The following is a 72089-nucleotide window of genomic DNA, read 5'->3' on the forward strand; positions in this document are numbered from 1 at the left end:
GTTCTATGCATGTTTGTAAGATGTGTTTTTGGGGCTCTCTGACAGGTGGATAGGCCTAGTTACAAAGGAAACTCTGGCAAAATTTTTAAATATTTGGGGAGTTAGTTAAATTTGGGGTTGCTTGTGTGGTGTATCAAAAGATGAGTTGTATAAGATGCTAATAGTGAGCCTTGACCCTCATTCGAGGATGAATGATTTTAAGTGGGGGAGGATGTAAGGCCCCGTAAAAGTTTTCCTAAAAACCCGGATTTCTGTGATGCCAAAGTAGGCGTAGAGGTTAATAATAGTAGAAATTCTTAATGGCGAGCTTGCTCGCGGCGGTTCGGACTTTTTGGATTGAACAGTGTGCTGGGAGTTGATGGAAAATGTTGGGCAGAAGTACGCATTTTTGCGACCCATTCTACAGCTGCAGAACCACTCTGTGGACCGCAGACCAGTGGCAGAGTGGAGCAGATTTCTGGGGCATTTTTGATGCCCAATTTCGCGACCACTATGCGATCGCATAACCGTTTCATGGGCCACATTCTTGTCACATATCCCGCCTTGGGATTATTCAGAGGGAGGTTCTGTGGTGCACTATGCGACCGCACAACCGTTCTGTGGTGCATTATGCGATCGCAGAACAGGTCTGCAGGCCGCATAGTGACCGCAGACCAGGTCCGTTTGTTTTCCAGTTCTGGCATCCATTTTCGCAGTCGTTTCGCGGACCGCATAACCACTGTGCGGTCGCATATGCGACCGTAGAACCCGTTCCAGAGCTTCAATTTTTAAGTTTTTAAACCCGACCCTATTTCGTTAAAACACATCCTATGGACCATTTTGATCATATTTTCTGATATTTTAGAGTGAGAGAGAGGGTCCTAGAGGGATAAGTGATCTTCATCACATTTCTCTTCAATTCTCACTTAAAATATTGAAGATTATCAAGAGAGGCACCTAGGTCTTCTTCCTAAGAGGTAAGATTCTATTACCCAAACTCTTAATTTCAAAATGTAACTAGAATGGGCCATTAGTAAGGTAATTCATGGGGATGGGAGTGCTTACCTTGCATGCATGTATCCTTGTAGTATGTGGGAAGATTGTGAGCTAAACATGATAGAGAATGGGTTGGGAAAAGATGGAATCTTCCAGAAAAGGGGCTTAAAACATTGATGGACACCTAGTGTTTGATAATATGCTCAAATGAGCTAAAAGCATGTTCATCTTCCTAATTTTGGTTCAATTTTGTTATATTGCTAAAATAGATTGAAGTGGCTAATATTCCGAAACATCTTAGAGTTTTAAGAAGCTCAATTGAGGTATGTTGGATAACCCCCCCCCCCCCACCACCCACCATTTTTTTCTTAGAATCGAATTTCACGGTGTTTATGTAATTGGAGTAAGCCCTTGATCATTATAGAATTGGTGATTTCTAATGTGTTTGTGTCGAAGGATGTAAGTTCAATATTTATTCTAAATGCTTCATCATGTTATCTTGTTATTGAGGATGTGTTGAAAAATGTGGATTATGTGTTAGAAATGTTAAGATTTCATGTCAAGATCGAAATAAAGGTTGTTATGCCCAATTGTATGAAAAGCCTATATGTGCCTAAGATTCCCAAATTTCTCATATGTGAATTTAATGTCTTGAATGGGAAGCCTTATTATTGTTGATAATGATAATGATATTGAATGTGGAAAAGGGGTCTGGAATTCTAAAATACGGCAAAGTGCCAAGAATGACTTTGTAATCGTGATCAGTAGTGCCGATGAATTGAAAGATATTAAAGAAGTATGATGTGAGATGGTTGACTGAAAATGGTAACGTCTTGGGTGCGACAGCCTAGCTGATCGACCCGTGAACGGACGCCATGCCGCACACATAGTGGTACTGTGCTGGAAATGATAACTGAAATTGTGGTTGATGTCTCAAATGAGACGACCTAGCCGATCGGGTCGAGATCGGATTCCGTGTAAGAATATGGAGGCACTGTGAATTATGAAATATCGGCACTAAATATCACCCAACCTAATAACGTGGAAGTTGACTTGAAAACTTATGTGACCTTTAAATTGATGTTTTAATATTATTTGAAAGCTCTTATTGAATTTTTGACTTTTCCTCTTCTATTATTATTCATTCTATTGAGTTGGTGTTTAGCTATATACTAGTGCTATTCGACGGTACTAACGTCCTTTTTGTCAGGAGTGCTGCATCTTTAAATAGGTGCAGGTGGTTACATAGCAGACAGTGTTGATCACAGATAGTGCTGCATCCTCTTCTCGGCGGACTCGGAGCGTGACAAGTTGTGACTCCCAGTTCTAAAAAGAGAAAGACTTCTAAGAAGAAGTCCCCAAAAAAGTCTGTTGCAATAGAGGACTCTACCCTGTCAAAAAGAACCAGGTCTGTCAGTAAATCAAGAAAAATGCAAATTGTGGAGGAAGATAGTGAAGAAGAGGAGATTGATGAGGAAAAAGACAAAGTGATAAAGTTCCAGAAGTGAACAATTTTGAAGGGAAGGCTCCTTAGTGATTTAGAAGAGGAAGGTATGATTTTGTTGCTGGAGAAGTTGGAGATCTAAGGCTGGAAGGACATGGTCCTTCAGCTAGAAGGAAGGTTGGCCAGGGCTGAGGTTGTGGAATATTTTGCTAATTATGAGATTGTGCATGGAAGGGTTAACAATGAAGTAAAAGAAGTGAAGGTGAGCTTTGATGATAAGGAGTTAGGGGATATCCTAAGAGTACCTGCTGAGGGGTACAATTATTACACCAAGTTGAAGTGGCCTAGTCTAGAAGGTCTTCCTACCTCACAGACCATTACCAGGAAGTTTGCTAATAGGGATGTGGAGCAAGAGCACTGGGCTGTTTATAAGAGTGAAATGATACCTGCCCCACAAAGTGGTTCTGCCCAGGTAGGAGAGAAGGCATATTTCTACCTTTATGGACTAGGTCCTTGACATGTACCCCCTATTCTAGGTCCATCACAAAGAAAATGAAAACCATGATTTGGATAGTGGGAAGAAAATCATTTGGTCGGGGTTCATAATCCAGCTCCTTAATAAGTTAGTTTGTGGCACTAAAGCTCATTCAATCCCCTATGGATTTATCCTCGTTGTTGTGCTTGAATACCATAAGGTCTCCCTCAAGAAATGAGATGTTTACACAAGTAAAGATTACTTTGGGGCTGGCACTTTGACTGATGGTGACTATAAAGTCCATACGATTCCCAAAGAACCTGGTTCATCCAAGAGGGTGCCCAAGAACAGAAAAGTGAGAGCATTGGAATAGGAGAGTAGACTAAGGATGCTGAGATTGAAAGGTTGAAGAAGAGGCTGGCTGAAGTGGAAACTGAGAGGGACTCTCTCAGGTCTGAGCTTGCAAAGGAGTAAGAGAAGAATGAGGGCATTCTTCAAGACATGTTGAAACTACTTCAAGCCAGAAACTAAGAACATGATCCTTCCTAGTCTTGAACCCTTCCTAACCTAGTTTGTAACCAGTGATGGTTCACTGATTTTGTTTCTTTTTATGCTTGTGAAAGAATCTTATCAATGAAATTCATTATTTCTGCTCTAATTGTTTGTTGATATTTCTTAGATGGTTAATATCCTTAGATTAATAAGAAAAAATTTAATACATGATTGCATTTGAAGTGGCCTCAATGGCCATTAGTAAGATCTGCTAAAATCTGGTTACTTAACTTAATTATGCAACTTTTTGATGATGCCAAAAAGGGAAAGATAGGTTGTGTTTTTGCTTTGGAATGTGATGTTTATAACCTAATGAGCCTAGTCCTTGATGGTTTGTGACTTTAAATGGAAAGTATTCTAACAATTGTGTTGATGTTGAGCTGATGTGAAACAGGTTCTATGCTTCTGAAAAGCACAGAGTTTGTCATCATCAAAAGGGGAGAATTAGTTGACCTGAGTGGTTTCGATTTTGATGATTAACAAAGGAACACATGCATAAACCAGGTCCATGGACAATGTACACAGGTCCCTATCAGATTTAAGTAAAAGGCATGCACGTGCAAGGGATAAGTATAAGTAATTATATCTGATATTCCCTGAACGAAAATAATGCATAATTCATAAGGAGCGTGACTCCTTACTTGAAGAGAACTCTATCCTAGTTAAGAAAAGAGTTAAAGATTGAAGTTAACTAGAATCTTCCACCAAGGAAGAGTAAAGCATTAGAACTCTAATTAATCCTTATTCTACTAACTCTAATATCCCAGATGTGTTCTCTTTTACAGGTGATGCACAAACACTGAAGTTAAGCAAGAATTGAGAGAAAACTAGCTAGGCATTTTGCAAGCAATTCCTGTGTGTTTCAAGTGTGTGAACCTGAAGCTACATGAACCAGATAGAAGAACCAGTTCCATGTGTCTATCATTTATTCTAGTTCAATTATAGTAGGGCTTTTGAGTTGTACCTTTCATCTTTCTTAGAAGAAAATTATATTAGGTACTTGTGTTGTGTTGTTCAAGTTAGAGTTAAGTTGAAACTGTTACAACAGCCTGTGGCTAGTTGCTACAAGGGTTAGAGGTAATTCTTAGATTTACAAGGGTTTGTAAACATTGTTGTTTTGGCTCAGAGTTGTAGTGAAGTTTTGGGGAAAATCCTACTCGAAAGTAGGTCGTGATTTTTTCACCTTTTGAGCATAGTATATTTCACGTAAAAATACATGTGTTCTTTACTTTTTGCTTTATCTATTCCACAATAGTAATGTAAGGAACGCATAGAAGAACCAGGTTTTTCTAAAATCCAGTGCACATAAATATTAGACACCACACAAATCCTCCCCCTCTTGTATGATATTGAAGTATAAAATATCAGTTTAGAAAGAAAAAAAAGTTGATTTTATTGTGTCCAAATAAGACAATTAAGAAAATGCTTCACAAATATATGAGTAATTTAGAGAAAATCTTAAAAATTGAATGGTGACTTATTGGGCTGATGGTTATTTTGCAATCTAATGATACATCATTATTTTCACACCAGGCTATTGCTATAAAGAAAGCTCTTTGTAATACTCCTCATTACAAAACAAAAGGAAGTAATTAATAATAATAATAATAATAATAATAATAATAATAATAATAATAATAATAATAATAATAATAATAATAATAATAACTAATAAACAAAAAAAGGGGGGGAGCAAATTAATAAAACAAAACAAATGAAAAAAAAAAGATAAGTAAAGAAAAAGGGTTGAAGCCCATCTGCCAAAAGAAAAGAAAGGGGGAAAAGGGGGTTGGCTGCTACGTCGAAGAAGAAGCTTTAGGAACGCCGAAAAACAAATTTTCAAAAGGAGAAGAAGAAGAAGAAAAAGGCTGGAACCAAACCTTGAGAAATTTTAAATACGCACTGGTTCTTACGGGTAATACTCGAATTTCTCATCTGGGTTCTTTTCTTATGGTAATTCTTTTTGTCTCAGTTCATATATTTGAAGGGTTTCACAAAGTATAAGAAATTTAATACCAATAAGAGTTATTTCTAGGCAAATTATGCAATTGGAAGTTGGTTAATGTTACTGTAGGATAAATTCACTTGAAAAAAGAAGGGTATTGATGTATTTGTACTTAAACTAATTTCATTATATATGATCTTTGATAGGTGTAAATTAAGTTAGGGTGCAAGGATTAAATTTTGGTGTTTAACTGTATTACAATGACAATATCGAATTAGGGTTTGAATGTGGTAAGTCTAGTATTTAGTACAAAAGATAAGTACCAATTAAGAAGGAATATTATGGACAGTAACGTTATTTCAGTTTCAATTTATGCACACGATTAAGGAAATTGAGCAGTACAGGGAATAAACCATATAAATACCTTTTTATTTAAAAGATTTTGGACTAATTTAAATTACTCATAGCATGGGTAAATATAATTCGGCAAATTGATGATAAAATATAAAACTCGGAGGATTGGGTATTCTAAATTGGTGATGGATTTAGCCAAAATGAGGCAATTAATATGAGATCGATATTATGTAATTATAGATTAATTGGATGAAGTTGTACGAATTGCTCGAGGTGAAGCATTTGGTATTTCGGCACGAATACTGTGAGTAGTAATCTTACCACAATTTGTGTTTTCATAACTTGCATGATTTACACTTAATTTTTAATATGAATATGTTACCGATTATTTTGAGTTGCATGTGGGACAAGTCTTTTACTCGATATGATACATAAATAATTATTTGAGATGATTACCATTGTTTTAAATATTCTTTTTTCATTAGATATGTTTATCGTTACTTGAATTTATTGTTATCGAAATAAAATTACATGATTTGATAAGAACCGAAATGCCCTATATTGTTTCAAAATACTTTCCTATGAGTATATACGGATACAAAGACAAGTATAAATGGGAGTAGACTTTGAAGGATTCCGTAGCTAACGGCGGGTTCGTTAGACCTGGTGCACCTTGTAATTATCGATTACCGTTATAGCCCTCGCTAGTGGAAAGGTAGAACTAGCATACCGTAATCGATTTCCCTCGAGTAGGGACTACCGTTATATTTGACTTCTTGCGAAGAAGTCCACAGTTATACCGATTACATGATCTATTTATTGAAACCTCCCAAATGTGAATATTGATATTATACAGTGGTTACCGAACCTATTATTGATTTGTTAATTGTATTATACTACAAGAAAAGCATGATGAGATTGAAAATTATTTATTGTTTCTGAAAAGGGCATTTGTATGTTATTTTCTATTTGGGATACTAGCATGTTTTCTGACTTGTCCCCAATAAAAACAGTTGTGGTTAAGTGTTATTACTCACTAAGCTAGCGACTCATTTCCTGCTAATTTTTTTTATAGAGACAGTAGTTGACGCGGGCGAGGATTTCGTTAATTAGGGCGCACAGGTTGACATTTCTTGGTGAGCCTCACTTGTTCGCGTGGTCGGAGATTTTATTTATTGTTATGGTCTTTCTTTGAACTCTTAGAGTCACTCCATTGTCAATATTTTATGTCATGAGTATTCTTTTGTTATTATAGTCTTATGTTGAGTATCGTTCTTTATTATCAAATTCGGAGAGTGGGTTGATTAGTAATGCTGGAGACTTATTTTGGTTAATTGATAAGTTGTCGATTGTTTGGTTTGATATTAGGATAGTTGGTTGTTGATTTTGAGACAGGAAAAATTTTTGGATAGTCCAAAAATAGGGGAAACTCTGCCCAATTTTCTGTAAAATACTGATGAGGCTTACTTGGGAGAACTTTCTCCTAAGCACCGGTCACGATCCTATATTGGGTCGTGACAAAGTTGGTATCAGAGCTTAGGCTTTAAGTCCCGAGTCATGGAGCAATGTTTAGTAGAGTCTTGTTCATGGGTATGTAGGCGCCCATACTTATGATCTAGAGGCTACTGAACATCTAGGAATATTTTCCCTTCTTTCGTCCTTTGATCGTGCGTTGAGATAACTTAAGATTGATTTTGGAGTATTTCTTTCACAGATTGCTAGGACACGCACACCCTCATCTGCTGGACGTGATGCTGGACGTGGTACTACCCGGGGTGGCGGTCAAGTTGGGGTTCATCAAACTAAAAGACAGACTGCTCCTCAACCTGAAGTTGGGAACATGGGTCAATCCCAAGCTGCTATGCCAGATCAAGTGCAAGGCTAGGGAGCTCAGGACGCTCCACCACCAGTGCCAACTGTTGTACCTATTGTTACCTTACCTGCAGACGCAGTGGCAAGGTTAATGAATGTGTTAGAGGCATTGGTTCCTACTCAGGGTGGAAGTTCAGCTCCTCGGGCTACTTTACAGACACATGCACCTATACAGACTCAGACTTTCGGGAATAAGGAAGCATCCCTACAAGAGTTCCTAAAATTGAAATCACCAAAATTCACAAGTTCTAATAATTCGGCAGATCCTCAAAGTTTCTTGGATGGGACACTCAAGGTATTACGTGCTCTAGGATGTTTAATGAGAGAGCTGTAGATCTCGCAGCATACAAACTAGAGAATATGGCTAACACATGTTATGAAACTATATTACTAGGAAGGCCAGCAGGAGCAGCACCACTGACCTGGGACGAATTCACTAAATTGTTCATGAATCATTTTCTTCCGGACAGCCTGATATAAAAATATGCTAGAGACTTTGAGAGATTGGTTCATACTCTAGATATGGATGTGTCAACATATAACACCAAGTTTTGTAAGCTGGCTAGATATGCCCCTTACTTAGTGCCTACCGAAGAAGCTCGAGTTCAGAGGTTTGTTGATGGATTGGTTGGTCGTCTATACACTACAGTAGCCCCACAGATGAAAACTTTATCCTACTCTGATACAGTCGACCTTGCTAGAAAGATTGAAACCAAGGGACGTGAGAAGCATGCAGCTAGTTATTTACGTAAGAAGGTCAAGATATGAGGGTCTTTCAGTGGCGGTTTTAGTGAAAATCGAAGAGCAGGAAATCAGGGACAACAACAACAGGGTTCTCAGACAGGGACACACTTGTCTTCACAGACCACATACATACCACATTACAGACAGGGTACTAGGGGACCGTTAGCATCTGGACATCATAATTCTGGGAAGATATATGCCACTACTCCAGTCTACCAGACCTGTGGTAGATCGCATTTGGGCCAGTGTCGTGTTCTAACTGGAGAGTGCTTTCGGTGTGGCCAGTTGGGACATCACTTGAGGGATTGCCCTCAGCCTCCGAGAAATTTCAACCAGGCTTCTATTCAGTCAGCTGCACCTACTCAGACTACTCGTAATACTTCAGGTGCTACAGGTACAGGAAATAGAGGTCGAGGTGCTGGAGACCGTGCTACTGTGAATCAAGGACAAGGGAATGCTGGTAGAGGTCAGGCGAGAGTTTTTGCATTTACTAGACAGGATGCTCAGGCTTCGAATGTTGTGGTTATAGGTATTCTTTCTGTCTGTTCATTTGATGCACTTGCGTTGATTGATCCGGGATCTACTCACTCCTATGTGTCCTCGTACTTTGCTTTGAGGTTTAGTAGACAGCCTGAGCTATTGAATGATCCTTTTTCTAGTTGATACTCATGTTTGAGAGTCTCTATTAGCTGAATACGTGTATCATGCTTGTCAGATTCGGGTTGAGGGTAGAGATACTCTAGCTGATCTTATTGTACTTGATATGATTGACTTTGACATGCTGATGGGAATGGATTGGTTATCTTCTTGCTATGATATCGTCAATTCTCATGCAAAGATAGACAAGTTTGAGATACCAAACGAACCTAGTTTTGTTCTAAAAGGGGGTCAGGTTCCAGAGACTTGCAAAGTTGTATCTTTTATGAAGGCTCAACAACTTCTGAAGAAAGGTTGCTTGGGTCTCTTAGCTATTGTAAATGACACAAGAAAGGAAACAATTAGTATAGAAGATGTTCCAGTAGTGAGAGAAGTTTCTGATGTATTTCCTGAGGATTTACCAGGATTGCCTCCAGTACGAGAAATAGATTTTGGTATTGATTTTTCACCTGACACACAACCCATATCAATACTGCCATATCGGATGGCACCAGTAGAGATGAAGGAGCTAAAACAACAACTACAGGATTTGTTAGATAAGGGTTTTATCATACCGAGTATATCTCCATGGGGTGCACCAGTACTGTTCGTAAAGAAGAAAGACGGATCCCTGAGAATGTGCATTGACTACAGGCAGTTGAACAAGATAACAATATGCAATAAATATCCTTTGCCTCGTATAGATGACATGTTTGATCAGTTACAAGGAGCTGCCCACTTTTCAAAGATTGACCTTTGTTCTGGTTATCATCAGCTTAGAATCAAAGATGAAGATATTTCTAAGACTGCATTCAGAACTCGATACGGGCACTATAAGTTCTTTGTGTTGCCTTTCGGACTGACTAATGCTCCAGCTGCATTCATGGATTTAATGAATAGGGTGTTCAAGCCGTTGTTGGATAGATTTGTAATAGTATGTATTGATGATATCCTGGTATATTCTCGTAGCCAAGGAGAACACGAGGATCATCTCAGGACTGTGTTGCAGACATTGCGAGAACATCGGCTTTATGCTAAGTTCTCGAAGTGTGAATTTTGGCTAGACTCAGTATCATTTTTGGGGTATGTGGTATCCAAAGATGGAATTATGGTAGATCTTAAGAAGATCGAAGGTGTGCAGAAATGGCCCAGACCTACTTCTCCTACAGAGATTCGCAGCTTTTTAGGCTTAGCAGGCTATTACAGGCGTTTTGTGCAGGATTTCTCCATAATAGCAGCACCACTGACTAAGTTAACACAGAAAAATGTAAAGTTTCAGTGGACGGAGGAATGTGAGCATAACTTTCAAAAACTCAAAACATGTTTGACAACTGCACCAATATTAGCCTTACCATCAGATTCTGGAGGATATACAATATTCTGTAATGCCTCGAGGGTTGGATTAGGATATGTTCTCATGCAAAATGGTCATGTTATAGCTTATGCTTCAAGAAAATTGAAAAAGCACGAGCAAAACTATCCTACACATGATTTGAAGATGGCTGCATGGTATTTGCTCTAAAATTGTGGAGGCATTACCTATATGGCAAAACTTGTGAGATTTATACTAACCATAAAAGTCCGAAGTATATCTTTCAGCAGAGTGATCTGAATCTTCGGCAACGCCGGTGGATGGAACTACTCAAAGACTATGACTGTTCTGTTTTGTATCATCCTGGAAAAGCCAATGTGGTGGCAGATGCATTGAGCAGAAAATCTATGGGGAGTTTGGCACATATAGCTCCTGCAAAGAGACTTTTGGCCAAAGATATTCAGAGACTAGAAGATACAGGTATCAGATTTAGTGTCGGAAATTCAGAGGCATTGTTGGCTTGTGCTCAGTCTAAGTCTTCATTAGTTGAGCGCATTAATGCCACCCAATATGAGGATGAGCGATTATGCAAATACAGAGATGAGGCCTTAGCTGGTAAAAGCAAGGATATGATTGTTAAAAGTAATGGTGTGCTTCGAATGGGGGACAGGCTATGTGTAGCAGACGTAGATGAGTTGAGACATTCTATTCTTGAAGAAGCCCACAACTCTAAATACACCATACATCCTAGATCCACAAAAATGTACCAAGACCTAAAGCAATTATATTGAAGGGAATGTATGAAGAAAGATGTTGCTAACTTTGTTTCTAGTTGTTTGACTTGTCAGCAGGTCAAGGCTGAGCATCAGCGACCCGCAGGACTACTACAACAAATTGAGATTCCAGAGTGGAAATAGGAAAGAATTACTATGGATTTTGTCACTGGGACACCACGAACCCTTAGAGGTTATGACTCTGTATGGGTGATTGTAGATCGACTGACGAAATCAGCACACTTTTTGCCAGTGAAGACTACATATGATGGAGTGAGGTATGCACAGATATTTATGAACGAAATTGTCCGACTTCACGGAGTTCTAATATCCATCATCTCTGATAGGGGATCACAATTTACCTCACACTTTTGGAAATCTTTTCAAGAAGCATTGGGTACACGAGTAGATCTTAGCACTGCATTTCATCCACAGACAGACGGGCAGTCTGAACGTACTATACAGATCTTGGAGGATATCTTGAGAGCTTGCATTCTTGAGTTTGGAGGTAGTTGGGACGCTTATCTACCTTTAGATGAATTTGCTTACAACAATAGCTTCCAGTCCAGTATTCAAATAGCACTGTACGAAGCATTGTATGGTAGAAGATGTCGTTCTCCTATCAGAAGGTTTGAAGTTGGTGAGACTAACTTATTGGGACCCGATCTAGAATAAGAAGCTATGGACAAGGTTTAGTTGATCAGACAGAGATTACTTACAGCTCAAAGTAGACAAAAGTCTTATGCTGATAAGAGAAGAAGAGATTTAGTGTTCACAATTGGGGACAAAGTGTTTCCTGCGAGTCTCCTCTATGAAAGGTGTGATGCGGTTTGGGAAAAGAGGCATGTTGAGCCCCAGGTTTATAGGACTGTATGAGATACGAGACCGAGCGGGAGTTGTGGCTTATCCTCTGGCACTTCCTCCTGAGTTGTCATTTATTCATCCAGTATTTCATGTCTCAATGCTAAGAAAATGTATATCAGACTCATCCCAGGTGATTGGAGCACCGACTATACCGCTCGATGAGAAGTTATCTTACGAGGAGGAGCCGATGGCTATTGTTGATAGACAAGTAAGAAAACTACGGTCAAAAGAAATATTGTTTGTGAAAGTCTTATGGAGAAATCACTCTGTTGAAGAAGCAACATGGAAAATAGAAGATATTATGCGAGTCAAGTATCCTCATTTATTTCAGTCTACAGGTACGTACCTGAGCTAAATTCGGGGACCGAATTTCATAAGGTGGGAAAAATATAATACTCCTCATTACAAAAAAAGGAAGTAATTAATAATAATAATAATAATAATAATAATAATAATAATAATAACAATAATAATAATAATAATAATAATAATAATAATAATAATAATAATAATAATAATAATAATAATAATAATAATAATAATAATAATAATAATAATAATATTAATAAACAAAACAAATAAAAAAAAAGATAAGTAAACTAAAAGGGTCGAAGCCCATCTGCCAAAAGAAAAGAAATGGGAAAAAGGGGGTTGGCTGCTACGTCGAATCAGAAGCTTCAGGAACGTCGAAAAACAAAATTTCAAAAGAAGAAGAAGAAGAAGAAGGAGGAGGAGGCTGGAACCAAACTTTGAGAAATTTTAAATACGCACCGGTTCTTACGGGTAATACTCGAATTTCTCATTTGGGTTCTTTTCTTATGGTAATTCTTTTTTTTTCAGTTCATATATTTGAAGGGTTTCACAAGGTATAAGAAATTTAATACCAATAAGAGTTATTCTAGGCAAATTATACAATTGGAAGTTGGTCAATGTTACTGTAGGATAAATTCACTTGGAAAAAGAAGGGCATTGATGTATTTGTACTTAAACTAATTTCATTATATATGATCTTTGATAGGTGTAAATTAAGTTAGGGTGCAAGGATTAAGTTTTGGTGTTTAACTGTATTGCAATAACAATATCAAATTTGGGTTTGAATGTGGCAAGTCTAGTATTTAGTACAAAAGATAAGTACCAATTAAGAAGGAATATTATGGACAGTAAGGTTATTTCAGTTTCAATTTATGCACACGATTAAGAAAATTGAGCAGTACAGAGAATAAACCATATAAATACCTTTTTATTTAAAAAATTTTGAACTAATTTAAATTACTCATAGCATGGGTAAATATAATTCGGTAAATTGATGATAAAATATAAAATTCGGAGGATTGGGTATTCTAAATTAGTGATGGATTAAGCATAAATGAGGCAATTAACATGAGATCGATATTATGTAATTATAGATTGATTGGAGGAAGTTGTACGAATTGCTCGAGGTGAAGCATTTGGTATTTCGGCACGAATACTGTGAGTAGTAATCTTACCACAATTTGTGTTTTCATAACTTGCATGATTTACACTTGATTTTTAATATGAATATGTTATCGATTATTTTGAGTTGCACGTGGGACAAGTCTTTTACTCGATATGATACCGAAATAATTATTTGAGATGATTACCGTTGTTTTAAATATTCTTTTTGTCACTAGATATGTTTTACCGTTACTTGAATTTACCTCTTATCGAAATGAAATTACATAATTTGATAAGAACCGAAATGCCCTATATTGTTTTAAAATATTTTTCTATGAGAATATACGGATACAAAGACAAGTATAAATGGGAGTAAACTTTGAAGGATCCCGTAGCTAACGGCGAGTTCGTTAGACCTGGTGCACCTTGTAATTACCGTTACAGCTCTCGCTAGTGGGAAGGTAGAACTAGCATACCGTTACCGATTTCCCTCGAGTAGGGACTACCGTTATATTTGACTTCTTGCGAAGAAGTCCACAGTTATACCGATTACATGATCCGTTCATTGAAACCTCCCAAATGTGAATATTGATATTATACAGTGGTTACCGAACTTATTACTGATTTGTTAATTGTATTATACTACAAGAAAAGCATGATGAGACTGAAAATTATTTATTGTTTCTGAAAAGGGCATTTTTATGTTATTTTCTGTTTGAGATACTAGCATGTTTTCTGACTTATCCCCAATAAAAACGGTTGTGGTTAAGTGTTATTACTCACTGAGATAACGACTCATTTCCCGCTAATGTTTTTTACAGAGACAGCAGTTGACACGGTCGAGGATTTCGTTAATTAGAGCTCACAGGTTGACAGTTCTTGGTGAGCCTCTCACTTGTTCGCGTGGGCGGAGATTTTATTTATTGTTATGGTCTTTCTTTGAACTCTTAGAGTCTCTCCATAGTCAATATTTTGTGTCATGAGTATTCTTTTGTTATTATAGTCTTATGTTGAGTATCGTTCTTTATTATCAAAGTTGGAGATAAATTAGTATTTCTGGTTGTTAGTGGGTTGATTAGTAATTCTGGAGACTTGTTTTGATTAATTGATAAGTTGTCGATTGTTTGGTTTGATATTAGGATGGTTGGTTGTTGATTTTGAGACAGGAAAAATTTTTGGATAGTCCAAAAACAGGAGAAACTCTGCCCAATTTTCTGTAAAATACCGATAAAGCTTACTTGGGAGCACTTGCTCCTAAGTGTCGGTCACGATCCTAAATTAGGTTGTGACACTCTTGAACAAGCAATTTGGATTGGTCGTGAAGTGCAGATATGATTCAAAAGAAAGCAGCTGCGTCATGAGATGTTGATTTGATTTGTCTAAGAAATTTGGAGGTTAGCATTACCCCTTTGAATGTAAACTTTTTATATGTTCCTATTTAAGTTCATATCTCTAGGAAAAAAGAAAAACAAAAGTTCATATCACATTGCTAGTTTGTTATGTTTTCTACTTCGCCCAAGCTGGATTGTAAATAAGCCTATAAAATTCTTTAGAGACAATATTTTCTTTTTCCAGTTATAATGTAGTTTGTTTTCAAAGGTAAGAACATTCTTTCCACACCTTTAAGCTTTTAAACTTCAAGGTAATAGCGTAGAGTGACATTTTTTAAGTTTTGAAAATCCCTCTAACTTTATACTTTCCGATTTAGATGTCCTTATAGTCATAGAAATTTCATGGTATATTTAATACCACAAGTTCTAAATATACTCTGATATGTGCTAACAGCCCTTTTTCAAAACTAACTTTATATCCAATCAAACACCGTCATATAAAATGCAATGCAAAGAATATGTGAATAATGAGATAAAAATGCAATCACCACCTGAAGTATTAAGATAATGTTGATAGATGGAGAATCATATGCTTTTTGGCTTAAATAATATAGTTTTCTTTTCTTTTCTATTGCTATCTGATGATTTAACATGAGCATTTGTGTAAAGTTTGGCACTTTACAAAAAGGAAAAGCAAGACAATTACAGCATCCAATCACCAAATATTCACTTTATGCAAACTATGCATGAGTAATAAAATTAAAAAGTAAAGCAGAAAAAAGCGACATAAAATAGGAGATGTACTTAAAAAGTAGTAGTAAGAATAAGTTCCAGCGACATAAAATAGGAGATGTACTTAAAAAGTAGTAGTAAGAATAAGTTCCAGCGACATAAAATAGGAGATGCCATGCAAAGCTGGCTGTAGTTACAAGTTTCCAATTACCATAAGTAGGAAACAAATATTTTCGATTGAGAATTTTACATTGTATAGCCGTCCATCCAAAAAGCATATATGTAATATATGTATAATTGGTGCATCATTTATGTTATATTAAGTAGCCAGTGTAAATATAATTAAATATATAACATTTTTGTCTACAAGATACTTCTTTTATCCCAATTAATTTAGTGATACACTTTCCTTGAGATGTGTAGCTAGAGTTTAATGGTTTAGATCTTCGTCGTTCTGTCGGATCTTAGATAGGAAATTTGGCAGTTGATATCGACATTATCATTAGTTTATAATACTCAATTTTATGAAACAATATCTGATTTGCTAATACTATTAATCTTTAAAATATTTTCAAGAGTACTTTTTATTAAGTATACCTCAAATTAGGAAAATATCTTTTTTAAATAAACCATCTTCTAAGAAAATATTTTGCTTAAAATTGACTTTATCATGCCAAACACAACGTATTATTTCTTGTAATAGGCAGTGATAAACTTACAAATAATTTTCGGAAAGATTAATGATGAGCTTTAAAACCCGAGTTAAACTATTAATATAATACCCTGTTTCAAATATAATGACCCGATTATTTTTTAGAAATAAAACAATTTATATTTGTGAATAATATTTCCAAACTACTTTTAAATGTCTTAACTATAATATTTCTTGGTTTACGCTTGTTTCATGTAATTTTATTTCAAACAAGTAAAAAGAATTATATAGATACAAAAATATAAATTATTTATCTATCAAAATTTACGATTTTAATTTATTATTCTTTTACATGAAAATCTCAACAGTATCGCTGATCATCATCAATATCTCAGCAGATTTCTGACGGATTTTCGATTGATTTAGTGCTCGGAAAAATGATGGTCGTAAAATATTTGTGACTGAATCGATCGAACACTTCAGACCATTTTGGTCGCAATAGGAAATTGTGCAATTGAACGGATAAAATTGAAGTTTACGATTGTTTTGGTCGGTACTTTTGTGAGCGATTCTGTCGAACAATTAATAATAAAACAATAATTTAATAAATAATGTTCCGACCGATTTGGTTGGTACTTTAAATAAATATTTGTTATTTTATTTAATATTTTCGACCGTATCCGTCGGAACTTGAAAAATTAATAATATAATTAATTAAATATTTCAACCACTTCAGTCACAAAACTGAGAATTTTTAGGTCCAGTTTTCAACCACAGTGGTCGAAAATCAGTCGTAAATTTAGGTAAAATACAACAGAATTCTGATGTATTTTAAGCCACAACCCCTCCCAAATTAAACAACCAATAAACAGCAGCCAATAACACAAATTCCCAATCAATAGAACCAAAAACATCAAGTATCATATTATTTTAAACATAACAAAAACATTTAACAAGTGTAAATCCTATTAAACCACATCAAAATGTAAAGTTTTCAATCAAAATGACATGCAACCACGTCTAAAACGAACAAAGTTTTGCGACAACCAGTCAAGTCTAAATATCCTACTAGACATTCCAAATTACTACCGATACTCATCGGTTTCAGACTCCTCATTGTTAGATTCTTCCATTGTACGTTGGTTTTCATGCTTTTCCATGAATGTTCGCATCATACTTATTATTTATTGAGCATTGTTCCATTATTGAGACAATTCATTGATTTGAGTTCGCATATTCTCAATTTCTTCGGGGTGAAATAGAAGGACCACTAAATAATGTGGCTGGACGACTAGACGACGGATACACTCCAAGTCCGTAGACTCTACCTTTATTTATTTTCATGAGAAATTCAAAACAAATATAGTTAAATGAGCAAGAGAAGAAACATACAACTTGTGCATAATAATATTAAAATGAATATAACTAAAAAATTATATACCTTTATTTACTCCACCGACTATCTGTGTCCATATCGAAATCATATATTCGGGCATCGGTTGAGAATCAGGCTGAGTTTGTTGGCATTCCTCCATTCCCGGGATATTCGAAACTTATTATTTTGGTTCTACAACCCATTGTGGCGTAACAGGACTCTAACCAATCCATGTCCATGATTACATCAAAGCCTACCATCTCCAATTCTACTAAGTCTGCTACAATAAGGCGATGATACACTTTGACTAGACATCCCCTATAGATACATTAGGCTATAACTGATTCTCCAACTTGAGTGGACACTTCAAAGGTTTCACACAATTTTTCTAGTTCTATCGCAAATTTCTTAGCAATATATGGGGTTACATAAGATAGGATGGATCACGGATCCATAAAAGCGTAAACATAAAAGGTGAAAAATGTTAGCATACCTGTGACAATATCTCCACGAGCCTCTGTATCCTGACGGACTGCCAGCGCATACAAGCGGTTCCGACCACATCCCATATTATCGGACTTTCCTGCACCACGCCCTTGTTGGGCCTGAGAGTTCTGAGGGGCTACTGAATTAGTGGACTGACCTACATTGCCTTCATTATTCTACCTTGCTGATGGACAATCCCTCAAGAAGTGGCCCTGCTGACCGCACCCAAAGCAACTATTTGTTCCTGAATGACACACCCCTGGGTGCCTTTTACCACACGTGTTGCAAAAACCAGGGACTATGTAGTCCACCCTAGCATGTGACTGTGAGCCTACTACTCTGAAATCCTAGTTTTTCTTGTTAAACTTGGACCTCTGAACTAGTGCACTAGTTGACGATGGAGCAGGTCCTAATTTTGATTTCCTGAAGAACTAGCGATTGTCACCTGCTTGAGATCCCCCATGGCTGAAATTTCCTGGAGACTTAGCTCTCTTGCTGAATTCTCTATCCTTCTCTCTCTATAGCAGATCTTCTTCCTTCAACCTGTCTTCGTTTCCTTGAACAAAGGCAACCATCTTAGTATTGGTCATGTCATTGTTCTGTGCAGCTATATTAGCATCAACAAACAAATCATCTGAAAGCCCCAACACAAACCTTCTAACCCCTAGCCCTCATATCACGTACTATTTCCAGAGCATACTCTGCCAGAGAGATATACTTGAGGTAGTACTCATTCACACTCATCTCATTCTGTTTGAGTCTCTAAAACTCTAAAGCATTAACTTCCAAGACCTTAATGGGTAGAAAATGCTCGAGAAACGCATCTACAAACTCTTTCCAAGTCGCAGGAGTCGCATCTTCCCCTCTGGACTCTTCCCATGTTTCATATCAAGTGTTAGCAACATCCTTCAGCTAGTATGCAGCAAGCTCTGCTGCCTCAATATCTATAGCATGCATCACTCAAAATATCTTTTGAACATCATCAATGAAGTTTTGCGGATCCTCATCCTTTTTGGACCCTGTGAAAATTGGAGGTTTCATGTTGAAGAATTACCTGGACCTGGAAATACTTGTTTCATCAACAGCACTTGCTCCCTGCCTTTGAGCCTGAGTAGCAACAATCTGGGTGAGCAATTGGATAGTTCCCCTAACATTCATGTCTGAAGCACTGGGCACTAAGCCCGATGCAACTCCCTGGGCCGGAGTGTCCTCCTCCTGAGTACCATTAGCCGTAGCCCCCTGGCTAGTAGTTGAGGCCCTCTTAGTGTACTTTTGTTTTGCAAGCATTTTTTTGAAATACGCAATTTGCACGAGTTAGAAGGATTCCTGAAAGCATAGCTCTAACTGCACGATCTAAAGTATGAAAGAAATGAAACAATCCTAGATGTCTTGGTGGTCGACTATTTAAATGTATGGCGCGCACACACATATAAAAGTGACCCCACTGGATACGACTTCATAGACTCCCTATGACTCTTGAACCTGGCTCTGATACCAAGCTTTTTCACGCCCCGAACTATGGCCTGGGCGTAACACGGCACTCGGTGCCTAACTGCATGTGACCGCGCGAACCAACTGGATGGCTGGATCAACATGTGGTATAATTGTAAGCTGAATATAAACAAGCAACTTGCTGATCTAATAAAGAGTCTGACTGAAATATCATAAATGCGAAAAATACTAAAAGGTCTGCAAGGATAAATGAGTAACCGACAAGGCTAACACATAAAAACCTACTAATATCTGATTGACTGGGCTATAGTCTACGAAACCTCTAAAGAATACTGAAATGCTAATTGTTTACAGGGACAAGGTCACCGGTATACCTTATTAACTGAAATATTATAAAGACTGAAAAAAAGAGGGATAGTGCCCCGAAAGATTAGGGCTCACCAATAGCTGATACGAGATGTCCTAGCAAGCAGAGTCATCAAACTATAAATTGTTACCTGCATCGCGAGATGCAGGCCCTAAGCAAAAAAGGGACGTCAGTATATTTGAATTGTACTGGTATGTAAAACAACTAAAAGAAAGAACTGTAAATATTGAAACTGAAACTAAACTGATAACTGAGAATTGATAAGGAAGTAAGGATATGAATACTCCCTCTTTTGAATGATGAACCACCTGTTTATATGAATATTAAACCGCGGCCTCATGCCCAATATATATATGTGCACAAACTGCGGCATCGGGCCTAAGTATACGTATACATAACTACGGCCTCAGGCCCAAAAAGGTATAAAACATCAACTGCGGCATCAAGCCCAAAGATGCACAAAGCATAAACTGCATCCTCAGGCCCAAATATAGGTGTTCAACATTCAGGGATTTAAAATCAGTAAATGAGAATGATACTGCAATGCATGATACTGAAATACTGAATCATATTGAGTTACATGATACAAGAATGATTGGGACATATATTCATAATAAACTGATTTGTCATAACTGAGGCTTATAAGATATTGAATGAATTATGAACTATGCCATCTAGAGAATAGAAGTTCTACAATCATTCATGGAACTGAGGCATAATTGCTTTCTGAGGAATTCGTAATAGTCATAAAGAATGAGACGTAGGGAGAATCATAAACATTCCCAAACGTAGAGAGTTAGCCTCACATATCTTAACTTCCTGCTCTTGAGCATAATACAAAGTTTGTCATCCCTTTCAACTTTAATCTATAGCAATACAAGTCAAAGGAAATCCATATTAGCAATAATACTCATATTTTGGTCACTTAGGCATTCTATCAAATACTTGGTGGGTATAAAGCTTCATAACCCTTATTAATGATATTTCTACACCCAACAACCCATTCTCTTGATTCTAGATGAATTCTAAAATCTCAAATGGTTATAATCAGCATCATTCTTCATCACCCATAAGATAAACAACACCTTTAACCAATAATCAACAATCAACAACCCAAACCTATAACCGTTCATGATTTTCTGTCAAACCCATGAACTCTTATATCATAAACTAGAGTCTATAATAATTAATCTAATACTATAATCAAGTAGAGGGTGAAGATATTACCTTTTTGACGTTCAATCCTCTTGAATTCGAGTTCTATAGTTTCTTTTCTCAACAATGATGTCCCAATCGAATATATAATGATTTGAAGAGTTTACCCATGTTAATAAGGTATTGAATAATTGAAATTAACTTAGAATCACCGTTAGAACTCACCTTGGATGGTGGAGGTACCTTGGGGAGGTTAGGTTCTTGAGAGCTTCCCTTTCTAGAGCAAGTTTTTGTGTTTTGGGGTGTGGGGGACGAAGTAGGGCTTTTAAAATGACCCCCCGTGTGTGCTCCAGCACACCTGAAGGCCCAACCACGCACATGAACGTGCATCAGGGTAGTAACAGTGCCACAAGTGCATGGCCACGCATGGGACCATCCGAGCACGCACCTGGGAGCGCATACTGCGCATTGTTCAGTAAAATACACATAACGTTTTGCACAAATATCCGTTTGAGTTCCCTAATATATCATTGGAAATCTATTTCAAAGGGCTAGAACTTTTGTGTTTTGAGTTTTCCCAAATTCCTTACAAATATTCACGAAATTCTGCTGGACGATAAACCTTTCGTAAACTTAGTCGATTTTATCTAATCTTATACACCTCACTCTCCTTCTTGATTCTAAAACAACTGTTTCCACCCATACTCATCCTGATAGAACTTCACATGTCTAAAATATAATAATACTACTCATTTAACACGTTCACACCTAAGCCGAATTTACGGAGTGCTACACTGGTACAGATGAACCCTGAACTAATGGAGCACGAGATGAACTCTGAGCTAGGAAGGCACTGAGAGATGACTGACCCGGACGAGCACTGTATGGACCATGGCTAGATGATGAATCGGACGATCCATTTGAGCGGGCATATAAGGACGACCCCTGCTATGGTGGGACTGCCCTCCAGAAGAAGCACCGCTGAAACAACCCGAACCATGAGACCTCTTGTCCTCTCTTTCCTCACGCTCCTGACTACGGACGTGCTATAGCCTCCTAGAAATATCAACCACCTCGTCGAACCTAGCAACTGATGCAATCTCCAGAGTCATGATGAAGCACAGTCCATAGTTGAGGCCATCAATGAACCTCATAATCCTCTCCCTCTCTATGGGAACCGACCAAATCGTGTGACGAGATAACTCTAAATATCTCATCTCATACTGGGTCATGGACATACCCTCCTGGAGTAGCTGCTCAAACTACCTACGCAACTCCTCCATGTGGGTCTGTGGAACAAACTTCTCTAAGAAGAGAACTAAGAACTCACGCCACGTAAGTGGTGCAGCGCCGGCTGGCCAGCTCAACTCACAGTCCTCCAATCATCTGAAGGCTACCCCCGACAGTTGAAAAGTAGTAAATGAGACTCCACTGGTCTCTAGAATACCCGTCGTACAAAGGATCCGCTGGTTTCGGTCTATCAAATCCTAAGCATCTTCCGATCAACCCTACTGAATGATGTAGGCCTGAGCCTCCTAAACCGCTCTAGCCTGTTATGCTCCTCGTCACTCATAGGTGTACCAACCGAGGCTTAAGCCGTTGCAATCGGCTGGGCTGGTAGTATCTCCGATGTCTGAAGCCCTTGAACTACTTTCTCTGGAGAACGGGTAGCAGGAGTCTGAGCACCTCCTCCGGTCTGAGAAGTGGCTGGTGCGACCGGAACTGAAACCGCCTAAGCAAGGCTAGTGCATACAGTCAATATCTAGGCTAGAGCCTCATGAAGGCTTGGAATTACAATGGGCACAACTGGTGTCTATCATAGTACTAGGTAAGCCAAAAATCATAATATAACTAACTTGTAAGTCAAACCAACTTGTCATGACCCAAATCTCAACATGTCGTGATGGCGTCTATCATAGTACTAGGTAAGCCAAAAATCATAATATAACTACGCATTTTAATTTAAAAGCATGATATATCGAATTTAACAATGAAAATTTCATAAATAATCGAAAGGAATAGCTGCGACTCTGTCACGCCCCAAACTCGGGGAGCGAGACTGGCACTCAACCGAGAGAACCCGACCGAGCAAGCCTATTAGATTTCCTTCTACCCAAACTCATCCATGAATAAAGAGGAGATGTACTCCATTAATCAATCACTGAAAAGATTTTATTAACAACTTCCTTTTTCATTCCAATTAGCATCTTAATTCATAATTTCAAAAATATTACTAGTTTATAGAATTAATGAAAAACATGATTTCCAAATACCAACATTTCTAGTTCAATTCCCAATATCAACCACAATCCACAACCTGTCTACGGAGCCTCTAAATATGACACAAGAACAGTATGGAAGTGCCGACAACAAGGCCCCTGCTATACCTCAAGACACAAAGTGTAAAATCAAGTGACATCGGGCCCGGAATAGAATAGGGCTAACCAAAACCTGCTGAATAGGGAGTAACTGCTAACGAGGACCAAAGTTGCACCGCTGATGAATCACCGGCATCCATTAAAGATGCAACGCCCCCGGCAAAAGGGACGTTAGTATTGTTACGCAGCGCCTTCCTGAAGTTCCTTGGAAGGGCGACGTAAGGCTAAGCAACCGATGTCAGTGTGGTTGCTATGCGCCAACTGAGGTCCTCGCCATATGCTAGACTAGATTGTCAGTGCGGTACGGGAAAACCAATGTCGTGAGCAATTGAGCAGCGGAAAATGAGCAATTGATGATGAAAGCTGATGATTGTATTGATGATGATGAAAGCTATTACAAGATGCAATGCAGTGTCAGGGTGGGAGAGACACCAGTACAGAGAATTGTTTGAATGCTTGAATGTTTGAATGCTTTGGTCCCCCTTAATAATGCTTAAAAAAAAAACCAAAGTTACATGAGTTGACCTAAGAAAGTTGTAGAAGCACACTTAAAATGAATGAAGTAAAACTACTCTATAATTACAATGAAAAGGACTTAGTCTTCTATGGAAGCAAGTCCGATGGCAGCAACTTTGTCTTGAGCATCAGGGTCTGTGCGCGCATTGCTGTGGGCGCACGCGACACTATTTGGATCTGCCAGCGGTGGGGCGCTGGTGCTTGGCATTATCGATGCGCGCGGCACTGATGGCATTTGCCAGCCGCTGGGCGCTGGAACTGATTATCGGTGGGGCGACAGAGGCACATGCTCGCTTGTCACTTGGAGATGCCGAGACCACAGGGCCGACCGTGGCGCTAGGCGTTGGGAGGCTTACCGGGACGCCACGGGGCTCGTCCAAGAAGTCATGGGTCGATGATGGAAAGCATCCCATGGAAGTACTTATGGAATAGTACTAGTGTGTAAAGCTAACTGTCTTCTTTCAAAATAGAATACCAATGAAAGAAGGGGAAATCCATAGAAACAACAAGTCACAATCAATGATATTCAAATACCAAGTTAAACTATGAAGATAACACTGGGAAAGGATAATCAAATTATGATGATAATATTATTTTTGGTTAGGAAATATTTAGCACTGATATATCACTGTTCACAATACCAATGTTCACAATATCAGTGTTCACAATACCGATGGTCACAATACCAATGTTCACAATACCGATGGTCACAATACCAATGTTCAAAATACTGATGTTCACAATACTAATGTTCACAATACCGATGTTCATAATACCAATGCCACCGTACTTTTAGCACGGAGCCAACGGACCCTTGCTCGCATGGTTGAACCCAAGCCATGCTCACAAGTCGGCACATGATGCACCTAAGATAGGTGCATCAAGTATCCAACCGGCATGGAGGTCTCCTTCCAATATTTTGGCAGTCGGCGGGGTAGGCCGTCCCACACATCGAGCCTTCAGCGCCAATTTGGTGCCCAACGCTAGCCCGAAGGCATCGTGTCATCCATAGAGTTCCCTAACTCCTATGGATACCTAGGACACTCCTTTGAGTCATCCAGGTAGGCCCTTGAGATTCCCCCTCAAGGTAGCTCATTTGATACGGCTTGGTGGCAACACGTATGGAGGAGGCAGGTCGGCGCTTTCATCACTTATACCCCCTTATATATGCTTAAAATTATGAAGCCCAAGTTACCTGAGTAGACAGATCTACATCAGACAATCAGAAGAGCCTTTTCTCACCAGCTCTTGGCCAAAGTCACAACCCCAAAGTGCGGGTTGTGACATCCTCCCACACTCATTATGTCATCATCCGCGATGACACATCATGGCCTACGACATCCCAGAGTCTGCCACCTCAGGTATGTATTTTGCGGCTCCCTTGGTCCTGTGGGTTGGACTTCCTCGAAGTCCTTTCTCAAAAGGATTCGTGCCCCATGCACTTCTCCCCCAAGTATCTTCCAAGCATGCCTTTGCACTTCACCTCCTTTCGGTGTTCACATGGAAAGTGCCTCCGCACTTGCACCCTCCGGTGTCTAACTTTGTGATTGACCCACACTAGTCAATCACATCATGACCCTCACGGCCTTCATGTTCGTCTGAATCTTCCCATTCAAGGTAAGCACATCAACGTGCTCTTTGGTGCGTCTCTAGTAGCTCAATCGCTCACATAGCCTCTAAACGCCCTCTGGCATAGCTCCCGTAGCCTTTCACTCCCGTAGCTTTTCCTTGCCCTCAGTACCTTTGAATATATGTTGGCTTCCGGACTCACAACTTCACCCTTATGCCTCTTTCATAGGCGGGATCCTCCCACACTCAATGTGGAGGATACTTCTTAGCGTTGTCGTCCCACTTGGCATTCGGCCAGCTCTTGGGACGACTCTTGGTGAGTACTACATTCTCAAAGTCATAGCATCGCCGTATTCCCGAACAAAGCTCTTTGTCTTCCAACTGTCACTTCTTGAGCAAGTACCCAATGCTCCCGGTAGTAGGTTACTACTCGCCCTATAGTCAGGTACTCTCTTGGTCTTTCTAGCACGGCTTCCCGGTCTGGTTGTGCCACACACTTAGACTCTCAACGGTCCCCGATCATTCGGCGTACTACTTTCCAAAATGATGACACATTCTAACTTGGATATCCGCCCAATTCTGAAGCTTCTCTATTTCCTAGACTTCATTTCCTTACCTTGGTAATGCCCTCAGGCAGTCCAAAAGTCTATCCCATAGGAAAGACACTCAACTGATGCGTTGCACGCATCCTTGGCAAGATCTCCGCTGTGATCATGCCCAATGTTTATAGTTCATGGCTCCCATTCTGTGCAATATGGTTACACGACCTGGCAAACATAGCCTTCTCTTGACCATCCGACTCATCGGTATATCACCTCATTCAATAGCACCCTAGACTTTCGAAAGAAAAATGGAATCACCCATTTCTTTCTTCGACCAGTAGTATCGGGTTCTCGATCTCTGGTGGCATATGAACATCAATCTCTGCTTTTACATGATCTCCGCTCTGACATCCAAAATGTACTCGCCATCTCCACATTTGCCTTGATATTGTGCCATGGCATAGTATGGCCTTAATCAGCTCTGATACCACATGTCACAGGTCGATTCCCTTACGCTCGCCAGCGGCACCTAATTGCCCATGCGGCTCTTGCAGTTCCCCTCGCTGCAGGCCAGCCTTCGTCCTATCCCAGGTTTTCAAGCACGATCTTGTGCCTGTTGGTGGAGCTCGCCCATGAGGCTCGCCCCAACTTGTGCCGTCCGTAGGATTTATAAGCACTTTGCCCTAGACATGTCGTGGTGCTTCTCATCGTATGATCATAATCCATGCGCGCCCTAGGGGTTGGCTTAAGACATGTCTTGTCCCTCGCCCAAGACTGAGCATCATTCTCGTGCGCACAGCCTAATCCTCAAGCTTGGCACTCGCCTAGTGCATCCGCAACTAACTCGTGCTTCGCCCGAGTAAGGAAACCTTTAGTCCTTGGCCATTGTCATGCGCGTCTTTCGTGCCATGCCCATACATAGCCCTCGTGACACACTTCCATCCCGAATAGTGCAGTGTCGCCCCATAACTGCACGTTTAGTCCAACGGCTCCCTGCTCGCATGGTTGAACCCAAGCCATGCTCACAAATCGACACATGATGCCCCTAAGATAGGTGAATCAAGTATCCAATCGGCACGAAGGTCTCCTTCCAACATTTCGGCAAGCCGTCCCACACATCGAGCCTCCAGCGCCACTTTGGTGCCCAACGCCAGTCCGAAGGCGTCGCGTCGTCTATAGAGTTCCCTAACTCGTATGGATACCTAGGACACTCCTTTGAGTCATCCAGGAAGGCCCTTGAGGTTCCCCTCAAGGTAGCTCATTTGATACGGCTTGGTGGCAGTACGTATAGGGGAGGGAGGTCGGAGCTTTCATCACCTATACCCCCTTATATATGCTTAAAATTAAAAAGTCCAAGTTACCTGAATAGACAGATCTACGTCATACAATCAGAAGAGCCTTTTCTCTCCAGTTCTTGGCCGAAGTCACAACCCCAAAGTGCGGGTTGTGACACTACATCTTTTCATGTTGGAACATGCAAAATATTTGACATAATTCTATTTAATAATATTTTTTCTTACTACATTTCTATTTTAATAATATTGTTATATGATTTTTATAACTATCAAGAATTGAAATTTCTTAATAATTTAAGTTTAAACTTTTTCAACAACTTTTCAACATTATTATAATATTAAGTCAAATAGCAAAGTAGTTGTAGACTAATATCATTTCTTCTTTTTGGTCCTAGCGTACACTTCTTAACAGCTGCGTCACTGCTGGACTACTGTCAGAAAGAACCTTGGATATCACGCGCTTGTTCGCACGTGAAGCTCACAGTTTAATTTGAGTTATTGAGATCTGTAGAGCACCAGAATTTAAGGAGAGGGATGTGCCTTCCTAAATTTTTCATGTTGGAAATTGGAGTGCATCTGTTAATATTTCACATGGTTTATATCATTGGCTTGAGAAGGAAAATATTAAATAAGAATAAGCTTTGAAAGAAACCAATCATTCTTTAATGATATGATCTACTACTTGGTATTTTAATCATTAGAATTATTTGTTATTTTTTGCACAATGTTAGTGTGGTCAATTTGCAATGCATTTTTTGAATGTCTGATCAGTATATACATCAAGTTTTTGTCCATTAAAATTATCTAATATATTTTGTTTATATTGAAATTTATATAAACTTTGATCTCTCGTGTTCTAGTGAAACTTTATTGCATGATATATCATACTCTTGCGTGCCTGCTAATTGTAATTATTATGATTATCCAATTTTATAATTTTAAGAAGGAATTTCTTTCTAAATATATCTACTCATTGAAATTGAGAATTTAATTTATAATAATTACTTTGTCCGTCTCACTTTATGTGGTGGAGTTCGAATTCTAAAAGTCAAATGAGTTTTCTTTAACTGCGATTTTTTCATATGCCTCTTAAATATTTTGAATTGTTAATTATTATGCATTATAGTACTTTATACATAGTTTTCAAATATATAAATTTTATTTCAAAAAAACTTAAATATTCTATATCCGAATTCACAGTCAAAATTAAAAGTTTAACTATCGAAATTGCCCGCAACATAAATTGGGACGGATGAAGTAGTTATTATGACAAAACTTATAATAAGTCAACATAAATGAGACAAAATACCCATAACCACACAAATTCGATGGCTAATATGGATCGTTATTGTTTCAAAAATCTACAATTTCCAAAAGTGCATGAAAATTTTAGCAATAATTGACCAGACCGAAAGCAAAATATCCTACAGGCCAAAGTTAAAATAATGGCGGCAAGTTTGCTATTGGCGGCTCACATTAGTTTTACTGTTGGTGAGGAGCATTTCTAGTTTGGTTTAGTGATTGTTTATGCGGACATATGTGTAATTTAAGGAATTTTTATTTTGAAAAGTTAGTAGTTTGCTCTAAAGACAAATTACCGAAGAGTAGTGAATGAAATGTGATCAAAACAGTATTTTAAAAGGTGTGAGTCGAGGCTTGCTGCTTAACACAAGGTGAGGTTAAGCCCTGAGATATGGAGTATAAGCTTTATGATCGTTAATGCTTTCAATATAAAAATTAATAAAATAGTAAAATAACCACAAAGAATATACAAAGTACATTAAAAAGTTTAAGAAAATTAAAAACTCACAAAAATAAAATATCGAGCATTTTTTTAATATAAATATAGACAATGCAATAGTTATAGAGTTTCTATAAGATAAAAATCAACTATAACTTCTTATAGTCTTTCAAACAGATAACAATATTTTAAAAAATATTATCAAATCCTCTAAAATTTAATAATCAATAAACTCCATCATTAATGTAATTTAAAATATTACTCCTTATGAGTAAATATGAAATTGCTTTCAAATAGCAAAATAGTAAGAATTTGATAATTTTAAGAGACATAAAACTAAAATATAAATACCTATAGTAAGTAAATATGTAAATTTTGGCTATTCAAATGATATTCATTCGCCAATGTTCTCAATTAGTAAATATGCAATATTATGACTCATTATTTTGAGTTATTCTCAATCTTTATATTTCTATGGATGAATAAAACTTTAATCATTCATTTGTTAAAGAAATTTGAGTGTCAACAATGCTAATTAGGGAATTTGATGCATGATTTGTGCTAGGAACTATTAGGCGAGCCCCGAGTCTGAAGAGCATTAGGCTTGTTTTAGGCGCACAACCGAGCGCCTGGGGTGTAAGTCTCACAAAACTAAGTTTCACATGTGAGCCTTGGAGTGTTTTGATAATACCCCTATCCGAGACGAGTCCCAAGAAAGCTTTTTAAAACACTAGATCAAAGTAACATAAGTATGAAAAAGAACTAGCATACAATCGACCAAATTAGTCTGAGATTGAAATGTAATTATTGTAATATTGTATAGGTTAAAGGTATGAAACTTATCCAGAGTGTTTATGCTAAACCGTACTAATTTATTAGAGTTAAGTGATAAGTCAAGGTAAAAATGTGTATTAATTAATTATATTTTAATGATAATCATACTTGTGAAGATATATATCATGTATATTCAATTGCAGTGTGACATAAGTTTTACCTGTTAGCAATCTGCTCAAACCCACATAAAGGAGTTACAGTATGTCATCAGTTAAGTAACGTAGTTTAGTTACAATGAATACTCAGAATTTCAATGTAGCAAAATAAATACACATAATTAATATAATCGACTTCGATTTGTTTGTCATTGAAGTAGTAGTTAATTATTTATTTGTAATATAATATATACGTTTCTAAAGTTTCCAAGCTGGGTTTTCCTGCCGTTGAAGCATGTTCACTGTTCTAAAATTCTATTTCCAGAGATAGAATTAGAAAGTGAACCATTGAACCAACCAACATTGAAACCTGAGCTAACGAGCGGGGATCCATTTGTATTGACGCATTTTATACTGACCTCAAAAGAGCTTGCTTTCTTTCTTCTTAATTCCTCAGTCAGTAATTCTTTTGTGTCCCTAAGTTATTGTTGCTGTTGTCCTCTTCTCTGTACCTAACTTCCTTTTCTTTCCTCTTTTCTCATTTCACTCCACTTTCTTATTAACTCTTCCACATTTCTTGTTTTCCTTTTCCTAAAGAAAACGGCAAGAAACGAAGTTCCAAAGGAAAGCAACATCGTATTGTCCTTTATTATAGTTGGTGGCTTGGTGGGTATGGCCTAATTTTAGCTTTTCTGGTGCGAGGAAGCAATTTTTTAGTTTTATTTTTGGTTTGTAATACGTTCCTTTACGTGTAGATTCTTTGTCTTTTAAGTATATATGAGTATGTCTTTTTAGGTGATAATGACATCCTCTACTGAATTATACGAATGGTTTTATCTAAACTAAAGTGAGTTTTAGATGATTGGTCCATTCATTGTTGATTGACAAGACTGAGGATAGAAGTACTCAGTACCACTTTCTATTCTCTTTCTCCTTTGCTACTATAACTATTAGCAGTTGGCTTTATATTCTGCTGTTCATATTAGCTTTCTTAAGGGGCAACTTCTGAAAGAGTCAACTTTTCTTGAGCTTTTGTGTGGTTTGGAAATGAGAAAGAGAGAGGAATATCATCATTTATCATCAGAAGATATGCTGGCTTTTGCAAGTCCTTGTTGCAGTGTCCATACGACTTCTACTTGCCACACTTTAGTTAGAGAACTTCAGGTAGTACTTAATTACTTCCCCTTTTTGTCTTCACTTTACTGCTTTGGGGCTTTGTTTGTTTCATTGGGGAATTTGGTCATTTATTGAGGGAATGTTCTGTTTGCTGGAGTCTTATTAACAATTCTTGATTTTTTATTTCTGTATATATCAAATTTCTTGCTTAAATCTGGACAAATTTCTGGGTTTTGGAATAGCTTTTGACAGTGAATAAATTGAAATAAAGTTTGGACTTGAGCATAATCAATTACTTTTTGCACTACAATTTATGGTTTGGCGGCTGGGATAGGTGTTGTTACTATCATGGTAGCTCAATTGAGTTGGAATAGTTCCCCTTTGTACTATTTTAGTTAAATCGAAATCACGTACTCCGTTTGTATGTGGTAAGATGGTGTATCAGAAGAGTTCTGATGGTGAGCAAGTTAATACTTTCATTGTATGATTTATGTTGAGTAATTAGTCGAGAGATTAGGATGTTCTCTAATTTTTCTCTCTCATATGAATCTCCTAAGTAATTTGAGATGAGGATTAATTGATTGGTGGATTAATTGTAGTTAGAAGTAAGAATCTTCATTTGCTAAATACAAGTTTGTGTTTCTGTATGTTTCTTAGTTTGACTTCCTCATCAATTAATTAGTTATGTGATTAATGTCCAATGTTTTCTCTATTTATAAATTTTATTTTGGATTTCTTGCATGGAATTTGTTGATTATTGAGCAGGGAGTTAGAAGGGGAAATGCAATTAGTAGTATTCCAATATGAATTTAGTCTATCAAGTTTGAAGTCTATGCAAAGAACCAATCTTTATTTGACTGTATATATGTGATGTCCAGCAAATATGGAAGGATATTGGAGAGACTGAGGCGGATAAAGACCGTATGATTTTAGAGCTGGAGAGAGAGTGTTTGGAAGTATACCGAAGAAAAGTTGAAGAAGCTGCCAATGCAAAATCATGCCTTCATCATTCTGTTGCTGCTAAAGAAGCCGAGATTGCAACCTTAATGGCTGCTCTTGGTCAACTCAATATTAATTCACTGGTAATGAACACTTCTGCTGCTGTTGGAGGAATTTTAGAATATCTTACCCCCTTTTAGGTTTACATTTTTCTGTTCCCTTAATCTACTCGTACTGCTTTCTCTTTAAGATAAAGGGATTCTGCTAAAAGTCTTGAATAGATTGAAGGTTTCTATGGTAATATATGAACTTCTACAAAATGTTAGTTTACAGACAGTTTCTTTTCGGTCACATACTAGTCATCCTCTTAGCTTTATGGGGTTGTCTCGGAAGCTTGATTGGCTCTTCTTTTGGCTGGAATTAGATACCGGATTAAAAATTTCTTAAGAACTAGAATAGATTGATGGAATTCAGTTCAATGTCACTGCACCACGTGATATTGATAAGGAATCAGAAACTGTTCTTTTGTCCTTGTAGTTATTTTGGTGTCTTTAGGGATGTGAGCACCGAGCTTGATTGTTTCAACTTATGATCTTTTAATGCATGTCATTATAGTCTATTTCATAGTTGAAAGCTTGTCGCTCATATATGATGAAGAAATAACGGCTTTACTTGCATTATGGAATATCTACTATGCTAAATGCAGTCCTATTTACTTATGATTGATTAGTGCACTGGTTTTACGCCTGTACCTCAGTGCTAAACCTGCTTATGGCATTGCAGACATCGTTATATATGTTCCAGGTTGCATTACTTGCGTTTAAATTGTAAATATTTTCGCTAACCTACTTATCATTGAAATAGAATATTTTGTTATAGTTTATTTTCCTCTTTTTTGTGCCTCTTCCCAGTTGGTTAGATGTAACTAATACTACTTATCAATTCCTTTTGCAAGTTTTCTTTTGGAGAAGTCCATTTTGATACTTTTAAAGTCAAGCAAACATCATTCTTACACTAATGCTTGAAAAACATGCTTTCTCAACTCAACAGATACAGCCAGAGAAGAAGTCAGCGTCATTGAAAGAGCAACTGGCATTAATTACACCACTTGTGGATGATTTAAGAGTTAAGAAAGATGAAAGAGTTAAACAGTTTGCAGATATAAAGACACAAATTGACAAGATAACTAGTGAGCTTTCTGGGTATTCTAATATCGTCAATGCTGTGAGTTCCTTAAATCTGGAAGATCACGACTTGTCACTGAGAAACCTCTCTGAATACCAATCTCATCTTCGTGCTCTTCAAAAGGAGAAGGTATGCATGGATTGACTTCCATTTTGACATGGAACAATATGTCGTGCTTAACCATCATGAGTGTTGTACTTTTGTTTAACCATTGAGTATGATTATTATAGCAAATTAACTGACAAATAATCTTTTCTGCCTGCAGTCGGAGCGGATCCAAAAAGTTGTGGACTGTGTAAATGAGGTGCACTCTTTGTGTGGTGTGCTAGGGGTGGATTTTGACAAAACTGTGAGTGATGTGCATCCAAGCTTGTACGAAACAAGCCTTGGACAATCCACTAACATCAGCACAAACGCATTGGAAAGTCTAGACCAGGCCATCTTCAGACTGAAGACAGAAAGAAAAGTTCGATATCAAAAGGTATTGCTTACTTCTGTCTTCTTTTAGCTTTTTCGTCTTTACCCATAATTTTAATGTCATCGCTGATGCAGCTAAAAGATGTTTCTGGATTGTTGTTTGAGCTTTGGGCGTTGATGGATACAACCAGAGAAGAGAAGGGTAAGTTATCGAGGATCACTTCCATTCTTCGTCTTTCTGAGTCAGACGTTACAGAACCAGGTGCTCTTTCATTGGAGGTTATTCATCAGGTTTGTGATCATTTACCTATCTTTTAAAGTATTTCTTGCCTTGCTCGCTACTTCTCATTGTTATTTCCCTTGAATGAGTCAACACCAACAATAAGGTAAATCATTAATTAATGTTGCATAAAGACGGTACACCTCATCAGGAGCGGATCCACCTTGCGACCTACGGGTTCACGTGAACCCAGTAGCTTTTGTTCAAACAGTGTAAATGTGTTCGAAAAATTCACTAAATATCTATACATATTTGAATGTGAACCCCGTTACTATTGAAAATTTACTCGAGGTCGTTGCAGGAACCCCCCACAAGCATTAAATCCTGGATCCGCCTCTGGTGACCTCATATGAAACTAGTGAAGCAGAGGGTTAATGTATTAGCCCATCGGACTGATTTCTCATAACCATAGACCTGTGACTGAAATTTATCCATACCTACTCAATAAACCCGTTATGACTACTTGTAGTGAACAATATTTCAGGCTGTAGAGAAGATTAATTTTGTCTGTGACATTATACTGATTTTAATAGGTATCAACAGAAGTTGAGAGGCTAACCAAATTGAAAGCAAGTAGGATGAAAGAGTTGGTCCTGAAAAGGAGGGCTGAGCTGGAGGACATATGCAACAAAAACCATATTGAACCTGATCCAAGTACTTCAGCCGATAAATCTAATGCAATGATCGACTCTGGTAAGACATCAAATCTTGGATACATAAAGCTGTATTCTTCTAAGACGTCCGTGCACAGCAATAAGTCCAATCTTTATTTGAAGGTCTTGTGGACCCCTGTGAACTGCTGGCAAATATTGAAGCACAAATAAACAAAGCAAAGGATGAAGCTTTAAGTCGAAGAGATATAATGGATAGAATAGAGTGGTGGCTTTCTGCTTGTGAGGAGGAAAATTGGCTTGAAGATTATAACCAGGTATAAATTGAATGATCTCATGTGGGCTAATGACATGCATAGCTTATCATAGATCTCCATTTACTACTGACTAGCGTCCAGTTACTCTAGCTTTTCTTATGCTGGGACTGTATTACATTACTTATCAAATAAAATAGTTGTAGATTTATTTTGTCCAACGTTTGAGTAGCTCCTTTTCTATTATCAGGATTATAGACGTTACAGTGGTGGAAGAGGTGCTCACATAAACTTAAAGCGGGCTGAACAAGCTAGAATTAAAGTGACTAAGATTCCAGGTAATTTACTCTTGGCTTCCTTTTCATTTTATCTCGGATAGTCTGTGAAAAACTGAAATCAAACGCATTTGTTTTCAGTTGTTGTTAACACATTGATTAATAAGACACTAGCTTGGGAAGATGAGAAACAGAAATTGTTTCTTTACGATGGGGTGAGTTCTCCTGCAGCTACAAGTTTCCAGATCTTCTCTTTTGTTTGTACTGTTTTCCAAATGAAATGGTTTTTATGTGTAGGTGAGATTGGTGTTGATATTGGAGGATTACAAAATGGTTAGACAGCAGAAAGAAGAGGCAAAGAAACGGGCTCGGGTAAAGTCAAATATTCTCATCTATTACTAAATGTCAATTAGTGTATGAAAAAGTAGCACATTGCAAGTTAGGAGAATGCATCTATAGAAGTCACATGAATTAATTTGTCGCATGTAATTTGTCCTTCTAGTATACAGCTTTTTATATGTATTTTGATCAAGTTCAAAGATGAAGAAAGAGAATCTAACTCTTTTGGTATTTGAAAGCAGAAATGTTTGACCTTCATATTATCTTGTTGTTCAGGATCAGAAGAAACTCCAAGATATGCTGCTCTCAGAGAAGGGAACTGTATATGGTTCCAAACCTAGTCCAAGAAGAAGCAGCAGCTTTAATAAGGCAAATGGTTACCATGCAAATGGAAATGGATCTGTGACACCCTCACCACGCAGGAGCTCGATTCCTTGTGCAACTCCAGACCTTTTAACTCCGCGTTCCAACTCAATGAGACAGAATGGTTATTTCAAGGAAATGAGAAGGCTTTCTACTGCCCCTCTCAACTTTGTGGCTATGGCTAAAGAAGACACTGTGTCTTTCTCTTCTATTTCTGGTTCCGAGCCAGAATCTCCACCTCAACGCTGAACTCACAAATTAAGTTGGTATGTCTGTCCTGCTTATTATTTTCATTTAATTTGGAATTCAGTGTCATTTCAGTTCTAGAATTTTGAATATAAGAATCACTTTCTTGAAAAGGTCACTCCATCCTCTCATGATATATATATTTTTTAAACTCAAGTATTTCAGTTTTTACTTGTGAATTCATTAGCTGAAATAGAGGGGGAGAAAACCATCCAACTATTCTTTTACTATCCTCTTGTTATAACCAAGAGGTTGTGAGTTCGAGTCACCCCAAGAGCAAGGTGGGGAGTTCTTGGAGGGAGGGAGCCGAGGTTCTATCGGAAACAGCCTCTCTATCCCAGGGTAGGGGTAAGGTCTGCGTACACCTACCCTCCCCAGACCCCACTAGTGGGATTATACTGGATTGTTGTTGTTGTTGTTGTTGTTGTTATCATCCTTGTTTTTGCTGCTTATTACTTGAACGTACATATTTCAAATACTGTTGTTTCACCTTTCACATTGTCCTTTTTCAGCTTTATATTTCCTGCACTTAACAGTATAATTCTCTTTACAGCGAGATGACCGTCAATTTTTCCACAGTATCTATATCCCAGGCCACATTCAGAAGAATACACCAAAATTTGTGAATACTGAAGGGAAGGTACACTAGTGTGTTGTTGTGTTGTATTAGGCAATTCTAGAGCAATGAGTAACTTTTTGAGGAACCCCTTGTGCATGTTGATGGGTGCCAAAAGATCACTGACCAATGTGTACTTGGAACGGATTTCTTGTTTGATCGTTTACCTTGTACATATATTTTCTTTGGATTGTTTATTTTAGGATTTCCATACGCTAGATCCCAGTAAGAGCTTGTTTCATGTTACATTGTTGCACTACTCTAATTACCCAATGTAATAACAAACAAAAAAAGGAAAAAAATTCATGTTACGTTGTTGCATTTCACATTTGAATGGGCTTGTTCTTTTTTCTGGCAACCTAATGTTAGATTATCACATTGTAGATTGTAACCATGGGCATAATGTGGGGACGTTGGTATCTAGTGGTTCTATTTGGTACCTTAAAGAGACAAAATCGTGAAGAATTTTCCAGTCTTGAGTTCACATTTCAGTGACTATCTCTGAGATTTTAAAGAGAGTTTTGCCAACTCAAAATAGATAGAAGTGATGTTGTTTTGATGTAACTGTGGGCTCATGTGGATCCCCCCATATTAAATAAATATTTGGTCGTACCTATGAATTTGTAACGTAGAACCGTAGAAGTAGACAAATTAGCCAGGCTGTGGAAATGATTTTTCCAACATCATTCAAGGATCTTGCCACCTTGATCCTCTACTTTTGTGGCCAGCTCAACACACATTATAAGATATCATAAAAATACAAATTGCTTTCATATTACTATTAATTTTAAATGATGAACGTCTTTAAGGGAAACTATTATGAAGATGATGATGATTATTATTTTAATAAATATGCTAAAATTATTGAACAACAACAATATTATATTATGAATAATCAAAAAACAATTAAATAATGACTAGTTGGTATTGTATAATTATATTTATGTGTACTATTTGACATTCCTAGCTTCCAATAAGATTGTGACTACGTAATTTGATAGTTGGAAGATGCCATTATTTTAAATGTATTTATTCTTTAGCCAGTACTTAATAAATTTTTACCCGCCGGACAAAAATATCCCTGTGCTAGACATATATGATGTGTAAATATTAAGGACATGGTATCCTTAACTTCATGAATATTGTGTAAATATTTAGGACAAAGTGTCTTGTATTTGCACCTTCTGCTGCTAAACTTTAGGACATCATGTCCTTAACTTCACATGTGCAGTATAAATGTTTAGGACATGGTGTCCTTAACTTCATGTGTGCGATGTAAATGTTAACATAATATCATTAACTTGTATTTGCAACTTCGGTTGTTAAACTTTAGGACATCATGTCCTTAACTTCATATGTATAGTGTAAATGTTAAGGACATGGTGTCCTTAACTTCATGTATGCAATGTAAATGTTAAAGACATAATGTCCTTAACTTGTATTTGCACATCCTGTTATTAAACTTTAAGATATCATGTCCTTAACTTCATATGTGCAGTGTAAATGTTAAGGACGTGGTGTCCTTAACTTCATGTGTTCATTGTAAATGTTAAGGACATAGTGTCCTTAACTTCATGAGTGATGTGTAAATATTAAGGACAAAGTGTCATATATTTGCACCTTCTGCTGATAAACTTTAGGACGTCATGTCCTTAACTTCATATGTGCAGTGTAAATGTTAAGGACATGATGCCCATAACTTCATATGTATAGTGTAAATATTAAGGACATGGTGTCCTTAACTTCACGCGTGCAATGTAAATGTTAAATACATAGTGTTTTTAACTTCATAAGTGATGTGTAAATATTAAGGACATGGTGTCCTTAACTTCATATGTGCAGTGTAAATGTTAAGGATATGGTGTCCTTAACTTCATGTATGCAATGTAAATATTAAGGACATAGCAGTGTAAATGTTAAGGATATGGTGTCCTTAACTTCATGTGTGCAATGTAAATATTAAGGACATAGTGTCCTTAACTTAATGAGTGATGTATAAATATAAGGACATAGTGTCCTTAGCTTCATATGTGTTGTGTAAATGTTAAGGACATGGTGTCCTCAACTTCATGTGTGCAATATAAATGTTAAAGATATAATATCATTAACTTATATTTGCAACTTCTGTTGTTAAATTTTAGGACATCATGTCCTTAACTTCATATTTACAATGTAAATATTAAGGACATGGTGTCCTTAACTTCATATGTGCAGTGTAAATGTTAAGGACATGGTGTCCTTAACTTCATGTGTGCAATGTAAATGTTAAAGACATAATATTATTAACTTGTATTTGCAATTTCTATTGTTAAACTTTAGGACATCATGTCCTTAACTTCATATGTGCATTGTAAATGTTAAGGACATGGTGTCCTTAACTTCATGTGTGCAATGTAAATGTTAAGGACATAGTGTCCTTAATATTTTACACATCACTCATGAAGTTAAGGACACCATGTCCTTAATATTTACACATCACTCATGAAGAAAGGGTAAAAAAAACTTTTCGTATCACTTTTAATAGAATAGTGACTATTTTTGCTCAACATTAAAAATAATGGCTAAAAAGTAAATACCACTTAAAAAAGTGGCTATACCACGCTATTTCTACTTAATTTGATAGTTGAAAGATGTCAATATTCTTTAATTTCTTGAACTAAGGCAAAGATATTAAGCGATTCTTAACTGCATGATCCCTCAAGTTTTGAGAATACTAATTGATCCAACCCAATACATCCTGACGAAGACCCAAAATCAAACTCATATCAGTTGTTAATGAAAGCCCTTCACCGATAATAAGGAACAAATCCAATAAACTCATAGTTACAAAGGCCAGAATCCAGATAATCAAGTTCAGTATCAAATCACAAGGCCCAGTAATTTCAAGTAGGCATTCAATCAATTACTTCGTAATTCGTTTATGGTTCTTCAGTTGAAGCACAACTTAATTCCAATGAAGGGATCCAATGAAGAAAATTAGAACTTAGAAGGACATAAATGCTTGATATTGAAGTTTAACCTTGTTTTCTAATGTGGGTTATCATTTGTTTTCGATTTTACAATCTATTATGACAAATGGTAAGTGATAATTTTTATGAGCAAATTGTTACACGATTGCAGGAATTCAGATGAATTTGAGGAACCAAAAAGCTGATTCAGGAAGTGGCCGGCTCGAGAAATCAGCTGAAAACTAAGAATATCATAAAGAGAAAGAGAGAAGAAGAAGATAAAAGATTTAGGAGAGAATTATGTATATTGATAGATGATTGTAAATGTTGATTATAGAGATTTATATCGATTGGATTGGATTGTATCATGAATGCCTAATTCTAATGGCAGATTCTCTTTGTAACAGAAGTCAGTTATTATAACTAATTTCAACTAACTCTAACTAACTTTGTCAGCTACTCAACTAACTGCTCGACTCCCATCCTATAATTGTGTATCAGTACTCCTCCCCCAATAGAAGATCCTTGACCACAAGGATCGAACAAAGAAAATCTAGTTTGCAAAACAATAATAAACACCCAAGTAGCAGCATTTGCAGGTAGTCCTTCCCATTTAACCAACACTTATGCAACAACTTTACTACCCCATTTTACCATTTTTCTCTGTAAACTACCTCAGGATCAGGACAATAGAGCCTGGCTAAATCAATCACAAGAGGATATGAAATTTGAGAAGACACTTGAGAATACTTTTTCAGCAATGAAACGAACTGTAGGGTGAATCTTTACTCCTGCATGTAGCAGATTAGTATATGTAACTGGACCAATTCTCTTAATAATATGAAAAGGACTATAGTACTTGGCAGCCAAATTATATGAGGTGTGATTAGAAACGGACACTTGTTTATAGGGCTGGACTTCAAATAAGCCTAATCACCAACATCAAAGTGTATATCACTCATATGGAAGTCTTCTTGTTGCTTCATTCTGAGTTGAGCTCTCCTTAAATGGTGCTTAAGTAGCTGTAATTTTAACTCCGTATTTATCAAAGTGTTATCAATTTTAGCTGAAGTTGAATCTCCAAGTAAATAAGGAAAGTGTAAGGGTGGTGGTCTACCATACAGTGCTTCGTATGGAGTAGTCTGTATAGCTGAGTGAAATAACATGTTATACCAACACTCAGCCATAGGCAAGTATGAGTACCGGTTAGCAGCATCCTCGTTATAATAGCACCTTAAGTATATTCAAGACATCGGTTCGGTATCTCAGTTTGTCCATCAGATTGAGGGTGATATCCAGATGAAATGTTTAATTGTACCCATTGCAGTGTAAATAGTTCTTTCCAGAAAGAGCTCAGGAAAGTAACATCTATGTCACTAGTAATAGCATCAGGTAAACCATGCAACTTCACTACTGTGTCCATAAAAACTTTTGCACCTGATTGAACAGTGTAAGGGTGCTTGAATAAAATGGCCATACTTGCTGAGTCTATCTACCACTACCAGTATGACCTCACAACCATACTGATATGTGACCATACCATATCTGGAATAGTCAGTGGCTGTAACAACCCAGGATACGCAACTAGATTAGATTTGTTCCTTTGACAGACATCATATTTCTAGGCAAATTTTCTTACTTCCTTTCTCATGTTCTTCCAATAGAACAACGTTACTAGCCTGTTTAGTGTAGTTTCAACCCCTGAGTGACCCCCTTGAGGAGCAGCATGCCACAATGTTATAATTTCTTCTCTTAACTCTGGTATCTTACCTAGCTACTACCAGCCTTCATTTTCTCCTTAGCTGCCCATGAATCCAAGTGAACTGATTATGAGTAGTATGATTAATTTGGAGTTCTTCGATAAGTTGTCTGAGTTCCTGATCTATGTTCCAGCTATCAACTATGGCCCGGAAGAGATCAGTGTTGTTAGGTGATATTACCAATGCCAACAACTCAGCTCCAGTAACTCTTGAGAGTGCATTAGCTACCTTGTTCTCCACTCCTCTCTTGTAGTCTATGGAGTAGTCAAAAGGCATCAGCTTGGTCAACCAAAAAATTTGAGAGTTGGTATTTAATTTATGCTCCATAAGGAACTTCAGATATTTTTGATCAGTTCTTATGATAAACCTCTGTCCCAATAGGTATTGTGACCATTTAGTGTCTGCATGTACAATGCCTATCAATTCTCTATCATAAACAGATAGTACTGCATGTCTAGGTGATATAGATTTGTTGATAAAAGCTATTGGATGTCCTTATTGCATAAAGATTGCCCCTATATCATAGCTACTTGCATCGGTCTCTACAATAAATGTCTTATTGGCATCAAGTTTGGTTAGGACATGAGCTTGAATGAGTGCTTCATTCAGTTATACAAATATAGAATCAGTTGTTGATGACCAATTGAAGTTATCCTTCTTGGTCAGGATAGTTAAGGGCTTACAAATCACACCAAAACCTTTGATGAACCTTATATAATAGCCAGGTAGGCCTAAATATCCCCTTAATTTCTTGAGGGTGATTGAAGTGGGCCAATTTCTCACAACTTCTACTTTGTGGGAATTAGTAGAAATACCTTCTGTTGTGATAAAATGTCCCAGATACTCAATCAAATAGTGGTAGCTTCTGAGGCAGCTGATCTTCCATCCACCTCTGCTGAGCCTTCTACCAGTGCCACTACTACGCCTCCACCAGCATCTTCAACTCCTACCACAACCCCTAGAGTTGCTCTAAAGACATTGCATGTGCCCACAGTTCCCCTATCTGCTCTGCGAGTCTCGCAGACATTGGCGAGTCTCAACAACAAGATGCAAACAACTACTTCTAAGTTGTTTGACTTGTCTAGTACTATTGCAGCACAATCCACTTCTCAGGCACCACAAGCTTCATCTGACATTGATGAGATACTGAAGAAGATTTTGGAGAACAAGAAGAAGATCATGGACGCCTTGGTACAACATGGGTTAGTTATTGAGGAGCTGGGAAAAGAAGTAAAGAAGATGAGGAAGTCTCAGGTCAGGCTGCCAGCACCTCTACGAAGATGCTTCCTCCCCTTATATAAAAATTCCATAGTTAATTTCCTAAAGTTTATCTTTATGTCTCCAAGTTTCAGCAACCATTGTACTCCTAGTGCCACTCCACATGAATCAAAAGAAAGAAGTAAGAACTCTGCTGAGAACTCAACACCTTGCACCAACCATGTGATTGCATACATTCTATCCACCATCATGTTTCCATTTGCAGTAGCAACCATTTGAGGATTAGTAGACCTGACTTTACATCCCAAGTGCTTTACCAATTCAATGTCTATAAAGTTATGGCAACTGATAAGTATGAATTTTAACCACTTATTAGTACCTTCTTGCTTTAGTTTTAGTCTGAAAGTGTTAATTTTTATTCTAAAATCTAATAAAATTGTGCAAATTACAGGCATGTTGGAGGATTGGAGCTTAACAAAAAAATCTAACTCAAAATAGAGTATTCCAGATAAAAAGGCAAGAAGCAGTAAAGCAAGCAAAAGTGGGATCCACAGAAGAAAGTGTGGTCCACAGAAATGCGCATACTGCCGCAGAAAAGACACCTGAAGTCTCAGAGGAGTTTTAACAAGTGGGGTTCGGACACCAAATTATGCAGCCACAAAAGCTGGTCGCACTGACAAGATTGGAAAAGTTCAGAGAAGATACAAAAAGATCAAGTGTGAAGCCGCGCCAAAGTGCGATCCATAAATGGAAAAGTGCGACCGCATAAGCTGAAGTGCAGCCGCAGATGGAATTGTGCGGCTGTAGAATTCCTCCCAACTGAAGAAGAGAAGAAAAGTTCGAATCGCACATGGAATTGTGCGACTGCAGAACCTCCCGAAAGGTATTTTTGTCAACGAATATTAGGGCACTATAAGAGGCATCCACCCCAGATAAACTACCCACTTCGTAGTGTCCCACCTCCCCCCGAATGATCGGTGCGGCGGTTAGACATCCTTAGACGAAAGAGTTGTTTCTTCCTCGTTATTGATACCGGCAAGACCCAGACGAAAAATACTTATTTAGGGCATGTTTTGAATTGTAAGAAACTGTAGCGGTTATCTTTTACCCTTTTTGAGAAAGTAGTGACAATTATTGGTGAAAAATCACTAGTTTTATCATTTAATTATAATTTATGGCTTTAATTACTTCTTCTACTTTATTTTCTTTACTTTCTAGCATGAATAGCTAGATTTTATCTAGGGCTGTGACCCAACCCTAGTGTGTAAATCTTATGGGTTATTAATTTTAGTACTTATTTATGATTGAATGTTTATTATTTAGCCTTATTTATGTATTATTTCTAGAATTAATGGTTGCAAATATTGATTCATGCCTATTTGACTTAGTTCTTACTTGATAAAGAGAGACTTAGTCTAGAAAAACTTGGCTAAAAAGGTGTAACGACCCGACCGGTCGTTTTGAGCATTTACACTTCGCTCGGTTGTTTTAGGACATGAGTAGCTCCGTATGATGTAATATGACTTATGTGAATCGTCGGTTTTGGTTTTCAGGTTATTCAAAATTTATTTGAAAGAATGATTCTCAGCTAGAAGCTTTAAATTTGAAAGAGTCGACTAAGTTTGCCTTTTTGTGAATTTGAACCCGGAACGGAGTTTTGATTGTTCCATTAGATCCGTTGGGTGATTTTGGATTTAGGAGTGCGTCCGGATTGTGATTCGGAGGTCCGTAGTTAAATTTGGCTCGAAATGGCGAAAGTTAAAAATTTGAAAAGTTTGACCGGGAGTGGACTTTTTGATATCGGATTCGGATTGTAATTCCGGAAATTGGAATAGCTTTGTTATGTTATTTGGGACTTGTGCGCAAAATTTGAAGTCATTCCGGATTGATTTGCTATGTTTCAGTACGAGTTATTGAATTTGAAAGTTCAAAGTTCATAGATTTCGATTTGAGGTGCGATTCATCGTTTCGATGTTGTTATGCATGATTTGAGGCCTCGAGTAGGTCCGTGTTATGTTATTGGACTTGTTGGTATATTCGGACGCAGTCACGAGTGGCTCGGATGAGTTTTGGACGAGGTTCGGATCAGTATACTTCATATTGCTATTGTTGGTTCTGGTGTGACCGCACCTGCGGCTGGTTTGCACAGGTGCGATGGTCGCAGAAGCGATGAAGGGGTCACAGGAGCGGAAATAGTGCTGGGTGAGGAAGACCGCAGAAGCGGAGATTTGGGCGCATATGAGAATGTGCAAGTGCGAGGTGATGGAGCGCAGGAGCGAGGTATTTCGCAGGTGCGGATGATGGCTCACACCTGCGATGTCGCAGAAGCGGATATGTTGTCTGCAGGTGCGAGGGTCGAGTCCTCAGCTGATTCCACAGAAGTGGAGGTTATGTCGCAGAAGCAGCTAATATGTCGCAGGTGCGAAAATGCTGGCAGAAGCTATAAATCGAGGTTTTGGTTTTTTCTTCATATTTTGAGACGTGGGACTCGGATTGAAGCGATTGTTGGAGCAATTTTCATCACAAGGATTGGGGTAAGTGTTCTCTACTCGGTTTTGGTTATATTTCATGAATCCACCTTCGTTTTTGGTAATTGGATTGTGAATTTTAAAGAGGAAATTGGGGGGTTTGACCTAAAGTTTTATAATATGAATTTTTGAGTTTTGAACATCGAATTAGAGTCGGATTTGAGTGAAACTAGTATGGTTGGACTCGTAATTGAATGGGTTGTTAAATTTCGTAAATTTTGTTGGGTTCCGAGGAGCGGGCCCGATTGGGCTTTTGGCCGATTTTGGACTTTTGATTCAAGATTTGATCTTTTTCGATCGGGATTGGTTCCTTTAGTATTGTTTGATGTATTTGAGTTATTTTTGGTTAGTTACGAGCCGTTTGGAGGTTGGAACGCGCGGGATGACATCTTTGGAGCATCGCTTGGCTTGTTCGGTATTGGAATTAGCTTGTTCGAGGTAAGTAACTCTTCTAATCTTAGTACTAAGGGTATGAAACCCCGAAATACATGTTATGTGATTGGTATTGAGGTGACGCACATGCTAGGTGACAGGCGTGTGGGCGTGCACCATGTGAATTGGGACTTTGTTGTTTCCATGGCACTGTATAGTGGTCCTACTTTGTTGATATCCGTGTTTTCACCATGTGATAAGGTAGTTAAGCTGTCAATCATGCTAGATATCATGTTTAGGAATTGTGCTGATAATGTTTGGACCCATAGTGGTCGTTTCTTACTGTCATTTCACTGATTTCATTGATATTTCATACTCAGATATATCCATGCATTTTTACCATATCTCAATCCCAAATATTATTTATTGATACATCATATCATTATTGTCAGGCTAGTTTCATGACATTGTGAGCCCGTGAGTAAGACTGGAGTGATTGATGACTGAGTGAGGCTGAGGGCCTAAGTGAGAGTGACATTTTGGGATCGGACTGCACGCCGCAGTATGTTATATTGATTATATTTTATATGGATCGGGTTGCACGCCGCAACAAGCTTTCGAGCTATATATATACTCCCTCCGTTTCAATTTATGTGAACTCATTTGACTGGGCATGGAATTTAAGAAAAGAGAGAAGACTTTTGAACTTGTGATGTAAAATGAGGCACATATATTTTGTGTGGCTATAAATTATTGTATAAAGGTAAATTGTTTCCAAATAAGGAAAGAGGTCATTCTTTTTGGTACTGACTAAAAAAAAATAGGTTCACATAAATTGAAACGGAGGGAGTATATATTATTGGAACGGGTTGCACGCCACAACAATATTGGATCGGGTTGCACGCCGCAATAATATTGGATCGGGTTGCACGCTGTAACAATATTGGATCGAGCCGCACGCCGCAACAATATAGCGCTTGGGCTGAAGGAGCCCCTCCGGAGTCTGCACACCCCCAGTGAGCGCAGTCGACTATATATATATATATATATATGGATCGGGCTGCACGCCGCAATGGGCCTTATAGTCATATATGGATCAGGCTGCACGCCGCATCAGGTATTGTACAACGCTAAGTGATTGAGTGTGCTGAGCATTGAGCATAGTGAGAGAGAATGCGAGACAGTGAGATTGAGTACTCTGAGAGTATGAGTACATGAGCTCATCATTGAGATGCATTGCATTTGACATGCGTACTTGAGATACATGCATAGAGATGCATTTCCTTCTGATACCCGATTTTGGGGACATTTATGATTTTACCTGTATCTTGACATGCAGGCATAGAGAAGTACTTTCCTCATGCTATCTGAAAATGAAACATCATACTATTTGTTGAAAGGAGTTTTGGGAAAAACCACAGTTTTCAACTTACTCGTACTTTGGCTTTTTCGGTAAAAGATTTGGGTTTTCACTGCGATACTTGAAAACAAATGCCTATTTTTCTGGAACTATTGACGAACTGAGCCTTTTATTTCGGAGATACCCTTTTGTTATTGTACTATGCTATTATGAACTGTGGTGGAATATTGGTGTTGTACCCGGCCTTGTTGTTAGCTCGTCACTACTTTCAACCTAAGGTTAGGTTTGTTACTTATTGAGTACATGGGATTGGTTGTACTCGTACTACACTTCTGCACCTTACGTCCAGATGTTGGCTGCTGATGTTGCTGTGATCGATGAGAGCTGGATTGAAGATGTACTTGCGTCCCGGTTGTAGCTGCCTCTTGTTTATGGTAGCTTTAGATCTGTAAAACTCTGTTTATGCACTTTTCAAACAGATGATGTATTTATTTCATTTCAGCATTGTAAATTCTATTCTTAGAAGCTCATGATTTGTACTACCAATTCTTGGGAAATGTATCAGATTCAGATAATTTCTTTGCTTAATTGCTTTATTAATTGTTATTGAAAGTGGTTAGTAGTTAACTGGCTTACCTAGCGTGTTGGGTTAGGTGCCATCACGACTAATTGGATTTTGGGTCGTGACAAGAGGAATTGGGCTGGTCAAGATTTTGGCTAGTCTAATTAATGAATTTGAACTAGACATAGAAAAAACCCAACTTGAGCTCATATCAATTGTTTGAATTGATACACAATTGGACCTGAGAGAGCCAATTTGGGAATAACCACTCTATAACCAAGACGTATTGAGTGGATACTTGAGAATTGAGAGTTATTATACGCCCCAATCTACAAAACCAGTATTAACATAATTTACCTATTATGTTAGCACCTAGGTGAATGTTACATCCCTAGACTTTTTCCAATTGATTAAAAACACCAAAAATAATTATTCTCTTTCTAGTTAATTACAATTAGTTTAAATCTCTTAATGTTAATTTGGAAAATGAACACCCCTTGTTTTGGAAGTGTAATTGAGTTGTTTCACGTGCTCTTTTCAAGTATCTTCCTTAACACCTACTCTTACTGAGTATTATAATTGCAACGATCATTTTCACTCACTATTGAGTGCGGATTGGACGTGGATCAGGAACTACCAGTGTCAATCAGTATGTTCAATGCCTTATTTGCATGATAAGCAGTCACCTTCAAAGTTCTATCACCCAAAAAAAGCATTCAAAGCATGAAAAGAAATTTCCATCAGCTCCATAGGTTGAGATAGTTCTAGTTATTGAATCCATTTTCTTGTATCTTCAGTTCTTGCTCCTCACCTAGGCTTTGCACTTCTATTTTCTCCAATTCCAATAGGTACAATTGTTGAAATTTTTATGTCTATGGCCTACCACATATTTTTCACTGTAGAAATAACACAACCTTTTTTGCTCTCTTCTCATTCATTTCATCTAGGCTTACTATTCTTCTGTTGAATCCCCTAGCATAGGTAGAACTACTAGAGTTAAGAGTTGGTAATAAAAGCTTACTGGCAGTTCCTTGACCTGCATATTTCTTGGTTGAAGGACTTGGTGCATAAGAAGGTTGTTTGGTTGCAACTAGATAAGCTTCTTGCATTCTAATAGTTCTGTACATCTGAGATAGTGTGGTTGGATTGGTTAGCTTGACTGCAATGTTCAACTCATGTTTCAATCCCCTAAGAAAGCAGCTAATCGCATTTTCTTGAGACAACCTTACTGTATTCAAATTCCTCTCAAAGATAGGTTGATATTCTTTCACACTTTCAATTTGTTTGATCTTCTTAATTTCCTCTATTGGATACTCAAAATCAGCCGCAAACCTTTCTACTAATGCCATCACATATCCATTCGAGGTAGCTAGTTCAACGTATAGTCTATACCTCATGAATGACAAATGTCATTGAATAGCCTCTCCTTCCAATTGCATTGTAGCCACTTCTACTTTTACCTCAGCAACGACCTTCTCCATGGAAAATAATTATTCAATTTAGAACAACCACGACCTCAGATCTTCCCCTGTAAATCACAGAAATTTCATTCTTGACCACCTGGAAAAATTAGAATTGTGATGGTTGCAACTGACAGGACTCATTTCTCGTTGAGACCTTTCTTTAAACAGTTCACACTCATTTTTCAATGGAGTTTTATCCTTTTGAAGTTCTCTAGAATTTGTCAATTGTTCCTTCAACTCAAGGACTATTTAATCCAAGTGTTTCAGATTTGAACCTCATCAAACAAAGCTCCAACATCTGTTATCAATTTCTTCATTAGCTCATGCAAATCCACTGGATCTTCACTTGAGTTGTCATTTGATCGAGTACCTTTCGCCATGATTTTCGAGGACTATAGACTCTGATACCAATGCTACACGATTGCATGAATTCAGATGAATTCAAGGAATCAAAAAGTTGATTCAGGAGGTGGCTCGGGAAGTCAGCTAGAAACTATGAATTTCAGAAAGAGAAGAGAGAAAGATTTAAGAGAGAATTATGTATATTGATAGATGATTGTAAATGTTGATTACAAAACTATTTAGTATCGATTGGATTGGATCATGAATCCCTAATTCTAATGGCAAATTTTATTTGTAACAGAAGTCAGTTATTATAACTAACTTCAACTTACTTTGTCAGCTACTCAACTAACTACTCGACTCCCTTTCTATAAGTGTGTATTACAAATGTATAGTAATTGTTAGGATCGGGAAATCAGGTAGTGCGAAATTCAGCCAAACAATATTATAATGATAATAACAAATACAATGCAAGTTGATAATAACGCCAATTAAAGAAGATAAAGAAGACACAAATTTAATGTATTTCAGTCAAGGTGACCTACGTCCACAAGAGGAGAGGAGTAATTTCACTATACTAACAAGAGTACAAAAAAGAGTATAAAATTAGAGTAAATACTCTAATTAGTCCCAAATACCCTAAGAGAATAACCTCACAAGATCACTCCAAAGAAAGGGTTCACACAAGTGTTTCCCAATACTCACTCTCTTACAAAATACTCTATAATGAAATAAAGGAGGAGAAAGAAAGACAAGAGTGAAAAGATCTTGAATTGGTCTGTTTACAAATAGGAGAAGCTCCTCTATTTATAGCAAAAAATCCTTGGCCTAATAGTGGATATTATATCATGGCAAATGTCATGATCCACAAATTTGTTATAGTGAATATTATGTCACGGCAAATGTCATAAAAAGTTGACCCCCACTTGAGAAGAAGAGAAATTAATGGCCATATTACAGTAATGAGTTACCGTAACCCAACACGATTATTACATAAATTATATACTGCAAATTGAAAAAATAGGAGTAAATAATCTTAGCATTCATGAATTTGCTGGTTTGATAATTACATAAATTATTTATGAAATTTCGTGAATTTGCTGGTTTGATAATTATTGGAATTTAATTTTATTTTGAATTTTCCCCTCTGCAAATAATTAATTAAATGAGCTTAAGAAGAGGTATTTATATAATTATTTAAAATTTGATTTTTATGAAGACTTTACTTTATGTTGAGTAATTTCTATCTCTATTGATTATTTTTGGGTATTGTACATATTGTGTGGAGCTTTTGGCTATTTGTTATAAAATTAATTGACTTGGTTGTAGCTTTGGAATTTGGTTGTGGCCATTGGGCAAATTGTGATATGAATTGATTTTTGCTATGTTGCTGTGATAATTTTCCATATATATTGTTGTGTTGTGTGAGTTGTTATTTTGGGGAGATAAGGGTGGCATTTCACCATTGATATTATGTGGTTATAATGGTGACATTTCACTGTTGTTGTGTTTGTTGGAATATTGTTTGGGTGGAGCGATAAAGGTGGCTATAAGAGCGATAAAGGTGGCAATAGGAGCGATAAGGGTGACTATTGATATTGTCTGGGCGGAGCGATAAGGGTGACTATTGATATTGTCTGGGCGGAGCGATAAGGGTGGCTATAGGAGTGATAAGGGTGGCAAAAGGAGCGATAAGGGTGGCTATTGATATTGTCTGGGCAGAGCAATAAAAGTGGCTATAGGAGTGATAAGAGTGGCAATAGGAGCGATAAGGGTGGCCATTGTCAGGGACGATATGTGATGATGTGGGGTTGTGGTGTTGATGATTTTTATGTGATGTTGTGATTTTTATTGTGTTTATTTTTATGCCTTGTGGAATTGGTCTTGTTGATAGTACATTGATAACGATCTGTTTTATGTTGAAATTGAGAACCTGTGGCTATTGCCACACGGATTATAAATTGAAATATGGGTACGAGATGTCGTGAGTAAATAATGATGATATTTGGCACGTGAATTGTCTGTGCAGTTGTGATATGAAATGTGGGTACGAGGTGCTGTGATGAAATGATAATGATAATTGGCGCGTGAATTGTCCATACAGTTGTGATATGAAATGAGGGCACGAGGATCTGGAAAAATATGATGATTTAATTATGGGAACGAGGTACCGTGGAAATATAAAAATGGGCTGAGACCCGTATTTACGAAAAATATAAAAATGGACTGAGACCCGTATTTTTTATTATTATGAAATGAGGTGTCACATGGTGACTTTTTAATTGAAAGAATTATATTCAAAATGTTTATTTGGAAGGATTTTTACTTGGAAAGTATTATATGAAAGAATTTTTGTTTGAAAGATATTTATTTGAAAAGATTTATTGAAAGATTTATATTTGAAAAATAATTATTTGAGAAAATTATATTTGAAAGAGAGTTATCTGAAAGAATTATATGTGAAAGACATTTATTTGAAGAACTTGATTTAATTGGGTGTACTTGTGTTTATTAATTATTGAGTGATATTAATGGTATCCTTGTTGTCTGCTGTGCATATCACTGGTTGTTTCCATGTTGTCCTATTGTTATTTATTTCCTATTATTTTGTTTATTATATTGCATATGTTATTAGACTATTGAGTGTCTTGACTGTACCTCGTCTCTACTCTATTGAGGTTAGTCTTGATACTTACTGGGTACCGACCATGGTGTACTCATACTACACTTCTGCACATCTTTGTGCAGAGCTAGGTATTGGAGATATCAGACTTGAGCAGAGTTACATCGGGATCGTAAGAATTCAAGGTAGAGCTGCTTGGTCGTCGTAGTCCCTTGGGGTCTTTTCATTTCATTGTACTGTTAATTTGTAATCAAGCAGTATTGTATATTCGGTCCTCGTGATCATTCCATGTATTTAGTTAGAGTTCGTGACTTAGTACTACCAGTCTTGGGAGGTTGTATATTGTAATTTTTTCCGTTGTTAGTTTAAAAAAAATGGCTTCAAAAGGTAATTGTAATCGGCTTACCTAGTCTTAGAAACTAGGTAACGTCACGACGCCTGTGGTGGGATTTTGGGTCTTGACAAATTGGTATTATAGCTCTAGGTTCATAGGTTCTACAAGTCACGAACGAGTCTAGTAGAGACTTGCAGATCGGTACGGAGACGTTTGTACTTATCTTTCGAGAGGCTACAGAACTGTTAGGAAATTTTCATTTCTTTCATTCCTGTCATGCGGAATTTGTTGAATTTGGAATTTGAACCTTTGTATCTCCATTCTCTCACAGATGGTGAGGACACATGCTACCGGGTTAGCTGAGCAGGCATCTGCTCATAGTGCTAGGGCTGCAAGAGGCCGGGGTCGAGATAGAGGCTGAGGTAGAGGTCGAGGAAAAGCACGTGTTGCGACTAGAGCACCTGTCAGAACAATAGTTGAGGAGCCACTAGTAGCTCCAGTTAGGGGACAGGTACCAGAAGCACCTGTTGTTACCCCCGGACTTCAGGAGACCTTAGCACAGTTCCTAAGTAACATTAACTCAGGCGGGATTGATCTCTGTTGCACCAAATATTTCGCAGATTGGGGGAGTAACTCAAACTCCTACCACAACTCCAAAGCAACAGGTTCACATTGGTCAGGTTTCGGGTGTAGTACCGGTACAACCTATTATTCCGGTTCGGCCTGAGGTCAGGCCCGAGGCATCAGAAGAAGAGCAAAAGAGACTTGCAAGGTTTAAGAAATATGATCCACCAACTTTCAGTGGCACAACTACAGAGGATGCCCAAGGATTTTTAGAAAATTGTCACCGTATTCTCCGCACCATGGGTATTGTGGAATTGAGCGGAGTTTCCTTTACTACATTTCAACTGTCAGGCGCAGCGTATCGGTGGTGGCAAATCTATGAAGAAGGTAGACCAGCCGATGCCACACCACTAACTTGGGCTTAATTTTCGGAAATATTCTTGAAAGAGTTTGTTCCCCAGAATCTTAGAGATGCGTGGCGCACAAAGTTTGAACGGTTGCGTCAGGGAACTATGACAGTATCAGAATATGCTATCAAGTTCAGTGAGTTAGCCCGTCATGCACCTATCTTAGTTCCTACAATCAGAGAACGGGTCCGCAGATTCATTGAGGAACTCGATTATGATATTAAAATATGTATGGCTTGAGAGTTGCAAACTGATGCTCCATTTCAACAAGTAGTGGACATTGCAAGGAAGATTGAGAGTGTTTTAGGCGAGGAAAAGGAGTCTAAGGAGGCCAAAAGGTCTCGAAGATCTGAAGGGTTCAGTGGATTTTACTCTTCAGCTAGTACCCATTATAGCGGAGGCTCGAGCAGCCAGTCAGCTCAGTCCGCATATCAGATTACTCGGAGTGCTCAAGTTTATAGTGCACCATCGACACGAGATTCTTACAGTGGTTATTCCAGTTATCCGGCACAGACTCAGTACGAGCAGCCGCGACCTCAGAAGCGTTGTTATGAGTGTGGTGATACTAGGCATATCATGAGAGATTGTCCTAGACTTGGGAGGGGTGGATTTCATCAGAGCACTCCAGCTACAAGCTTTATTCCAGTTGATACTCCACGTGAACAGTCATCTAGAGGTGGAGGACAGGCGGGTAGTGGGCGCCTAAGAGGTGGAGGCCCGACCCGTTGATATAATCACTATGATTTGGCTGGGGCCAATACACCAGATGGTGTCGTTACAAGTACGATCCTGATTTTTATTATAAAGGATAATTTCCCTTAATTTGATTCGGTTCTGAATATTGAGGTGCGTCCTCCTATTATGCTCCACTTATGGGTGAGCTTCGTAAATTGGTAACGCACTTATATGTTATCCCTGTTGGGAGATTTGAAGGTGTGAGCCCGTGTCTGTCATTTTATTTTTGGTACACAATTGAAGGCTATAAGCTCAAAAGTAATTTTTATTATTCATTACAGTGGATTTAATGTATTTCGGAATAATTGATTCCAATTTTTATGAATTATATGCCCTACCGGTAGCAGGATTCATTATATGTTGTGAAAATTATTTATGAAATATATTGAAAAGAAGAAAGAAAGGAAATTAAAAATTTTAGTTGGCACAATGTGCAACATACTTGTGATTCGGAGTTGAGGACGAGATCCTCGCATTTTTATACATGATGTGAAATATTTAAACCGGGCTGCAAGTCGCGATGGAAGTTATGTAAGGACGAGGTCCTTGTGGTGAAGTATTTAAGTTTAAAATTTCCCCTTTGTGAAATTTAATTGTACAATAGTATTAATAGGGAGTCATGCCTTTTAGGCTTATTTGATAATTCTTGTATATTTTTCTGTACATATTCAGCCATTTTGGTGCTGTAAATATTCAGTTTTAACCTATGAGATGAGTGCCCAGGTGGCATTAAATGTGACTCATTAATCCGAATAAGTAATCATGAGGTCTTCATGCCTCACATTCTGTTGTAAGTGTTGTGAAAAATTCGAAATGAGGTGGTGGTTAATATGAGATTAATTGATGATATGGAATTAATTATGAACAACTTTTAAGACCAGAGATGTGGTGATGAGCATATGTATGATGTGCTTCATGTCCTGATATCATTATGATAATGCAGTGCTTGTAATGCTGAGATTGGTGTTATTGATATATACCTTGTGGTATTGTGTTGGGTTGTGGATGTGTTGTTAGGAGTTATTTTGGTGCTACTCTGGTAGGTGGATAGGCCCAATTGCAGGGGAGACTCTGCCGAAGTTTCTGAAAAATTTGGGAGTTAGTAAAATTTGAAGGATTGAGAATTGCAAAAGAAGAGATAAATATGTTATGTGTTTGAGGGCGATTGATCCTAAGCGGGGATTAATGTAGCACCCCAGAGAAAGTTTTGAATTACTTCAACACTATCGAGAAAATTGATGTGTGCATAGACACGAGTTGCTATAGCCAGTTGAGACTAATACTGTGCGTTGTTGTGAGAAATCTGGCCTTTTGAAAATATTGGAGCGTAAGAAAATGGCCTTAAAGTTTTCAAGTATGGATAAAAGAAATAATCTCAAATGAGATGATGTTCTCACGCTTATCTCAAATGTGGTAGCGTGGAATCAATTGTGAATATATGTGTAAAAGTAAAATCATCAATTTGGTAATCTCAAAATAATTCTTAGAACATTCGAGGACGAACGTTTGTTTAAGAGGTGGAGAACGTAACGACCCGACTTGTCGTTTTAAGAATTTATGCCCCGTTTAGAGACTTAAGGTCTCGAGAAGCTTCGCAATATGTATTATTACTCGTGGGTGTGGTCGAGTTTGATTTACTAAAGATTCGGAATTAAATTAAAAGAACAATCCTTAATTTGAAGCTTAAATGGAAAGAGTTGACCGAAGAGTTGACTTCTGAGAAAACGACTCCGGAATGGAATTTTGATGATGTCCATATCCCCGTATGGTGATTTTGGACTTAGGAGCATATCCGAAAAATTATTTGGAGGTTCATAGTGGAATTAAGCTTGAAATACCGAAAGTTGAATGTTTGGGAAGTTTAACCGGGGGGTCGACTTTTTGATATCGAAATCGGAATCCGATTCTGGAAATTTGAATACGTCCGTTATGTCATTTATGACTTGTGTGCAAAATTTGAAGTCATTTCAGATTGATTTGATGTGTTTCGGCACAAGTTATAGAATTTGAAAGTTCATAGATTTTGATTTGGGGTGCGATTCATCGTTTCGATGTTGTTTAATGTGATTTGAGGCTTTGAGCAGGTTCGTATGATATTTTTGGACTTGATGGTATATTTGGTTAAGGTCCCGGGGGGCTCGGGTGAGTTACGGGATGGTTTCAGATCATTTCTCCTTGTTTTGCAACTGCTGGAACTGATATCTGGTATTGTTCTTCGCGAACGCAAAGGGTCTCACGCGTTCGCGAAGAAGGATTTTGGACGACTGGGATTTGCCCATCGCGAATGCGATGAAGAAGCCGAAAACGCGAAGAAGGAGATGAGGAAAGCCTACGCGAACGCGAGTGGGCAGACGCGAACGCGAAGAAGAAAGAGAGTTGGGGGCCTGCCTGGCGTTAAGCCTTCGCGAACGCGAAGGGCAAAGGTCGGAAGGCATCGCGAACACGATGAAAATATCGCGAACGCGAAGAAGGAATCTGGGCAGCATATTTTTTGTGCTTCGCGAATGCAAAGCTGTGGTCGCAAACACGAAGAAGGCCTATCTGGGAATAATTAAAAGTCCCAAAAACGGAGGTTTGAGTTCATAACTCAAAATCAAATTTGGAGCTCGGTAGAAGGCGATTTTTGGAGAGATTCTTGCGTGGGTATTTGGGGTAAGTGATTCTTATCCAGTTTTGATTAATTTTCATGATTATGTCTTTGAATCCATTATTTAATTCGGATTTAATGGAGAAAAAATTAAGATTTTTGTAAAATCTTCCAAAAACAAAAATTTAAGATTTGGAGGTCGAGTTATTATTGAAATTCAATAAAATTGGTATGGTTGAACTCGTATCGGAATGGGTGTTCGTATTTCATGAAAATTATGTTAGGGTTCCGAGGGGCGGGCCCCGCGTTGACTTTTATTGACTTTTTTGGAATAAATTTTTAAGTTGATGTATTATTATCCGGAATTATTTCTGACGAATTTTAATGGAGTTATACAATTAATTTGGATAGATTTGAGCTGTTCGGAGGTCAATTCAAGCAAGAAGGCTATTTTGGAATATCGGCCTAACTTCAAAAAGGTAAGTGTTTTGCTTAACCTCGAGTCGGGGAATTACCCCTTAGGCATTGAGTCTTATGTGCAATTTTTGTAATTGAAAACCATGTACGCGAGGTGACGAGTACGTACTTGGTTTATATGTGTAAATTTTATTGAGTTAAAGTCTTGAGCATATTGTGTAGTAAATTGAATAATTATTGGCATATATTTAATCATCTACTTGTCGTGCCTAAATCCTTGTTGTTGACTCTGTTGTTATATGATAATGTGATGTGATTGTTACTTGTTTATTTATGAAATTTCATGAATTTGCTGGTTTGATAATTATTGGAATTTAATTTCATTTTGGATTTTCCCCCTTTGCAAATAATTAATTAAATGAGCTTAAGAAGAGGTGTTTATATAATTATTGAAAATTTGATTTTTTTGAAGACTTTGGTTTATGTTGAGTAATTTCATTCTCTATTGATTGTTTTTGGGTGTTGTACACATTGTGTGGAGCTTTTGGCTATTTGTTGTAAAATTAATTGACTTGGTTGTAGCTTTGGAATTTGGTTGTAGCCATAGGGCAAATTGTGATATGAATTGATCTTTGTTATGTTGTTGTGATAATATTCCGTATAAATTATTGTGTTGTGTGAGTTGTTATTTTGGAGAGATAATGGTGGCATTTCACCGTTGATTTTATGTTGTTATAATGGCATTTCACTGTTGTTGTTTTTGTTGGAATGTTGTCTGGGTGGAGCGATAAGGGTGGCTATAGGAGCGATAAGGGTGTCAATATGAGCGATAATGATGGCTATTGATATTGTCTGGGCGGAGCGATAAGGGTGGCTATAGGAGTGATAAGGGTGGCAAAATGAGCGATAAAGGTGGCTATTGATATTGTCTGGGCGGAGCGATAAGGGTGGCTATAGGAGTGATAAGGGTGGCAATAAGAGCGATAAGGGTGGCTATTGTCAGGGACGATATGTGATGATGTGGGGTTGTGGTGTTGATAATTTTTATGTGATGTTGTGATTTTTCTTGTGTTTATTTTTATGCCTTGTGCAATTGTCTTGTTGATAGTACATTGATAACGATCGTTTTATGTTGAAATTGAGAACCTGTGGCCATTGACGGGCGGATTATAAATTGAAATATGGGCACGAGATGCCGTGAGTAAATAATGATGATATTTAGCACGTGAATTGTCCGTGCAGTTGTGATATGAAATGTGGGCACGAGGTGCTGTGAAGAAATGATAATGATAATTGGCGCGTGAATTGTCCGTACAATTGTGATATGAAATGAGGGCACGAGGTGTCGGGAAAATATGATAATTTAATTATTGACACGAGGTACCGTGGAAATATGAAAATGGGCCGAGACCCATGTTTACGAAAAATATAAAAATGGGCTGAGACCCGTATTTTTTATGATTATAAAATAAGGTGTCACATGGTGACTTTTTAATTGAAAGAATTATATTCAAAATATTTATTTGGAAGGATTTTTACTTAGAAAGTATTATATGAAAGAATTTTTATTTGAAAGATATTTATTTGAGAAAATTATATTTGAAAAGATTTATTGAAAGAATTATATTTGAAAAATAATTATTTGAGAAAATTATATTTGAAAGAGAGTTATTTGGAAGAATTATATGTGAAAGACATTTATTTGAAGAACTTGATTTAATTGGGTGTACTTGTGTTTATTAATGGTTGAATGATATTAATGGTATTCTTGTTGTCTGCTGTGCATATCACTGATTGTTTTCATGTTGTCCTACTGTTATTTGTTTCCTATTATTTTGTATATTATATTGCACAGATTATTAGACTAGTGAGTGTATTGACTGTACCTCGTCTCTACTCCATCGAGGTTCGTCTTGATACTTGCTCGGTACCGACCGTGGTGTACTCATACTACACTTCTGTACATTTTTGTGCAAAGCCAGGTATTGGAGATATCTGAGTAGAGCAGAGTTACATCGGGATCGTAAGGATTCAAGGTAGAGCTGCTTGGTCGTCGCAGTCCCTTGGGGTCTTTTCATTTCATTGTACTATTAATTTGTAATCAAAGAGTATTGCATATTCGGTCCTCGTGATCATTCCAAGTATTCAGTTAGAGTTCGTGACTCAGTACTACCAGTCTTGGGAGGTTGTATATTATAATTATTTCCGTTGTTAGTTTAAAAAATATGGCTTCAAAAGGTAATTGTAATCGGCTTACCTAGTCTTAGAGACTAGGTGCCATCACGACGCCTGTGGTGGAATTTTTGGTCGTGACATATACCGACTTACCCCGCTCACTGCTTGTGAAATGTCTGGACGTGTACAAACCATTGCATACATAATACTGCCGACTGCACTGGAATAAGGAACCTGTTCCATGTACCTCTCTTCTTCCTTTGACTGTGGGGCCTGAGCAGCTGATAACTTAAAATGAGCAGCAAGAGGGGTACTAACTGGTTTAGCATCTTTCATGCCAAACCTCTCCAAGACTTTCTCCAAGCACTTCTTCCGGGTCAGGAATAACTTGTTGGCTTTTCGATCTCTTTTGATTGCCAAGGATTTTCTTAGTTGTTCCCAAATCTTTCATCTCAAATTCACTTTTCAACTGACTTTTCAAGTTGTGAATTTCTGTTAAATCCTTAGCAGCAATGAGTATGTCATCAACATATAATAATAGGTACACAAATGAACCATCATTTAACTTCCGTAAGTAAACATAACTATCATACATGCTCCTCGAATAACCATGACCCAACATAAAGGAATCAAACCTTTTATACCATTGTCTTGGAGACTGCTTTAATCCGTACAAGGATTTCTTCAACAAGCAAATATGATCTTCTTTTCCTTCAATTTCAAATCCTTCGAATTGATGCATGTATATTTGTTCCTCAAGTTCGCCATGTAAGAAAGCTGTCTTAACATCAAGTTGTTCTAATTCTAAATCATAAATGGCAACGAAGGCAAGCAAGACACGAATAGAGCTATGTTTAACAACAGGTGAGAAAATATCATTAAAATCAACTCCTTGTACCTGACTATAACCCTTTGCAACTAATCGTGCCTTATACCTCGCATCTTCAACCCCTGGAATGCCATCCTTTTGCTTGAAGACCCATTTGCAACCAACAATTCTTTTTCCTGATGGCGGCTTCACAAGAGACCAAGTACCATTCTTGTGGAGAGACTCAATTTCTTCATTCATTGCAATCAGCTACTTGAATGAGTCAGCACCGAAAACTGCTTTTGAATATTTTGATGGTTCTCCAATTTCTTCAGTTTCCTGTGCAACTGAAAAAGCAAATGCAACATAATCTCCAAACCTTAATGGTTGTTTACCTTCTCTTCTTGGTCTATGTTTGGCTATATAATACCTCTCTTCTTCTGGTTCAACTTCAAGAGTCTCAACTTCAGGAATTTCAGCTTCTGTCTCAACTTCAGGAGTTTCAACTGTATTTTGCTCTAAAGTTGATGAGCTTGGCTCAGAAGGAATGCCAATCTCAATCTCCACCTGGTTCTGTGTACTCTTTCCTTTATCTGTATTACAAGAACTAGAAGACTCTTTTCTAGAATGTAACATAGAGGATTCATCAAAGGTTACATCTCTGCTAATTATAAATTTTGGTATCGTGGGATCAGGATACCATAGTCGGTATCCTTTCACCCAAGAAAAATGTACTTTTTAGCCCTTGGCTCTAATTTTCCATCATTTACATGCATGTATGAAGGGCAACCAAATATCTTTAAATCAATATAATTAGCAGGAGTACCTGACCACATTTCCTCTGGAGTCTTAAAGTTCAAAGGTGCAGAAGAAGTTCGGTTGACGATATAACAAGCTGTAGAGATAGCTTCTGCCCAAAAGGCATTTGTCAACCCAGCATTTGAAATCATGTAACGAGCCCTTTCCAAAAGAGTTCTATTCATCCTTTCTGCCACACCATTTTGCTGAGGTGTTATTCTCACAGTACGATGTCTAGCAATTCCTTCATTCTTGCAAAATTCGTTGAATTCATCATTACAAAATTCCAAACCATTATCTGTTCTAAGCCGCTTAACCTGTTTTCCTGTTTGCTTCTCAATCAAAACTTTCAATTGTTTGAAATTTAAGAAAACATCACTTTTATTTTTCAGGAAATAAACCCAAACTTTCCTTGAATAATCATCAATAAAAGTTAACATATACCTGGCACCACCTTTTGATGGGGTATGTGAAGGACCCCACAGATCTGAATGAATGTAATCCAAAGTACCTTTTGTTCTATGAATCGCTGGAGATTTGAAGCTGACTCTTTTCTGCTTCCCGAACACATAATGTTCACAGAACTTCATATTTCTGGTACTTTGGCCACATAAGAAATCTCTTTTGCTGAGGATGAAAAGACCTTTTTCACTCATATGCCCCAATCCCATATGCCACAATTTGGTGATGTCAGAATTTGATTTATCTGATATTGAAACTGCAGCAACACCTGTAACAGTAGATCCCAAAAGAGTATATAATGTGCCAGATCTGCGTGCTTTTATGATCACAAGAGCACCATGAGAAATTTTCATAACTCCACCTTCACCTGTGTACTTGCACCCAAGAGATTCTAGAGTGCCCAAAGAGATGAAATTTTTCTTCAAGTCAGGAACATGTCTAACATCGGTGAGAGTTCTCACCACACCATCGTGCATTTTGATTCGGACTGTACATTTTCCAATAACTTTACAGGCAACATTGTTGCCCATCAAGACAACTCCACCTCCAATAGATTCATATGTGGTAAATAAATCCTGACTGGGACACATATGATAAGAACAACCCGAATCTAAAATTCACTCATTGTTAGATTTGAAACTATTATTAGTTGCTAAAAAAATAGTTCCCTCAGTCTCATCAGCAGCTACACTTGCTTCGGCAGTGTCAGTATATTTGTGCTTATTTTTCTTTTCTATATGCTTTTCTTTGTTTTTCAATTTAAAGTATTCAGAAATAATGTGACATTTCTTATGACAAAATTTGCACATAACATTTCTGTATCTGGATTTTGACCTTGATTTAGGTTTCTCACTACTTGAATCTTTCTTATTGGATCTACCTCTTATGAGTAAGCCTTCCCCTTGGTTCCCACTAGTTTCCCCAGTAATATCTCTATCTATTTATTTTTTTGATTTCAAAATAGATTTGATATCTTTATAATAGATATTATCCTTTCCATAAAGCATAGTATCTCTTATATGTTTAAACGACTGGGTAAGGAAACAAGCAATAACACAACTTGATTCTCATCTTTGATTTCAGCATCTATGTTACTTAAATCCATAAGAAGAGAATCAAAAATATCAAGATGTGTAAGTATAGAGGTACCTTCAGCCATACGAAAAGTGTAGAGTTTTTGCTTTAGGTAAAGCCTGTTTTCTACTGTTCTTTTCATATATAGGGTTTTAAGCTTTTCCCATATGCCTTTGGCTGAGCTTTCTGCTGCAACTTCACGCAAAGCCTCATTTGAAAGATTTAAAATAATACCTGCTTTTGCCTTTTTGTCTATGACGGCAAACTCATCGTCCGTCATTTTATCCGACATCTTCTCCTTTCCTTGCAGTGTCAAATCTAAGTCATCCTGAATTAGGATAGCTTCCATCTTTAATTGCCATATTTTGAAGTTTGCACTTCGGTCAAATTTCTCAACATAAGACTTTGTTAGAGTCATTTTGGCTATTTAAACTAACCCGGTTAGATCTGGCTCTGATACCAATTTGTTAGGATCGGAAAACCAGGTAGTGTGAAATTTAGCCAAACAACGTTATAATGATAATAACAAAGACAATGCAAGTTGATAATAACGCCAATTAAAGAAGATAAAGAAGAGACAAATTTAACGTGGTTCGGTCAAGGTGACCTACGTCCACAAGCGGAGAGGAGCAATTTTACTATATCAATAAGAGTACAAAATTAGAGTAAATACTCTAATTAGTCCCAAATACCCCAAGAGAATAATCTCACAAGATCACTCCAAAAAAAGGGTTCACACAAGTGTTTCCCAACACTCACTCTCTTACAAAATACTTTATAATGAAATAAAGAAGGAGAAAGAAAGACAAGAGTGAAAAACTCTTGAATTTGTGTGTTTACAAATGAGGAGAAACTCCTCTATTTATAGCAAGAAATCCTTGACCTAATAGTGAATATTATGTCATGGGAAATATCATGATCCACAAATTTGTTATAGTGGATATTATGTCATGACAAATGTCATGAAAATTTGACCCCACTTGAGAAGAAGCCAAATTAATGGCCATATTACAATAATGAGTTACCGTAACCCAACACGATTATTACATAAATTATATACTGCAAATTGAAAAAATAGGAGTAAATAATCTTAGCATTCATGAATTTGCTGGTTTGATAATTACATAAATTATTTATGAAATTTCGTGAATTTGCTGGTTTGATAATTATTGGAATTTAATTTTATTTTGAATTTTCCCCTCTGCAAATAATTAATTAAATGAGCTTAAGAAGAGGTATTTATATAATTATTTAAAATTTGATTTTTATGAAGACTTACTCATGAATCTATTTTTATTTTATTTTATTTTATTTTTTCACCGATACATGAATCTATGGATTCATTTACCACGAATCTTAGGATTTATACAACCATGTAATTCTTTCTGTACTTATTTCCTCCTTTTTCACTGTACATAATTTTTTGATGACGGAAAATGGAATATCACTGAGAAAAGGATCATAATCACATTTTGCTGCAATGCAACTCTTAAAAACTAATAATAAAAATGCATTTAAAATCTTATATGGTAAAAAAGAAAGATTTCTTTTTAATTGTGTAAGCTCAAGATCATAATTCGAGATCAAAATTTTTAAACCTTGAAAGAGTCATTGGGGTTATGGATGCACACATTTAAGAATAAAAACTGAAGCTAATAGCCTAGCTCTTTCCACGATTAAATAAAGGCATATTTATTTGTTCTTGTATTCTATAATTCATGACCGACCCCAAATGCTTTTGACACTTTTGCTTAAATTAATTAACAGTATCAAACTTCATTAGAAGAGACAGAAAAAATAGAACAAAATAAGAGACAAAGTAGAAATTAGAAAATGAATGAAAACGACTCAAAACAAATCCTTTTTCCTTTTGTTTGCTTAAAAGGAAAAGATGTATTACATTAATAATTATTTCTACGTTGTATTAAATTTTGCTAGGAGAACAACGTACAATGAGATCAGTCATAATAGTATTAAATACAAAAGGGGCAAGGGTGATAATATCACACCCTAGATAATTACATCCATATTTAGCTAGACTCTCTGTAGATTCGTTTTCCAGTAAACGTCTTGTATGGTTGGGTAAATTCGCCTAATTTAGTACCAACTTGTGTTCATCAATGATATGATCTATGATATTTTCTCACTTCAATTTCCAGGCAATGAATTCGAAGCACATTGTCACAGACAAGTCTTCTTTTTCACTTGCACTTCTTGAAAAGAGCATTGTAATCTCCTTTTTGTGGTGCAATTAAAAGTCCTTTTGGGAAGTCAATAGTCCATTCTCCTTTGTCTAACAAATGCCTCCTCTACATTTGTTTCTTTAGAAAGAACCTTATGTGTGTAACTTGTAGCAACTTAATGGGGTCAGCACCAACCTAATTCTGGTGTGTAGCAGTGCTGCTTCTTAACAAGTACTCTCTATTGGACACACTTTCAACAATTCCTTTAACTAAATAAAATCTAATGATACAAATATGTATAATGTAGATAATGTTTCTTTAATTTCTGTTTTTGCTATATCTTAACATTTTTGTCACCAAACCAATGCATTTGAAGAAGCCATATCAAGCCAAAAGATGCAATCACCGCGTCACAAGAAGCTAATTAGGTCTGGTAATTCTTGAGGTTTACCAGGTACATTAATGGTAGAAGTAGGAATTAAAGTAGTAAAAGGATTAATTGGTGTTAGTGTAACTTTTACTATAGCACGAGAAGAGCCATCAGTTTGCTTCAAATCTTCATCAAATGTCTCCCAACGATCAGTAATTACTGTCCTCAATTTGCTCTGCTCTTCAAGATTTTGATTACCAGTTTCATGTACCATAATGGCTTTAGTACTCTCATGTACTAATTGAGGCATTTGTGAGGCTTTTTCAGAAACCCCATTAATGATTTCCTCAAGTTCTTTGATATCTTCATCTGGTATTTGCTCAACTCTTGGACATTCTGCTGCATTTTTCACCCCAATGCTTCTACAAAGCTCAAAATACAGAGACAATTCTTCCCCTTGAATGGTTGCTTTTTGCACAATCCTAAGTGCCATGCTAGCTTCAACTTTCCCTGCTGAATAAATCCTCAACAAAACTCTAGCAATTCCATTGCAGATTCTGCTATAAACGTCGAAAACTTCAATAATAGCACAATCCATTGCTTCAAGAACAAGAGGGACAATAGCCGTATGACATAGTGGCCTAATTTCAAGCAACATGTCAAGCAAAAATTGGAGCTTTTGAAGTAACACAAGATCTTGAATCATGGAATATCTTCCTTGAACAACAACATTTTTATTATTGATGTTGTCCAAATTTTGTAGATTCTTCCTTTCTTGCAAATTCATGAAAAGAAGAGAGGATTTCTGATCAAGGTAGGTGAAATAAGCGCGAACAAACGCATTAATCCCCCACATTTTCGAAGGATTAGAATGACCATCTTTGAAATTTGAAAGATCAAATGGCAATCTTCCAATTCTTTGAATAGCAGGGAGTTTGGAACTATAAACGCCGTGCATAAGCATTAAACCTTTAATTGCAACAACCCAACTTTTAGTTTTCTCCATACGTAAAGAAATTGCCCATATAAGAGATTTAAGATGGCTAGGAGATAAACGTAGCCATTTGTAAACACGATCAACATTTTTCATGTCAATTGAGAATTCGTCGTGGCTTGTGGCTTTGATTACAGCAGCTTCCATTTCAGGATTTCGAAAAGCTGTTCGTCTTGATAGGCTAGCAAGCCATAGGCTGTTACGATCTTTGATCAATCCAGAAGCTTTTCTCCATAGCCTCATTGTTGTTGTTGTTGGGTTTTTTTAGCTATATGTTTTCCCCCTGCTTTTATTTTCTTTCTTCTTTCTTTCTCTTTTTGATATTCTAAGTTTGTGATTACCAGTCAAACCATTGAGATCTTTAAGGAATTGGGAACAAAAGAGAAGAAAACAAATGACCCCAAAAAAAAAGAAAAAAGAAACAAAAAGTTGGCTAATAATGGAACCCAAACACATGGCATGAGTCATAACAAGCCCGCCAAAGATACAAAATAAAGGAACCCCATTTTTGTTAGGTTTGTTAGAATTACTAATTTTGTTTAGTAAACTTCTTCCTTCAATGTTTTTTTTTTTAAAAATTAAAAGACAATTTGTTTATTTGAATTTTGTTTTGTACCAAGTGTCTCCTATATTGGAACAATTGTCTTTGAATATTTTTTGTTTTCTGGAAAACAAATCAACTAATTTTACAAGAAAAAAAAATACTCGTAATTGTTTTTTAACAAAACTAACATGCATTTGTTTTAAGATAAGATAGGTTTGACATGGTCAAAAAGAACTTTCGTCATATAGCAGCGGTCGAAAAGGACTGTTTCGTGTTATGATCTCTCGGCAATATCTGCAACATCATCCTAAAGAAAATCAAAATCCGAATTTCTTAGTTGAAGTCAGGGCATGCAGCGCCACTCTCTTAAAAATCTTGCGTTCAACATCCTTCGGGAGTAGAAAATTTTGTAGGGCAAGTTACACATTTGATCTGTCGGTTTAAAATAATTATATTCGTTAGTCTAATATATAAAAAATATATATTAATTATGTATAATGATAGTTCAATGCGCGAAATATTTCGCGTTTACACAGAGTCTGGGGAAGAGTCGCATCCCAATGGTATAATATATATATAGTAAATTATTTATGTGACAAAACAAGAAACTAATTCAATTATTATATGCAAGAAAAGAGAATCCTTATAAAGAATTGATATGAACACAACGCTAAAATCTTTGAAATGTTAAAATCCATGTTATTACATTAACATTGATTTTAAGTACATTGGCCAATATAATTTTTGCATATATGATGTTATTGCCTAACGTATATACGTACTGTCGTTGTACCATTATATAAGGCAATTAAGGGATCTAAAGTTCATATCAGTCTCATGACGGGCGTCTTTTTCTTCAAAATCAACATATGTATAAAGAAAGATCATTTTTAAGTTTAATATAGTAATATTCTCAAGGAACATGTTGTCACGATCCAAAATCTCACGTTAACGATCGTGATGGGACCTAGGCCCTAGGACTAGGTGAGCCTAACACATGCTGAGTTTTAACAGATTTAAACTATTAATATAAACTAGTAAATGCCACACATAGCTAAAAACGAACAATAGTTACACATTTTCCCAAAACCGGTAGTACGGAGTCATAAGCTCTACTGAAAATATGCTGGAGATCACTAAATACAACACGGTTTGAGAATAAAGTAAACAATAGTAAAGAACGATGGAAGGTGACTACGAGGCCTGTGAGCGGGCATGCATGTATATCTTGAAATCTCCGCAGCAAATTTCAAAAAACTACCTAACGCTCAACTCGCTCTGAGATACCTGGATCTGCACAAAAATATACAGAAGTGTAGTATAAGTATACCACACCCGTACCCAATAAGTATCAAGACTAATCTCGGTGGAGTAGTGACGAGGTTCAAGTCAAGACACTCCCTAGTCAAATAAACTGAATATCAATATAAAGCTAACAACGGAAAAATAAGGTAAAGGAATAAAAACGGAGGGTAATCATGGGATAAACAACAAAATAATCAAGCACCGATAAAATACAAGTGAAAGCAATTAAGGGACAACAACGACAGTTCTAATCTTCAAACCGTTACAATGCAAAATTTACAACAAGATCACCCTGAGTTGCCACACCTCATAATTACAAATTACGAGTCTCCAAATCACAAATCTTATACACATGGCATCCCGTGCCCACATTATCAATCCCAACCGTACGGACAACTCGCGTGCTGCACGGACAACTCACGTGCCAATAACACGCTTCATCCGGCGTGATCACAAGATCAATAATTACAATCCGCTCGGCGTGGTCACAGGCTCAGTATCCCAAATTAAACTGCCCCGTGTAGCTACAGGCTCAAAGTCACAATCCGACAGGTGTGGTCACATGCTCAATATCCTAAACCGTCCGACATAGTCATAGGCTAACAACCCAACCATATTGCAAATAAAGCAGGTATACAAGAATACATGTACTGATTAATGAACATCAAGTTTCATACTCCTGGACTGGTATAAGTGACATGTTACGATGTATGCACGTGCAATTATACTATCACAGCTCAAATCAACAAGTAATATCAGGGACACTCAGTAGCACATTAGAAACAACACAACAAATCCCGTGATATGCATGATACACACAAGAAAATCATACCACCACATGAATATCATCAATAATATTCCCGCATTCCATCACACATCGTTCCCACATAGCCCCATTGTCTCGCCGCGCAACAATAAAGTAAATGCCCGCTTTGTCTCACCACACACGCATAAATAATTATTCCACCGTGTCTTTATGCGCAAGCCCTACATATATATATGTTACACCTCATATTTTCGTACATGGAAGTACACCATAAGTAAATTGATATAAGCTCGGAAATGAGATGTTACATCCCGCATTTTTCGTACATTAAAGTTTCGTCGTAAGTTAAGCAACATAAGTTCGGGAATGATATTATCTTGGGATTATAAGTATTATGTTATTTCAAATAAGTGATAAGTAAATTCGTGAAGGTGAGAGGGTAAGCAAATCAAAGAAAATAAATTTCGTCGAAGTTTGATAATTTGGGATAAAATACAGCCCGAGCTAAAATACTCGGTATTTATGGACTAGTGCCATACAAGGTACCATATGACCATGATAGTAAGGTATATAAGGTATATGAGAAGTGAGTAGTATTTTAAGTAAATAAAAATAATTCTTAATTATGTGGGTAATTGATTAATTATTGAGTAATGGGACATTACCTAGTTAATTAATAATTAGTGGTGGATTAATTGAAGTCTTTGGATAAATACTAAAGCAAAAGCATGGAAGCAAGGGGAGGACTTGATAATGACTTGGATTTGGACAATAAATTAAGAGGACACATGGAATATTCTAAGACACTCCTTGCAAATACATAGAAAGAGCTTATCCCTACACTTATCACACTCCTCTTGAAATAATACCAAACTCCATTTGGTAATGGAGACATATGAAATGCAAAAGCCAAGAATGATGCTCATTCCTCTTGAATTAATACCAACTCCATTTGGTAATTGAGACATACGGTCACTCCTCTTGAAGTAATACCAAACTCCATTTGGTAATGGAGACATATGGAATGCAAAAGCCAAGAATGATGCTCACTCCTCTTGAATTAATACCAAACTCCATTTGGTAATTGAGACATATGGAATGCTAAGCCAAGAATGATACTCACTTATCTTGAATTAATACCAAACTTCACTTGATAAGGTAATTATACAGAAAGGCAAAGCCAAGGACGAAGGTGAGGGGATTTGGAAATTCATACGTATTTTTCTTACTCCAGGTATGTTAAGGCCATCCTTTATTTCTTTTTGACATGATCCAAATAATACAAATAAAACGAGCAAAATACGCAACTTTTATAAATGACTATATTCATAAAAATACTAGGGGTGTCTATATTCTTGATTCCCCATGTGAATTATTATTATATCTCCTGTTTATGGGTCTCGAAAAAATACGTATTTGATAAAGTTTATCCGAAAGGCATATTGATTTTTATGGCATTCCGAGAAAATCTTATTAACGTATTTCTTATGCATTTTATGCATTTATACATGTACATTGACCCATGACCAGATGGCGTTATATACGCATATATGTATATTATATTTATATGGGATATCAGAAAAAGATTACGGCGTTATATATGCACCACCACCCGATCAGCTGGTATACGTTGATGATTTGCCCACAATGGCCGAAATGATATGATGGGATGCCCTCAGAGGCTTGATGATATTAAGAACGCAGATACCTATACATGGTATGACATTTATACGCATATGCATGACATTATAAAAATGAAATGATTCACAGAGCTATGCAAACGTACATGCCGAGTCTTTTACTCTATGTTTCTCTCATGTCTATTATTTACTAATTTTCATTCCTTACATACTCGGTACATTATTTGTACTGACGTCCCTTTTACCTAGGGACGCTGCGTTTCATGCCCGCAGGTCCCGATTGACAGGTCGAGAGCCCTCCAAGAAGGCTATCAGCTCAGCGAAAGATGTTGGTGCACTCCATTTGCTTCGGAGTTACTTGTTTGGTTAGAATAATTTAGACGTGTATTGTTTGGTATGGCGGGACTCTGTCCCGAACTTTATGAAAATTATGTATCCTTAGAGGCTTGTAGACAGATGTCATGTACGTAAACGATTGTATTGCCTTGTCGGCCTATGTTCAGTGTACGAGTGATTATTTTGGTCTTATAGGCCCGTATGTCTTATGTATATGTTGGTATTACATGTGGTATTCTACTTATATCACGGAAGCCTTCCGGCTCAGTTATCTATGATAGTATGACATGAAAAGGTACGTTATGTTGGTACTCGATTGAGTAAGTATCGGGTGCCCGTCGCGGCCCATTGATTTGGGTCGTGACAAAAGTGGTATCAGAGCAGTTCTGTCCTAGGGAGTCTACAAGCCGTGTCTAGTAAAGTCTTATTTATGGGTGTGTCGTGCACCACACTCATAAGCAGGAGGCTACACGGCATTTAGGACTGTCATTCTTTCTTCTTACTCTAGATCATGTGGTAGAGCTCACTTTTAAGAACTCAATTTCCAAAACTCTATCTTATCCATAATACAGCAATGCCTACATCCAGAAAGACGATTGGTAATTGATATAGCTATGTAAGAGTTGAGTTAGAGGTACTGGATTTGTCATGATGCTTATGATAAGTAAACATAAGGTCTTCAGTAGATCATGTGTGTACTAAGATGTGTAAGCCTCTTGATAAGGAGTCTTGAGGCAAGAGTACCTATCCACCCTTATGATGAAAGACAATGAGAGATTCAGAAGATAAATACAAGTTTTCAACAAGCAAAAGAAGCAAGATGAAGAAGGGTACGAGGCGCCCAGTTAATGAAGGTTAACAGTATTTACAATTCAGGCAGAGGAATATAAGCTTTTTGAGTTACATTCAACAGTAACAGAGGTATATACAATTGGCAACATTGATCTTAGTTATGCCCTATGGGAGCTAACAGATATGGTTCAAGAGAAGGATGAGATATCAGGATCCGGCTGGGGTTAGAGTGACCCAAAATAGTGGATGAATTGTTTGCGTTAGTTTACCTTTCTGAAGGATATTACAAATGTGCTAATAGAATGGTTATTCAGGAAGACACTTCCTTAAAGCAAGCAATGTGAGCAAAGTTAAGCTTAAGGTACTATGTGTGCCAGTTACACTTAAGTGCCACCCGCATAAGTAAGGAATTTCCTTATCCTTGTTACAGAAGGATTACTACAAGGCGAGTAAGGGTCATCGATAGTGTGAGAAGACGCCAATGATGAAAGAGGTAAAGCATCTATAGGTAGATCATCATAGCGCTAAATATTAATACTTCCCTAAAGGGGAGAATATGGAGTGATGTGGCATTAAGTCGGAATTAAGTGATTCTAGTAATTATGGAATGGGAAAAGAAGAATGCGATAAAATGAAAAAGGGATGAGATTGCACTTATTCAAAGCCTACAAATATGCTACGATACCAGAGCATTATCCAAACACGATGTCAAGGAAAGGAAGTAAGGGTTCCTGCCCGAGATGTCATTGATTAATAAGGAGCAAGTGCGAGAGGTAAGTTAAGACAAAGAAAATAACCCAAGAAAGATTATGCGGAATATTGATATGAGAATGGGCCAACGAGTAGTTAGTAGTTGATTCAGGAAGTGCGTAGTTATGGCTAGATAAGAGGATACATACAAATTAATAGATCGTACAAGATAAACAAAGTGAACCCCAACATGAGGAATTCAGTCTCCCAAATATGACATCGTGACCCTTGAGAAATATTTAGATAGGAGTTGGGGTAGTTAAAGATATCGTATGAATGTTATGGAAATAAAAGAGAGTGTCATTGGGAAGACAGTCAAAATATCAGTTCAGAAGCAACACTACAAGCA

General features: G+C 37.3%; 2 protein-coding genes and 1 long non-coding RNA gene across 3 annotated transcripts; 2 read left to right on the plus strand and 1 right to left on the minus strand.

Annotated features, from left to right (window-relative positions):
• Window positions 1–12587: 12587 nt before the first annotated feature.
• LOC142164376 (uncharacterized) lies at window positions 12588–14960 on the plus strand. Its single transcript, XR_012695153.1, has 3 exons — window positions 12588–12729; window positions 13353–13416; window positions 14184–14960. It is a non-coding gene; the product is annotated as an uncharacterized LOC142164376 (long non-coding RNA).
• A 15071-nt stretch (window positions 14961–30031) lies between these two features.
• On the plus strand, window positions 30032–36857 carry LOC107793772 (65-kDa microtubule-associated protein 6). The gene is made up of 12 exons (XM_016616210.2): window positions 30032–31046; window positions 31877–32080; window positions 32988–33251; window positions 33388–33603; window positions 33675–33830; window positions 34353–34512; window positions 34596–34747; window positions 34935–35022; window positions 35101–35174; window positions 35257–35331; window positions 35575–35927; window positions 36461–36857. Exons 1-11 carry the CDS (start codon window positions 30930–30932, stop codon window positions 35908–35910), a joined length of 1842 nt encoding a protein of 613 aa, XP_016471696.1. The 5' UTR covers window positions 30032–30929; the 3' UTR covers window positions 35911–35927; window positions 36461–36857.
• A 27064-nt stretch (window positions 36858–63921) lies between these two features.
• LOC107827223 (putative clathrin assembly protein At1g25240) lies at window positions 63922–65995 on the minus strand. The gene has a single exon (XM_016654320.2). The coding sequence runs from the start codon at window positions 65848–65850 to the stop codon at window positions 64654–64656; it is 1197 nt and encodes a 398-aa protein (XP_016509806.1). The 5' UTR covers window positions 65851–65995; the 3' UTR covers window positions 63922–64653.
• Window positions 65996–72089: the final 6094 nt, after the last annotated feature.

This window comes from Nicotiana tabacum, chromosome 9 (genome assembly GCF_000715075.1).
Source record: "Nicotiana tabacum cultivar K326 chromosome 9, ASM71507v2, whole genome shotgun sequence".
Lineage (NCBI taxonomy): Eukaryota > Viridiplantae > Streptophyta > Magnoliopsida > Solanales > Solanaceae > Nicotiana > Nicotiana tabacum.

Bases quoted from the DNA above. Each gene is read 5' to 3' on its own strand.
- LOC107793772 (XM_016616210.2), top strand. From the start codon at position 30,930: ATGAGAAAGAGAGAGGAATATCATCATTTATCATCAGAAGATATGCTG. The intron at 31,047-31,876 runs GTAGTACTTAAT...TGTGATGTCCAG, and splicing joins CTTTAGTTAGAGAACTTCAG to CAAATATGGAAGGATATTGG. The intron at 35,332-35,574 runs GTAAAGTCAAAT...CTTGTTGTTCAG, and splicing joins AGGCAAAGAAACGGGCTCGG to GATCAGAAGAAACTCCAAGA.
- LOC107827223 (XM_016654320.2), bottom strand. From the start codon at position 65,850: ATGAGGCTATGGAGAAAAGCTTCTGGATTGATCAAAGATCGTAACAGC.